General features: G+C 43.5%; 1 protein-coding gene and 4 pseudogenes across 1 annotated transcript; 3 read left to right on the forward strand and 2 right to left on the reverse strand.

The window, feature by feature from the left end:
• Positions 1–15447: 15447 nt before the first annotated feature.
• On the forward strand, positions 15448–29150 carry LOC140075756 (E3 ubiquitin-protein ligase TRIM39-like; annotated as a pseudogene).
• A 6741-nt stretch (positions 29151–35891) lies between these two features.
• LOC140076076 (nuclear factor 7, brain-like) lies at positions 35892–37380 on the reverse strand (annotated as a pseudogene).
• Positions 37381–43319: 5939 nt separating this feature from the next.
• On the reverse strand, positions 43320–44639 carry LOC140076077 (E3 ubiquitin-protein ligase TRIM7-like). Its single transcript, XM_072122593.1, has one exon. The coding sequence runs from the start codon at positions 44637–44639 to the stop codon at positions 43320–43322; it is 1320 nt and encodes a 439-aa protein (XP_071978694.1).
• A 4905-nt stretch (positions 44640–49544) lies between these two features.
• Positions 49545–51147, forward strand: LOC140076078 (nuclear factor 7, brain-like; annotated as a pseudogene).
• A 15837-nt stretch (positions 51148–66984) lies between these two features.
• Positions 66985–68478, forward strand: LOC140076079 (nuclear factor 7, brain-like; annotated as a pseudogene).
• Positions 68479–72089: the final 3611 nt, after the last annotated feature.

The following is a 72089-nucleotide window of genomic DNA, read 5'->3' on the forward strand; positions in this document are numbered from 1 at the left end:
ACCTCGGTCCAGGTGTTTCAGGCCTACTATGCCTCCTCCTCCTCCCACCCCTCCTCCACCTCCTCCTCCGAACGACCATCCGTGGGCATGGCGCCATCAGTCGGTAGCTCTAGGCACAGCAGCAGTGCCGTCGCTAAGCGACAGCAGGCGGTGCTCAAACTGCTGAGCCTAGGCGATAAAAGGCACACCGCCCAAGAACTATTACAGGGCATCACGGCGCAGACTGATCTGTGGCTGGCACCGCTGAACCTGAAGCCAGGCATGGTTGTGTGTGACAACGGCCGTAACCTGGTGGCGGGTCTGCAACTCGGCAGACTGACACATGTGCCATGCCTGGCCCATGTGTTAAATCTCATAGTTCAGCGTTTCCTCAAGACATACCCCAATCTGTCTGATTTGCTCACGAAGGTGCGCCGCATCTGTGCGCATTTCAGGAAGTCCAGCACAGATGCTGCCACTCTCAGGGCAGCGCAGCGCCGCCTCCAACTGCCCGCTCACCGACTGTTGTGCGACGTGCCCACGAGGTGGAATTCAACACTGACCATGTTATCCAGAGTTTACCAGCAGCGCCGAGCGATTGTAGACTGCCAGATGTCAACTTCCACCAGAACTGGTAGTCAGGTCAGTCAGCTTCCTCAAGTCTACAATGAGGAGTGGACGTGGATGTCTGATATCTGTCAGGTGCTGAGTAACTTTGAGGAGTCAACACAGATGGTCAGTGGCGATGCCGCCATCATCAGCCTCACCATCCCGCTGCTTGGCCTGTTGAAAAACTCTCTGGTCAGCATGAAGTCGGAAGCTTTGCGCTCGTCACAAGAGACGGGGGAAGAAGATTCCCTTGTTGATAGCCATAGCACCCTTAGGTCTGTTTCTCAGCGCATATCGGAGGAGGTGGAGGTGGAGGAGGATGAGGAGGAAGAGGAGGAGAATGTTGGCGAGACACAAGAGGGGACCATTGTTGAGTCCTTCACTGTTGAGCGTGTATGGGCAGAAGAAGAGGAGTTGGAGGAGTTAGAGGAGGAGGAAATGGACAGTCAGGCCAGTGAGGGGAGTGAATTCTTACGCGTTGGTACTCTGGCGCATATGGCAGATTTCATGCTAGGCTGCCTATGCCGTGACCCTCGCGTTCAAAGAATTTATTCCAGCACCGATTACTGGGTGTTCACTCTCCTGGACCCACGGTACAAGCAAAATCTTTCCACTCTCATCCCTGGAGAGGAAAGGAGTGTGAGAATGCATGAATACCAGCAGGCCCTGGTGCACAAGCTGAAACAGTATTTCCCTTCTGACAGCGCTAGCGGCAGAGTGCGTAGTTCTGCGGGACAAGTAGCGAGGGAGAGTAGGTGAGCTGGCAGCTTGTCCAGCACTGGCATGGGTACGCTTTACAAGGCTTTTGCCAGCTTTATGTCACCCCAGCAAGACACTGTCACCTGTCCCCAGTCTCGGCAGAGTAGGGCTGATCTTTACAGAAAGATGGTGAGGGAGTACGTAGCTGACCATACCATCGTCCTAAATGATCACACAGCTCCCTACAACTACTGGGTTTCAAAGCTGGACATGTGGCACGAACTGGCGCTGTACGCCTTGGAGGTTCTTGCCTGCCCTGCCGGTAGCGTCTTGTCCGAGCGGGTTTTCAGTGCAGCTGGTGGCATCATCACCGATAAGCGTACACGCCTGTCGACTGACAGCGCTGACAGGCTGACGCTTATCAAGATGAATAAAGCCTGGATTTCTCCTAATTTCCAATCTCCACCAGGTGAAGGAAGCTCAACCTGAATAATTTATCCACTCCTCCTCCTCCTCATTTTCCTCCTTCTCCTCCTCTTTGTACAGTAAAGCAGAGGAAACTGGCTATTTTTTGACAGGGCCCACTGGCTCTAGCTATAGTACTTTATGCATTTAATTTTTATGGAGGGCCACCGACCCGGTCCTCTGTTTTAAACAATTTTTGGGAGTGCCACATACAGGCACTCAATCTATTCAATTTTTCTGGAGGGCCACCTACCTGCTCCTCTGGTTTGAAAACTTTTTTGGACTGCCACATACAGGCACTCAATCTATTCAATTTTTCTGGAGGGCCACCTACCTGCTCCTCTGGTTTGAAAACTTTTTTGGACTGCCACATACAGGCACTCAATCTATTCCATTTTTATGGAGGGCCACCTACCTGCTCCTCTGGTTTGAAAACTTTTTTGGACTGCCACATACAGGCACTCAATCTATTCCATTTTTCTGGAGGGCCACCTACCTGCTCCTCTGGTTTGAAAACTTTTTTGGACTGCCACATACAGGCACTCAATCTATTTCATTTTTCTGGAGGGCCACCTACCTGCTCCTCTGGTTTGAAAACTTTTTTGGACTGCCACATACAGGCACTCAATCTATTCCATTTTTATGGAGGGCCACCTACCTGCTCCTCTGGTTTGAAAACTTTTTTGGACTGCCACATACAGGCACTCAATCTATTCCATTTTTCTGGAGGGCCACCTACCTGCTCCTCTGGTTTGAAAACTTTTTTGGACTGCCACATACAGGCACTCAATCTCTTCCATTTTTATGGAGGGCCACCTACCTGCTCCTCTGGTTTGAAAACTTTTTTGGACTGCCACATACAGGCACTCAATCTATTCCATTTTTATGGAGGGCCACCTACCTGCTCCTCTGGTTTGAAAACTTTTTTGGACTGCCACATACAGGCACTATCCAAATTGAATTGTCTCCATAGCAGCCTCCACACGTTGTCTCCATTGCTACCTCCAAAAGTCGTCCATATAGCTGCCTCCATACATCGTCCCTTTATCAAACGAGGTGTGTCAGGCCAAAATTTGGGTTGTTTTCATGGATTCCACATCAAAGTTGTTAACTTTGTCGCCACCCTGCTGTGTTATCCACAAAATACACTGGCAAACTTTTACCATTTACGGATATTATTTCAGCGCTTCTTGCGCATCTGTTTACATTCCCCTCACCCGCCATATCCTAAACTTATAAGAACGCTACTACACTTGATCTTATACAAAAGGTTCTTAGAAGTGCTGTTTGGGGAGTAGCCTAGAGACAGGGGCTTGGATTGGCGAAAGCTCGCCTGGCAGCGGAGCGCCAGCTCCATGCCAAGAACCAACTAACATAGTTTTAACTGCAGCACCTTTAATCTACTACTAGTTCACTGCCTCCATACATGGCCGCCTTATCAAACGTGCTGTGTCAGGCAGAATTTTGGGTTGTTTTCATGGCTTCCACAGCAAACTTGTTAACTTTGTCGCCACCCTGCTGTGTAATCCTCAAAATATACTGGCAAACTTTTACCATTTACGGATATTATTTCAGCGCTTCTTGCGCATCTGTTTACATTCCCCTCACCCGCCATATTCCAAACTTATAAGAACGCTACTACACTTAACTTGGTGCAGGCTGGGACCGAGTCTGACCCTGGGGCTGGTCATATACTGTCGACGCAGAGGATTGCGGGGCCTACCTCGGTCCAGGTGTTTCAGGCCTACTATGCCTCATCCTCCTCCCACCCCTCCTCCACCTCCTCCTCCTCCGAATTACCATCCGTGGGCATGGCGCCATCAGTCGGTAGCTCTAGGCACAGCAGCAGTGCCGTCGCTAAGTGACAGCAGGCGGTGCTCAAACTGCTGAGCCTAGCCGATAAAAGGCACACCGCCCAAGAGCTATTACAGGGCATTCCACATCAAACTTGTTAACTTTGTCGCCACCGTGCTGTGTAAGCCACAAAATATACTGGAAAACTTTTTTCATTTACGGATATTATTTCAGCGCTTCTTGCGCAGATGTTTACATTTCCCTCACCCGCCATATCCCAAACTTATAAGAACGCTACTACACTTGATCTTATACAGAAGTGCTATTTGGGGAGTAGCCTAGAGACAGGGGCTTGGATTGGCGAAAGCTCGCCTGGCAGCGGAGCGCCAGCTCCATGCCAAGATCCAACTAACATAGTTTTAACTGCAGCACCTTTAATCTACTACTAGTTCACTGCCTCCATACATGGTCCCCTTATCAAACGAGCTGTGTCAGGCAGAATTTTGGATTGTTTTCATGGCTTCCATGTTAACTTTGTCGCCACCCTGCTGTGTAATCCACAAAATATACTGGCAAACTTTTATCATGTACCGATATTATTTGAGCGCTTCTTGCTCACCTCCTTTGGTTCCTCTCTGCCACCCATTGGTTTGAAGCCTGAGTCCATTTAGGGTATGTCGCCATGCCACTCTCTAGCCTGCCGCTGCTGCCGCTGCCTCTGCATGCCGTCCCCTATAGTGTCAGGGTCAATTATTGCATGTTTTAGATGCTATCTAGCCTCATTCTGTCACTCTGTCATGGTCATGCTGTTGCCCATACTTTTGGCATAATGGTGCGATTAAGCAGCCTCAGAGACATCCATGCATGCTGCCCCTGCTGTTTCCTGTCCATTTCCGTGGTGTTTCCATCCTTTTCTGAGGTTCCCAGGTGTTTGGCCAAGCTTCCCTGTGCAGAGCCTTGGTCCCCTTGAAAAATGCTCGAGTCTCCCATTGACTTCAATGGGGCTCGTTACTCGAAACGAGCACTCGAGCATCGGGAAAAGTTTGTCTCGAATAACGAGTACCCGAGCATTTTAGTGCTCGCTCATCTCTAGTTAAGATGGCAATATTTGGTCCATAAGCAAGCTAACTTATAGTTCCCCAGTCCCTTCCTCTACTCTGGACTCCTTTCACAGTATGGGGGTAATGTTATTGACGGTAATACAGTATTCATCACTATATTAGCTTCTAGTATAGTGTTATTATTGGTAATGTTGGCCTTTCTATAGTGCTCTTTATAACCAGAATTATGCTATTTATGTGGTTGTAATGGTGGCCTCATGATGTCAAAGTTATTTGTCTCTTTTATAGTGGTATAGTGGCACTATTGGGTTAAATCTCTGTGTTGGCACCTTGCGATAGAAACGTCGGCTTTGGTTTGCAGTTTGAGCAATCGTTCTCTTAAAGGTTCGCCATCACTGGCATAAGACAAAGTGGAAAAAAGGCAAGAACTGTCGCTGACAGTACACTTCCCCAGAAATTCACATACTCCAAATAGTAAAAAAAAAACTGATTACAGGCGGTCCCCTACTTAAGGACACCCGACTTACAGACAACCCATAGTTACAGACGGACCCCTCTGCCCACTGTGACCTCTGGTGAAGCTCTCTGGATGCTTTACTATAGTCCCAGACTGCAATGCTCAGCTGTAAGGTGTCTGTAATGAAGCTTTATGGATAATCCTTGGTCCAATTACAGCAAAAATTTTGAAACTCCAATTGTCACTGGGAAAAAGAAAAAAAATTGTCTAGAACTTCAATTATAAAATATATAGTTTCGACTTACATGCAAATTCAACTTAAGAACAAATCTCCGGACCCTATATTGTATGTAACTCGGGGACTGCCTGTACTTTCTTAATATGCTTAATATAATGGTCCTCTGTAACGCATTTCGAGTACTCGACGCTTTCTCAAACAAAGGACAACGAATGAGCAGGTCTTATGTACTAATACATAGAAAACAAATGACTCGCCAGCGTTTCGGAGTGGGACTTCCGGCTCATATTAGATTAGGTGCACATGTGCAGAGATGGTAGTTTCATTTTGAAACGCTGGTACGTGTAAGTCATTTGTTTTCTATGTATTAGTATATAAGACGGTCAATGTGTATTATCCTGCTCATTTGTCGTCCTATGTTTGAGAAAGGGTCGAGTACCCGAAATGCGTTACAAAGGACCATTATATTGAGAATGTCTTTTATTTTTTACTTTGATAAAATCAAAATAAAATAACAAAGTGATCAGATGTTTTTTTGACTATTTGGAGTATGTGAATTTCTGGGGAAGTGACTGTCAGCGCCCCACCACAGCTCTTGCCTTTTCTCCACTTTGTCTTAGGTACATCCAAAGCAGCACTGAAGATATGGGATTTATACACAGAGAAACCTTCACTATTTGCTCTGAAAATTGGGGACCTTCCTTGCAAAATTTTACAGGGTTTTTTGGAAGATCTGGACCTACAACATATGATAGAACATGGAATAAACTCTATAGCTGATATATGGGATAAAACCCATTCATTACCATTCAAAATTATTTGTGAAAAATTAGATATTTCTGTAAAAGAATTTTATAAGTACCTACACATTAGACACTTTCTAACTATGGTACCAGAGAAATATTGGGGTCCCAAATCAATATTTGAGCTATCTTTCTTTAATAAGCTTAAACTAATGAAAGGAATATCTCTAGCATATAAAGCTATAGAGGGGATGCAGCATACAGAAGCCTCACCATGTCTGGAGCAATGTGGACCGCGCTATTTCCGTTGACGGCACTTCCTGGGAAAATATTTTCAAACTAACAACCTCCTTTCTCACAGAGCTGCTGGTCTGCAGCAAGAACGGCATACGATGGTAGACGGCGTCTTATTGCCCTCCCTGCCCCTCTGACCCTGGTCTCTGTAACTATCCCTGATTTGTAATTTTCCACACAGTCCAACATTATTACAAATGTTTACTTTTCAGGAGAGTAAAATTGTATTAAGTGCATACTCAAGACATATTCAAGTTTTCATTTGTGTATGTGTGTAAATTGTGGGGGTAAGTGAAAAGGAAAATCACTAATGAAAACATGAAAAATGTGTCACCCAATTTTTCTTGAAAATTTTTCAAAATTTTATCAATATTGTATTTTAACTATCGTGACATACTTAAAGGTTTAGCAAATTTTCTATATGTTTTTTTGAATAGTGTAAGATGAGCAGTTTTGAAAACCAATAGATTTTTGGGGAAATTTGTGAAATTAAGGCCCTTTCACAACTGCATTGGTCCCTAAAAAATGGCTTTTGAAATTTTATTAAAAATGAGGAAAATTGCAGTTTGACTTACAACTAGAGATGAGCGAACATACTCGTCCGAGCTTGATGCTCGTTCGAGCATTAGCGTACTCGAAACTGCTCGTTGCTCGGACGAATACTTCGCCCGCTCGAGAAAATGGCATCTCCCGCCGTTTTGCTTTTTGGCGGCCAGAAACAGAGCCAATCACAAGCCAGGAGACTCTGCACTCCACCCAGCATCACGTGGTACCCTTACACGTCGATAGCAGTGGTTGGCTGGCCAGATCAGGTGACCCTGGAATAGACTAGCCCCTGCCTGCGCTGCTCGGATTATTCTGTGTCTGGATGCCGCTAGGGAGAGAGCTGCTGCTGGTCAGGGAAAGCGTTAGGCTGTTCTATTAGCTTACTGTTAGGCAGGAGTGATTCTCCAAGAACCCAACAGCCCTTCTTAGGGCTACAATAACGTTATACATTTTTTTTTTTTTATTTGCAGCTAGTACCATATTGTGAGGAATTTGCAGGGGGACTTGCTACCGTTGTGTTTAGCTCTTAGTGACACACATATCCACCTCAAACACCAAAGTGGGACAATTTATTAGGGGTTTGATTAGAATTAGGCAGAGTCTGCTGATTTATTTATTTTTTACCTTTATTTCATTTTATAGCTCAAACTCATCTTGCAAAGCAGTGTGCTCTCATTGTAGGCTACAAAATAGCCATAGGAGAACCCCAACGGCTTACTTAGGCCTACAATAGCGTTATATTTTCCTTTTTTTTGTTTGCTTGTGGCTGGGCTTGCTGGCACTAGTAGTGCAGCTAGTACCATACTGTGAGGAATTTGCTGGGAGACCTGCGACCGTTGTGTTTAGCTCTTAGTGACACACATATCCACCTCAAACACCGAAGTGGGACAATTTATTAGGGGTTTGATTAGAATTAGGCAGAGTCTGCTGATTTAATATTTTTTTTTTATCTTTATTTCATTTTAAACTCAAACTCATCTTGCAAAGCAGTGTGCTCTCATTGTAGGCTACAAAATAGCCATAGGAGAATCCCAACGGCTTACTTAGGCCTACAATAGCATTATATTTTCCTTTTTTCTGTTTGCTTGTGGCTGGGCTTGCTGGCACTAGTAGTGCAGCTAGTACCATACTGTGAGGAATTTGCTGGGAGACCTGCGACCGTTGTGTTTAGCTCTTAGTGACACACATATCCACCTCAAACACCGAAGTGGGACAATTTATTAGGGGTTTGATTAGAATTAGGCAGAGTCTGCTGATTTATTTATTTTTTTTACCTTTATTTCATTTTATAGCTCAAACTCATCTTGCAAAGCACAAAATCCAGTTCTGTGCTGTCAGTGTAGGTTAGAAACTAGCCATAGCAATAGGATAGCATCGTTTTGTTAAAAAAAATAAAAAACTAAAAAAAAATAAACACAAAATGTTTTTTTTTCAAGTTTACACTTTAATTTGGAAAATGTTTAACCCGAGGGCTAGGGGTAGAGGACGAGGGCGTGGACGTGGGCGTCCAACTACTGCAGGGGTCAGAGGCCGTGGTCCTGGGCGGGGTGAGACACCACCTGCTGATGGGGTGAGACTACCACGCCGCAGAGGTACACTCCCTAGGTTCATCATGTCTCAAGTTACTGGGACTCGTGGTAGAGCACTGTTGAGGCCAGAACAGTGCGAAGAGGTGATGTCGTGGATTGCGGACAATGCTTCTAGCCATTTGTCCACCAGTCAGTCTTCCACACCACCTCAGCCTCCTGCCCCCCAGTCTGCCCCCTCCCACCAAAATTTGGCATTTGAACCGGCATACTCTGAGGAACTGTTTTCTGGACCCTTCCCACAGTCACAAACCACTTGTCCTGCTGCTGCTGAGCTATTTTCCGATGCCCAGGTTTTCCACCAGTCGCAGTCTGTGGGTGATGATGACATTATTCACGTAGTGGAAGAAGTGTGTAAAGAGGTGTCGGACGATGAGGAGACACAGTTGTCAGACAGTGGTGATGTTGTTGTCAGGGCAGGAAGTCCGAGGGGGGAGCAGACTGAGGGATCGGAGGATGATGAGGTGACAGACCCAAGCTGGGTTGATAGGCCGGGTGAACACAGTGCTTCTGAGACGGAGGCGAGTCCTATAGCAGAACAGGTTGGAAGAGGCAGTGGTGGGGCCAGACGGAGAGGCAGGGCCAGAGCTGGTGCATCAGCACCAAATGTTGCCCGTAGTCAAGCTCCCGTGGCGAGGGCTAGATTTTCAGAAGTCTGGAGGTTCTTTAAAGAAACACCGGATGACCGACGGACTGTGGTGTGCAACCTTTGCCAAACCAGGATCAGCAGGGGTTCCACCACTACTAGCTTAACTACCACCAGTATGCGCAGGCATCTGAATGCTAAACACCCCACTCAATGTCACCAAGCCCGTTCACCTCCGGCCGGGCACACCACTGCTCTTTCCCCTGTGTCATCTGCTAGTCAGCCCCCTGCCCAGGACCCCGGCCCAAACACCTCCCGTGCGAAAACCCCATCTTCGCCTCCACGATCCTCCACAGCATCCACCAGTGTTCAGCTCTCCATACCCCAGACGCTGGAGCGCAAAAGGAGGTATAGCGCAACCCACCCACACGCCCAAGCCCTCAACGTCCACATCTCCAAGTTGCTTAGCCTGGAGATGCTGCCCTATAGGCTGGTAGAGACCGAGGCCTTTCGAAACCTCATGGCGGCGGCCGCCCCTCGGTATTCGGTCCCCAGCCGCCACTACTTTTCCCGATGTGCCGTCCCAGCCCTGCACAAGCACGTGTCAGAGAACATCCTCCGTGCCCTGACCAACGCCGTTTCTGACAAGGTCCACCTGACCACGGACACGTGGATGAGTGCTGCCGGGCAGGGCCACTATATATCGCTGACAGCACATTGGGTTAACTTGGTGGAGGCTGGGACCGAGTCTGACTCTGGGGCTGGTCATATACTGCCGACGCCGAGGATTGCGGGGCCTACCTCGGTCCAGGTCTCAAAGGCCTACTATGCCTCCTCCTCCTCCCACCCCTCCTCCACCTCTTCCTCTGAATTACCATCCGTGGGCATGGCGCCATCAGTCGGTAGCTCTAGGCACAGCAGCAGTGCCATCGCTAAGCGACAGCAGGCGGTGCTCAAACTGCTGAGCCTAGGCGATAAAAGGCACACCGCCCAAGAGTTATTACAGGGCATCACGGCGCAGACTGATCTGTGGCTGGCACCGCTGAACCTGAAGCCAGGCATGGTTGTGTGTGACAACGGCCATAACCTGGTTGCAGCTCTGCAACTCGGCAGACTGACACATGTGCCATGCCTGGCCCATGTGTTAAATCTCATAGTTCAGCGTTTCCTCAAGACATACCCCAATCTGTCTGATTTGCTCACGAAGGTGCGCCGCATCTGTGCGCATTTCAGGAAGTCCAGCACAGATGCTGCCACTCTCAGGGCAGCACAGCGCCGCCTCCAACTGCCCGCTCACCGACTGTTGTGCGACGTGCCCACGAGGTGGAATTCAACACTAACCATGTTATCCAGAGTTTACCAGCAGCGCAGAGCGATTGTAGACTGCCAGATGTCAACTTCCACCAGAACTCGTAGTCAGGTCAGTCAGCTTCCTCAAGTCTACAATGAGGAGTGGACGTGGATGTCTGATATCTGTCAGGTGCTGAGTAACTTTGAGGAGTCAACACAGATGGTCAGTGGTGATGCCGCCATCATCAGCCTCAACATCCCGCTGCTTGGCCTGTTGAAAAACTCTCTGGTCAGCATGAAGTCGGAAGCTTTGCGCTCGACACAAGAGACGGGGGAAGAAGATTCCCTTGTTGATAGCCAAAGCACCCTTAGGTCTGTTTCTCAGCGCATATCGGAGGAGGTGGAGGAGGATGAGGAGGAAGAGGAGGAGAATGTTGGCGAGACAGAAGAGGGGACCATTGTTCAGTCCTTCACTGTTCAGCGTGTATGGGCAGAAGAAGAGGAGTTGGAGGAGTTGGAGGAGGAGGAAATGGACAGTCAGGCCAGTGAGGGGAGTTAATTCTTGCGCGTTGGGACTCTGGCGCATATGGCAGATTTCATGCTAAGCTGCCTATCCCGTGACCCTCGCGTTCAAAGAATTTATTCCAGCACCGATTACTGGGTATTCACTCTCCTGGACCCACGGTACAAGCAAAATCTTTCCACTCTCATCCCTGGAGAGGAAAGGAGTGTGAGAATGCATGAATACCAGCAGGCCCTGGTGCACAAGCTGAAACAGTATTTCCCTTCTGACAGCGCTAGCGGCAGAGGGCGTACTTCTGCGGGACAAGTAGCGAGGGAGAGTAGGCGACCAGGCAGCTTGTCCAGCACTGGCAGGGGTACGCTTTACAAGGCCTTTGCCAGTTTTATGTCACCCCAGCAAGACACTGTCACCTGTCCCCAGTCTCGGCAGAGTAGGGCTGATCTTTACAGAAAGATGGTGAGGGAGTACGTAGCTGACCATACCATCGTCCTAAATGATCACACAGCTCCCTACAACTACTGGGTTTCAAAGCTGGACATGTGGCACGAACTGGCGCTGTACACCTTGGAGGTTCTTGCCTGCCCTGCCGCTAGCGTGTTGTCCGAGCGGGTTTTCAGTGCAGCTGGTGGCATCATCGCCGATAAGCGTACACGCCTGTCGACTGACAGCGCTGACAGGCTGACACTTATCAAGATGAATAAAGCCTGGATTTCTCCGCATTTCCATTCTCCACCAGGTGAAAGAAGCTGAACCTGAATAATGTATGCACTCCTCCTCCTCATTGTCCTCCTTCTCCTCCTCTTTGTACACTAAAGTAGAGGAAACTGGCTATTTTTTTGCCTGGGCCAACTGGCTCTGGCTATAGTACTCTATGTATTTAATTTTTCTGGAGGGCCAACTACCCTGTCCTCTGTTTTAAACAATTTTTGGGAGTGCCACATACAGGCACTCAATCTATGTAATTTTTCTGGAGGACCAGCTGCCTGCTCCTCTGGTTTGAAAACTTTTTTGGACTGCCACATACAGGCACTCAATTTATTTAATCTTTTTGGAGGACCAGCTACCTGCTCCTCTGGTTTGAAAACTTTTTTGGACTGCCACATACAGGCACTCAATCTATGTAATTTTTCTGGAGGACCAGCTACCTGCTCCTCTGGTTTGAAAACTTTTTTGGACTGCCACATTCAGGCACTATCCAAATTAAATTGTCTCCATAGCAGCCTCCACTTGTCGTCTTTTTAGCTGCCTTCACACGTTGTCTCCATTGCTACCTCCACACGTCATCGCCATAGCTGCCTCCAAAAGTAGTCCATATAGCTGCCTCCATACATGGTCCCCTTATCAAACGAGCTGTGTCAGGCAGAATTTTGGATTGTTTTCATGGCTTCCATGTTAACTTTGTCGCCACCCTGCTGTGTAATCCACAAAATATACTGGCAAACTTTTATCATTTACCAATATTATTTCAGCTCTTCTTGCGCATCTGTTTACATTCCCCTCACCCGCCAGAACCCAAACTTATAAGAACGCTACTACACTAGATCTTATACAAAAGGTTCTTAGAAGTGCTGTTTGGGGAGTAGCCTAGAGACAGGGGCTTGGATTGGCGAAAGCTCGCCTGGCAGCGGAGCGCCAGCTCCATCCCAAGATCCAACTAACATAGTTTTAACTGCAGCACCTTTAATCTACTACTAGTTCACTGCCTCCATACATGGTCCCCTTATCAAACGAGCTGTGTCAGGCATAATTTTGGGTTGTTTTTATGGCTTCCTCATCAAACTTGTTAACTTTGTCGCCACCCTGCTGTGTAATCCACAAAATATACTGGCAAACTTTTATCATTTACCGCTATTATTTCAGCGCTTCTTGCGCATCTGTTGATTACACTGCTGTGTAATCCACAAAATATACTGGCAAACTTTTACCATTTAACAATATTATTTCAGCGCTTCTTGCGCATATGTTTACATTCCCCTCACCCGCCATATCCCAAACTTATAAGAACGCTACTACACTTAACTTGGTGCAGGCTGGGACCGAGTCTGACCCTGGGGCTGGTCATATACTGCCGACGCCGAGGATTGCGGGGCCTACCTCGGTCCAGGTCTCAAAGGCCTCCTCCTCCTCCCACCCCACCTCCTCCTCCTCCGAATTACCATCCGTGGGCATGGCGCCATCAGTCGGTAGCTCTAGGCACAGCAGCAGTGCCGTCGCTAAGCGACAGCAGGCGGTGCTCAAACTGCTGAGCCTAGCCGATAAAAGGCCCACCGGCCAAGAGCTATTACAGGGAATTTCACATCAAACTTGTTAACTTTGTCGCCACCCTGCTGTATAAGCCACAAAATATACTGGCAAACTTTTATCATTTACCGATACTATTTCAGCGCTTCTTGCGCATCTGTTTACATTCCCCTCACCCGCCATATCCCAAACTTATAAGAACGCTACTACACTTGATCTTATACAAAAGGTTCTTAGAAGTGCTGTTTGGGGAGTAGCCTAGAGACAGGGGCTTGGATTGGCGAAAGCTCGCCTGGCAGCGGAGCGCCAGCTCCATCCCAAGATCCAACTAACATAGTTTTAACTGCAGCACCTTTAATCTACTACTAGTTCACTGCCTCCATACATGGTCCCCTTATCAAACGAGCTGTGTCAGGCATAATTTTGGGTTGTTTTTATGGCTTCCTCATCAAACTTGTTAACTTTGTCGCCACCCTGCTGTGTAATCCACAAAATATACTGGCAAACTTTTATCATTTACCGATATTATTTGAGCGCTTCTTGCTCACCTCCTTTGGTTCCTCTCTGCCACCCATTGGTTTGAAGCCTGAGTCCATTTGGGGTATGTTGCCAAGACACTCTCTAGCCTGCCGCTGCTGCCGCTGCCTCTGCATAGTCCCCTATAGTGTCAGGGTCAATTATTGGATGTTTTAGATGCTATCTAGCCTCATTCGGTCACTCTGTCATTGCCATGCTGTTGCCCATACTTTTGGCATAATGGTGCGATTAAGCAGCCTCAGAGGCATCCATGCATGCTGCCCCTGCTGTTTCCTGTCCATTTCCGTGGTGTTTCCATCCTTTTCTGAGGTTCCCAGGTGCTTGGCCAAGCTTCCTTGGTCCCCTTGAAAAATGCTCGAGTCTCCCATTGACTTCAATGGGGCTCGTTATTCGAGACGAGCACTCGAGCATCGGGAAAAGTTCGTCTCGAATAACGAGTACCCGAGCATTTTAGTGCTCGCTCATCTCTACTTACAACCCTTCTACCAACCTCATAAGATAAAAGGATAGTGGGAAAAGTGAACCCCACATAAAGCAGACGTATGATAAATGTTAATAACTTAATTTGTTTTCACCACATTCACCCTGTTTTCATAAATAAATGACTAATAAATATCACTCAAATTTTTTTGCTAACATAAAGTTCAATGTGCCATGAAAAAACAATATCAAAATCACTTTTTAAAATTAAAGTTCTCCAAAGTTATTATCATCTAAAGTGACGCTGAAAACAAGTGTTGGTGATAAAAAAGCTTTTTTTTTGTAAGTTTTAAAAATAAATGTATACATTTACGATATCGCCACAACCATAATGAAAAATAAAAAATAAAATTTCACGTATCTTGTATGTTTTTGCTTAGATTTTTTAAATGTATTCTACTTGTTAGACAACAAAAATAGTCCAAAAATAGTCCAAACAATTTAAGGAAAAAAACACATAAAGAAAACAAATGGCACTTGTAGCATTAATAGACATCTAAATTCAGAGTGTAGAAGACCCGGGGGGATCAGGACTATAACGGCTCTAATATAATAATTATATAGTGATGGGCCATATTATACTGCAGGGACAATGATACCATTTTTAGATTTCTATAGCAGGACAGAGACCCATAACTTGCACAATGAACCCTGGAAAATAAAAACCTCTAACAAAGTAAAATCTTTTCTTCCATCTCTAGTAAAAAAGAAGTATTGAAATATAATAAATAATTCCAATAAAACAACAAGTAGAATGAATATAAACTCCATCTCATCCATTAAAATAGGCGGCAACACGGGTATAGAGACCAAATAACATAAAGTTATGTACAATCTGCACATATTTGGTATCTCCATAATCGTAGTGACCTGTAGAAGAATGTGAAATGTTATTCAATATCACAATACTTAAAACAGTTAAAGTTTTTTTTCTCAATTCTCCAACAAAAAAGGTTAATACTAATTAATTAAATCAGCCAAAAGTGAAACTGAGGCCTAGTTTCCATCCCAGCACATCCTGGAGAGGTGTGAGACCCCCGCCCTGACATTACCCTCACAATAGTAACGTCTCCAGTCATTCAGGTGCTGATGCTGCTCCCCCGGCTCTCAGTGCAGGTGAATGGGGGAAATACACATAAAGACAATGAGAATGTAAATCCCTTTCATTATGAATAGGTCTGACAGTCACACCCAGGACCACAGGGGTTGATGCTTCTGCAGGACTCTCCGCCCTCTTACTGTATATAAGATGAGGTTTCAGTCCTGAATCCTTCAGATGAGACACAACTTCTGCTGCTCGTGTATTGTGAGTACGCTGGATGTACAGGAGGCGGCTGGAGGATATTCCTGTCCTGACTGCAGAAAGAAGCATCCGTGACGTCCGTAATCACCTAAAGAAAAAGAATCTTGGGAATATAATGGAGAATTTATCTACTCAGCCTAAGATGAAGGAGACCAGAGTCTGTTGCACCTACTGCGATTCTCCAGAACCGGCTGTAAGAACATGTCTGCAGTGCGAGGCTTCTTTCTGTGAGAAACACTTACAGAGACACAGTAAGTCCTCAGAACATATTTTGGTTGATCCTGATGTTAACCTGGAGGAAAGAAAATGCTCCACACACAATGAGGTACTGAAATACTATTGTCCTATGGATGCCTCCTGTATCTGTGTGTCCTGCTGGGTGGCTGGAGATCACATGGGACATGAGGAGGAGATATTGGATGTGGCCTCTGAGAAGAAGAAGGAGAAGCTGAGATCTGCTGTTGAGAAAATGAACTTGGATAAAATGGAAGCAGGAAAAAAAATCCAGAATCTCACAGATCATGGGGTAGAAGAAGAAAAGAAATTATCTGGACTCACTGAGAAAGTCACTAATCTGTTTACTGATCTGAAGAAGAAGCTGGATGATTTAGAAAGCAGAGTTCTGGGTGAGATCTCCAGACAGAAGGATCAGGTGTCACTCTCAGTCTCTGACATGATCAGACTGTTGGATTTACACAAGGATGAACTGACCAAGAAAATTCATCAATTTGAGGAGTCATGTGATATCACAGATCCATTGACCTTCTTACAAGAAGATTTATTCAAAGTTGATGTCAGTGATCGGAGCTGTGCTGGCATTGGAGATGTAAGAGAAGCTCAGAGTTTGGATGATGTCATAGTGTCACAGATATTATACAGAGAACTGCTGTGCTTTGCTGATGATCTGAATAATCTGAAAAGAACGAGCCAGTTCCCAGTGATGGAGAAATCTGAGGTATTAATGGATATAGACACGGTTTATGATAACATTAGAGATGAGCGAGCACTAAAATGCTCGGGTACTCGTTATTCGAGACGAACTTTTCCCGATGCTCGAGTGCTCGTCTCGAATAACGAGCCCCATTGAAGTCAATGGGAGACTCGAGCATTTTTCAAGGGGACCAAGGCTCTGCACAGGGAAGCTTGGCCAAACACCTGGGAACCTCAGAAAAGGATGGAAACACCACGGAAATGGACAGGAAACAGCAGGGGCAGCATGCATGGATGCCTCTGAGGCTGCTTAATCGCACCATTATGCCAAAATTATGGGCAACAGCATGGCGATGACAGAGTGACCGAATGAGGCTAGATAGCATCTAAAACATCCAATAATTGACCCTGACACTATAAGGGACGGCATGCAGAGGCAGCGGCAGCAGTGGCAGGCTAGAGAGTGTCATGACGACATACCCTAAATGGACTCAGGTTTCACCAAAGGAGGTGAAATGATTTCCTATGTGAACAAAAGGTTGACGGTATATTTAGTCGATAACACAGCATGGTGGGGACATAGTGACCAAGTTCCATAACGTATCTGGTGAAACACCCGAAAAATGAGCCTGACACAGCTCTTTTGATAAGGGGACGACATGTGGAGGCAGCCAAGGAGACGACTTCCATGATTAAGAGCGACAGTATGGGGCATTCATATTGCGCTGCTATGATTGCAACTTCAGGTCTCCAGCATGGCGGCGACAGATGGGCCGAGTTCTACTATGTATCTGGTGAAACACCTGAAAATTCTGCCTGACACAGCTCGTTTGATAAGGGGGTGATGTGCTGCATATCCTCTTGTGCTCCAGCGTCTGGGGTATAGAGAGTTGAAATGAGACATTGGTGGACGCTGTGGAGGATCGTGGAGGCAAAATGGACAGGAAACAGCAGGGGCAGCATGCATGGATGCCTCTGAGGCTGCCTAATCTTGGGATGGAGCTGGCGGTCCACTGCCAGGCGAGCTTTCGCCTGTCCAAGCCCCTGTCTCTCGGCTCCTCCCCACCCAAAATGGGCCTGGGGGCCAGAAGCGTTTACTTTGAAAAAATTATAATTTTCAAAGCAGGCCGGGTCGTTTGAATATTTCACCTAGGAATAATGGAATAGCATAGTGGTTCTATTTTTAATATTTTTTACGGAAATGGTTCCATGATTAAGAGCGACAGTATGGGGCATCCATATTGCGCTGCTATGATTGCAACTTCAGGTCTCCAGCATGGCGCCGACAGATGGGCCGCGTTCCACTATGTATCTGGTGAAACACCTGAAAATTCTGCCTGACACAGCTCGTTTGATAAGGGGACGATGTATGGAGGCAGTGAACTAGTAGTAGATTAAAGGTGCTGCAGTTAAAACTATGTTAGTTGGATCTTGAGATGGAGCTGGCGCTCCGCTGCCAGGCGAGCTTTCGCCAATCCAAGCCCCTGTCTCTAGGCTACTCCCCAAGCAGCACTTCTAAGAACCTTTTGTATAAGATCAAGTGTAGTAGCGTTCTTATAAGTTTAGGATATGGCTGGTGAGGGGAATGTAAACAGATGCGCAAGAAGCGCTGAAATAATATTGGTAAATGATAAAAGTTTGCCAGTATATTTTGTGGATTACACAGCAGGGTGGCGACAAAGTTAACAAGTTTCTTGTGGAAGCCATGAAAACAACCCAAAATTCTGCCTGACACAGCTCCTTTGATAAGGGGACCATGTATGCCTACAGTTCATGCCAGTCGCTGCACTGGCTGCCAGTCTCCTTTCGAATACAGTTTAAAATAATAACCCTCATCCATAAAGCTCTGTATAATGCTGCACCCCCCTACCTTTCCTCTCTTATCTCAGTCTATCGCCCAACCCGTGCTCTTAGATCCGCCAGTGATCTTAGATTAACCTCTACCCTAGTGCGGACCTCCCACTCGCGTCTCCAAGACTTCTCTAGAGCTGCACCAATTCTATGGAATGCTCTGCCCCGGACTATCAGACTAATACCTAACCTCCAAAGTTTCAAACGTGCTCTTAAAACCCATTTTTTTAGGCAAGCATATAACACTCATTAACTGCATGAAGTTTTAACTCTTCTACTAACCCGTCCTGTGTCGTCCTCCCATCTGTTATCCAGCAACCAACAGGCACCAGACTTCTCTGCAGTCCCATTCACCCTGGACCTGGTATATAAGATGACGGCTGAGTGGTTCAAGCGACAGCAATTCCATTTATTATATTTTGGTCTATTCCCTAAGAAGAATGGCTTGACCATTAAATATTCTTTTACCTCGTGTTACCCCATCATCTTCATAAACCGTAAGCTCTGGCGAGCAGGGACCTCACTCCTGTTGTTCCATACAAATGTTGTGCTCTGTTATATTACATTTGTATTTGTTTCCTATGATTTGTAAAGCGCTACGGAATATGATGATGCTATATAAATAAAGATTATTATTATTATTATTATGGAGGCAGTGAACTAGTAGTAGATTAAAGGTGCTGCAGTTAAAACTATGTTAGTTGGATCTTGGGATGGAGCTGGCGCTCCGCTGCCAGGCGAGCTTTCGCCAATCCAAGCCCCTGTCTCTAGGCTACTCCCCAAGCAGCACTTCTAAGAACCTTTTGTATAAGATCAAGTGTAGTAGCGTTCTTATAAGTTTAGGATATGGCGGGTGAGGGGAATGTAAACAGATGCGCAAGAAGCGCTGAAATAATATTGGTAAATGATAAAAGTTTGCCAGTATATTTTGTGGCTTATACAGCAGGGTGGCGACAAAGTTAACAAGTTTGATGTGGAATGCCCTGTAATAGCTCTTGGTCGGTGTGCCTTTTATCGGCTAGGCTCAGCAGTTTGAGCACCGCCTGCTGTCGCTTAGCGACGGCACTGCTGCTGTGCCTAGAGCTACCGACTGATGGCGCCATGCCCACGGATGGTAATTCGGAGGAGGAGGAGGTGGGGTGGGAGGAGGAGGAGGCCTTTGAGACCTGGACCGAGGTAGGCCCCGCAATCCTCGGCGTCGGCAGTATATGACCAGCCCCAGGATCAGACTCGGTCCCAGCCTGCACCAAGTTAAGTGTAGTAGCGTTCTTATAAGTTTGGGATATGGCGGGTGAGGGGAATGTAAACATATACACAACAGAAGCGCTGAAATAATATCGTTAAATGGTAAAAGTTTGCCAGTATATTTTGTGGATTACACAGCAGTGTAATCAACAGATGCGCAAGAAGCGCTGAAATAATAGCGGTAAATGGTAAAAGATTGCCAGTATATTTTGTGGATAACACAGCAGGGTGGCGACAAAGTTAACAACTTTGATGTGGAATCCATGAAAACAACCCAAATTTCTGCCTGACACACCTCGTTTGATAAGGGGACGATGTATGGAGGCAGCTATATGGACGACTTTTGGAGGTAGCAATGGAGACAACGTGTGGAGGCTGCTATGGAGACAATTTAATTTGGATTGTGTCTGTATGTGGCAGTCCAAAAAAGTTTTCAAACCAGAGGAGCAGGTAGGTGGCCCTCCAGAAAAATGAAATAGATTGAGTGCCTGTATGTGGCAGTCCAAAAAAGTTTTCAAACCAGAAGAGCAGGTAGGTGGCCCTCCAGAAAAATGAAATAGATTGAGTGCCTGTATGTGGCAGTCCAAAAAAGTTTTCAAACCAGAGGAGCAGGTAGGTGGCCCTCCAGAAAAATTGAATAGATAGAGTGCCTGTATGTGGCACTCCCAAAAATTGTTTAAAACAGAGGACCGGGTCGGTGGCCCTCCAGAAAAATTAAATGCATAAAGTACTATAGCTAGAACCAGTGGGCCCTGTCAAAAAATAGCCAGTTTCCTCTGCTTTACTGTACAAAGAGGAGGAGAAGGAGGAAAATGAGGAGGAGGAGGAGTGGATAAATTATTCAGGTTGAGCTTCCTTCACCTGCTGGAGATTGGAAATTATGAGAAATCCAGGCTTTATTCATCTTAATAAGCGTCAGCCTGTCAGCGCTGTCAGTCGACAGGCGTGTACGCTTATCGGTGATGATGCCACCAGCTGCACTGAAAACCCGCTCGGACAACACGCTAGCGGCAGGGCAGGCAAGAACCTCCAAGGCGTACAGCGCCAGTTCGTGCCACATGTCCAGCTTTGAAACCCAGTAGTTGTAGGGAGCTGTGTGATCATTTAGGACGATGGTATGGTCAGCTACGTACTCCCTCACCATCTTTCTGTAAAGATCAGCCCTACTCTGCTGAGACTGGGGACAGGTGACAGTGTCTTGCTGGGGTGACATAAAGCTGGCAAAAGCCTTGTAAAGCGTACCCTTGCCAGTGCTGGACAAGCTGCCTGCTCGCCTACTCTCCCTCGCTACTTGTCCCGCAGAACTACGCACTCTGCCGCTAGCGCTGTCAGAAGGGAAATACTGTTTCAGCTTGTGCACCAGGGCCTGCTGGTATTCATGCATTCTCACACTCCTTTCCTCTCCAGGGATGAGAGTGGAAAGATTTTGCTTGTACCGTGGGTCCAGGAGAGTGAATACCCAGTAATCGGTGCTGGAATAAATTCTTTGAACGCGAGGGTCACGGGATAGGCAGCCTAGCATGAAATCTGCCATATGCGCCAGAGTACCAACGCGTAAGAATTCACTACCCTCACTGGCCTGACTGTCCATTTCCTCCTCCTCCAACTCCTCTTCTTCTGCCCATACACGCTGAACAGTGAAGGACTCAACAATGGTCCCCTCTTGTGTCTCGCCAACATTCTCCTCCTCTTCCTCCTCATCCTCCTCCACCTCCACCTCCTCCGATATGCGCTGAGAAACAGACCTGAGGGTGCTTTGGCTATCAACAAGGGAATCTTCTTCCCCCGTCTCTTGTGAGGAGCGCAAAGCTTCCGACTTCATGCTGATCAGAGAGTTTTTCAACAGGCCAAGCAGCGGGATGGTGAGGCTGATGATGGCGGCATCGCCACTGACCATCTGTGTTGACTCCTCAAAGTTACTCAGCACCTGACAGATATCAGACATCCACGTCCACTCCTCATTGTAGACTTGAGGAAGCTGACTGACCTGACTACTAGTTCTGGTGGAAGTTGACATCTGGCAGTCTACAATCGCTCTGCGCTGCTGGTAAACTCTGGATAACATGGTTAATGTTGAATTCCACCTCGTGGGCACGTCGTATAACAGTCGGTGAGCGGGCAGTTGGAGGTGGCGCTGCGCTGCCCTGAGAGTGGCAGCATCTGTGCTGGACTTCCTGAAATGCCCACAGATGCGGCGCACCTTCGTGAGCAAATCAGACAGATTGGGGTATGTCTTGAGGAAATGCTGAACTATGAGATTTAACACATGGGCCAGGCATGGCACATGTGTCAGTCTGCCGAGTTGCAGAGCTGCCACCAGGTTACGGCCGTTGTCACACACAACCATGCCTGGCTTCAGGTTTAGCGGTGCCAGCCACAGATCAGTCTGCGCCGTGATGCCCTGTAATAGTTCTTGGGCGGTGTGCCTTTTATCGCCTAGGCTCAGCAGTTTGAGCACCGCCTGCTGTCGCTTAGCGACGGCACTGCTGCTGTGCCTAGAGCTACCGACTGATGGCGCCATGCCCACGGATGGTAGTTCGGAGGAGGAGGTGGAGGAGGGGTGGGAGGAGGAGGAGGCATAGTAGGCTTGAAACACCTGGACCGAGGTAGGCCCCGCAATCCTCGGCGTCGGCAGTATATGACCAGCCGCAGGGTCAGACTCGGTCCCAGCCTCCACCAAGTTAACCCAATGTGCCGTCAGCGATATATAGTGGCCCTGCCCGGCAGCACTCGTCCACGTGTCCGTGGTCAAGTGGACCTTGTCAGAAACGGCGTTGGTCAGGGCACGGATGATGTTGTCTGACTCGTGCTGGTGCAGGGCTGGGACGGCACATCGGGAAAAGTAGTGGCGGCTGGGGACCGAATACCGAGGGGCGGCCGCCGCCATGAGGTTGCGAAAGGCCTCGGTCTCTACTAGCCTATAGGGCAGCATCTCCAGGCTAAGCAATCTGGAGATGTGGACATTAAGGGCTTGGGCGTGCGGGTGGGTTGCACTATATTTGCGTTTCCGCTCCAGCGTCTGGGGTATGGAGAGCTGAACGCTGGTGGATGCTGTGGAGGCGACGATGGGGTTTTTGTGGCAGGGTCCTGGGCAGGGGGCTGACTATCAGCTGACACAGGGGAAGGAGCAGTGGTGTGCACGGCCGGAGGTGAACGGGCTTGTTGCCACTGAGTGGGGTGTTTAGCATTCATATGCCTGCGCATACTGGTGGTAGTTAAGCTATTAGTGGTGGAACCCCTGCTGATCCTGGTTTGGCAAATGTTGCACACCACAGTCCGTCGGTCATCCGGTGTTTCCTTAAAGAACCTCCAGACTTCTGAAAATCTAGCCCTCGCCGCGGGAGCCCTCGCCACGGGAGCTTCACTAGTTGACACATTTGGCGCTGATGCACCAGCTCTGGCCCTGCCTCTCCATCTGGCCCCACCACTGCCTCTTCCAACCTGTTCTGGTCGAGGACTCTCCTCCGTCTCAGAAGCACTGTGTTCACCCGGCCTATCAACCCAGCTTGGGTCTGTCACCTCATCATCCTCCGATCCCTCAGTCTGCTCCCCCCTCGGACTTCCTGCCCTGACAACAACTTCCCCACTGTCTGACAACCGTGTCTCCTCATCGTCGGACACCTCTTTACACACTTCTTCCACTACGTCAACAAGGTCATCATCGCCCACAGACTGCGACTGGTGGAAAACCTGGGCATCGGAAAATTGCTCAGCAGCAACCGGACAAGTGGTTTGTGACTGTGGGAAGGGTCCAGAAAACAGTTCCTCAGAGTATGCCGGTTCAAATGCCAAATTTTCCTGGGAGGGGGCAGACTGGGGGGGAGGAGGCTGAGGTGCAGGAGCTGGAGGAGTGCCGATTTCGGTGACATGGGTGGACTGCGTGGAAGACTGACTGGTGGACAAATTGCTCGAAGCATTGTCGGCAATCCACGACATCACCTGTTCGCACTGTTCTGGCCTCAACAGTGCTCTACCACGAGTCCCAGTAACTTCAGACATGAACCTAGGGAGTGTAGCTCTGCGGCGTTCCCCTGCTCCCTCATCAGCATGTGGTGTCTCACCCCGCCCAGGACCACGGCCTCTGACCCCTGCAGTAGTTGGATGCCCACGTCCCCGCCCTTGTCCTCTACCCCTAGCCCTCGGGTTAAACATTTTGAAAATGAAAGTTATAACTTTAATTTTTTTTTAACTTTTTTTTGTGTTTTTTTTTTTTGTGTGTTTTTTAGTTTTTAAAACCAAACGATGCTATCCTATTGATATGGCTATTTTCTAGCCAAGTATGAAAGCACACTGCTATGCCAGATGAGATGACGCTGAGTTATTGAAAAAATAAACGTAAAATAAAAAAGGAAATGGCAGACTATGCCTAATTGAAATACAACCCCTAATAAATTTTCCCACTTCGGTCTTTGCGATGGATATGTGCGTCACTAAGCGCTAAACACAACGGTCGCAAGTCTCACTACAAATTCCTCACAATTTGGTAGTAGATGCACTGCAGCAAGGACAGCCACCAGCAGATCAACCAGAAATCAAATATATATAACGCTATTGTAGGCGTAAGTAAGCCGTTTGGATTCTCCTATGGCTATTTTCTAGCCAAGTATGAAAGCACACTGCTATGCCAGATGAGATGACGCTGAGTTATTAAAAAAATAAACGTAAAATAAAAAAGGAAATGGCAGACTGTGCCTAATTGAAATACAACCCCTAATAAATTTTACCACTTCGGTCTTTGCGATGGATATGTGCGTCACTAAGCGCTAAACACAGCGGTCGCAAGTCTCACTACAAATTCCTCACAATTTGGTAGTAGATGCACTGCAGCAAGGACAGCCACCAGCAGATCAACCAGAAATAAAATATATATAACGCTATTGTAGGCGTAAGTAAGCCGTTTGGATTCTCCTATGGCTATTTTCTAGCCAAGTATGAAAGCACACTGCTATGCCAGATGAGATGACGCTGAGTTATTAAAAAAATAAACGTAAAATAAAAAGGAAATGGCAGACTGTGCCTAATTGAAATCCAACCCCTAATAAATTTTCCCACTTCGGTCTTTGCGATGGATATGTGCGTCACTAAGCGCTACACACAACGGTCGCAAGTCTCACTACAAATTCCTCACAATTTGGTAGTAGATGCACTGCAGCAAGGACAGCCACCAGCAGATCAACCAGAAATAAAATATATATAATGCTATTGTAGGCGTAAGTAAGCCGTTTGGATTCTCCTATGGCTATTTTCTAGCCAAGCATGAAAGCACACTGCTATGCCAGATGAGATGACGCTGAGTTATGAAAAAATAAACGTAAAATAAAAAGGAAATGGCAGACTGTGCCTAATTGAAATCCAACCCCTAATAAATTTTCCCACTTCGGTCTTTGCGATGGATATGTGCGTCACTAAGCGCTAAACACAACGGTCGCAAGTCTCACTACAAATTCCTCACAATTTGGTAGTAGATGCACTGCAGCAAGGACAGCCACCAGCAGATCAACCAGAAATAAAATATATATAACGCTATTGTAGGCGTAAGTAAGCCGTTTGGATTCTCCTATGGCTATTTTCTAGCCAAGTATGAAAGCACACTGCTATGCCAGATGAGATGACGCTGAGTTATTAAAAAAATAAACGTAAAATAAAAAGAAACTGGCAGACTGTGCCTAATTGAAATCAAACCCCTAATAAATTTTCCCACTTTGGTGTTTGAGGTGGATATGTGTGTCACTAAGAGCTAAACACAACGGTAGCAAGTCCCCCTGCAAATTCCTCACAATATGGTACTAGCTGCAAATAAAAAAAAAAAAAAGTATAACGTTATTGTAGAAGGGCTGTTGGGTTCTTGTAGAATCACTCCTGCCTAACACTATTCTAATTGAACAGCCTAACGCTTTCCCTGACCAGCAGCAGCTCTCTCCCTAGCGGCATCCAGACACAGAATGATCCGAGCAGCGCGGGCAGCGGCTAGTCTATCCCAGGGTCACCTGATCTGGCCAGCCAACCACTGCTATCGACGTTTAAGGGTACCACGTCATGCTGGGTGGAGTGCAGAGTCTCCTGGCTTGTGATTGGCTCTGTTTCTGGCCGCCAAAAAGCAAAACGGCGGGAGCTGCCATTTTCTCGAGCGGTCGAAGTAATCGTCCGAGCAACGAGCAGTTTCGAGTACGCTAATGCTCGAACGAGCATCAAGCTCGGACGAGTATGTTCGCTCATCTCTAATAACTAACATTACCCAAATGTCTGCTTTATGTCTCCATGTTTTTTTATGCATTCTCATATTTTTGTTAGATATTTTGGGGCTTTGAACTTTAGGTACGATTTCTCAAATTTTCAAAAAAATTCAAAATCACGCTTTTGCTGGACCTGCTCAGATTTCAAGTCACTTTAAGAGGCCTAAATAAAAGTAAAACCCCATAAATTACCCCATTCTAAAAACTACACCCCTTAATGTATGTAAAACAACTTTCATGAAGGTTATTAACCCTTTAATTATTTTACAGGGGATAAAACAAGATCAGATGAAATTTTGAAATTTACATTTTTTTGGCTAAATGTTTTTCAAAAAATGTACAAATTCTCAGTGGTTAAAATACCAAAACTGTCCACAAAGTTTGATACCCAATCCCTCCCACGTATAACAATCCCCAATATGTGGTGGTGACTGCTGAATGGGCACACGCCAGGGCATCGAAGGGAAGCTGCGCCATTCACAGCAGATTATGCCTTGTCCCTTTTTATTGGCTATACAATCTTTAGTTCTTGGGAAATTTGGACAAATTAGGGCTTATTTTTTGCGACATTAGATACACTTTACAAATACTTCATTTAAGTGGGTCATTAGCTCATCGATGAGATTTTATTAACTCTTAAAGGTATTTAGGAAAAAAAAATTTCTCCATTCTATGGATCACTACGATTATGGTGATACCCCATTTATAAAGTTTTTTATATATTTTTACAATTTTACTGAATTAAAACTAATACAGAGAAAATCTCATTTATTTTTGTATTTTTATGGAGATATAACGCTAATACTTTTCAGTTGACAGAGCTAGTTTAGGGCTTATTTTTGCGTTTTGAGTTGTTCTTTTCAGTGATACAATTTTGGCGTACATAACTTTTTTAAATCACTTTTTAGAACAGTTTTGTGAAGCGATTTAATGAAAAATGTACATTTTTGGCGAGTTTTTCGGGTTTAGTTTTTTGCGGCGCTCACCAAACGGGTCCAGTAATGTTACTGAGTTATTGTACAGATTGTTACGGACACGGCGATACCAAATATGTGGGGTTTTTCTGGTGATTTTGTGTTTTTTTTTCTTTATTAGATATGTATAGGGAATGTTTGTGTTTAGGGGACTTTAACTTTATTTAATTAATTCTTTTTATTAATTAATGTTTATATGAAGTGTTTTTAACATTTTTTTTTACTTTAACAGGTTGGCTTGTTTAGCCAGAAGGCAGATTTAGCGCACCAGACCCTTGTACGCCGCGGTCACACGAGACCGCGGCGTGAAAGGGGTTAATGCCCGCGATCGGAGGAAACTCTGATCGCGGGAACTAGAGACGGATGCCATTTGTAACATACAGCTGGCACCCCATGGTACCCCATTCAGGGGGCGGAACCATAAACATGACGTAATAATACTGCAAATTGCGGGAAACGCACCTCCCGCTGTGCAGTATTATTACAGCAAATGTCGGGAAGGGGTTAAAAGAAAAAACTTTATTGTCCAAATGTCATAAAACCATAAAAACCTGCACAAATTTGGTATCTCCATAATCGTAGTGACCTGTAGAAGAAGGTGAAATGTTATTCAATGACGTAATATGAGACAGAAAAAAAAAGAACTAAATTGCAGTTAATTTGAAAATTCTCACACAGAAAGGTTAAATAATAATTATTCAAAAAGCCAAGATGAAACTGAGGCCTAGTTTCCATCCCAGCACATCCTGGAGAGGTGTGAGACCCCCGCCCTGACATTACCCTCACAATAGTAACGTCTCCAGTCATTCAGGTGCTGATGCTGCTCTCCCGGCTCTCAGTGCAGGTGAATGGGGGAAATACACATAAAGACAATGAGAATGTAAATCCCTTTCATTATGAATAGGTCTGACAGTCACACCCAGGACCGCAGGGGTTGATGCTTCGGCAGGACTCTCCGCCCTCTTACTGTATATAAGATGATGTTTCACTCCTGAATCCTTCAGATGAGACACAACTTCTGCTGCTCGTGTATTGTGAGTGCGCTGGATGTACAGGAGGCGGCTGGAGGATATTCCTGTCCTGACTGCAGAGAGAAGCATCCGTGACGTCCGATCTTGGAGAAGAACAGGAATCTTGGGAATATAATGGAGAATTTATCTACTCAGCCTAAGATGGAGGAGACCAGAGCCTGCTGCACCTACTGCGATTCTCCTGAACCGGCTGTGAGAACATGTCTGCAGTGCGAGGCTTCTTTCTGTGAGAAACACTTACATAGACACAGTAAGTCCTCAGAACATAATTTGGTTGATCCTGATGTTAAACTGGGAAAAAGAAAATGCTCCACACACAAGGAGGCACTGAAATATTATTGTCCTATGGATACCACCTGTATCTGTGTGTCCTGCTGGGTGGCTGGAGACCACAAGAGACATGAGGTGGAGATATTGGATGTGGCCTCTGAGAAGAAGAAGGAGAAGCTGAGATCTGCTGTTGAGAAAATGAACTCTAAAAAAATGGAAGCAGGAAGAAGAATCCAGAATCTCACAGATCATGGGGTAGAAGAAGAAAATAAATTATCTGGACTCACTGAGAAAGTCACTAATCTGTTTACTGATCTGAGGAAGAAGCTGGATGATCTAGAAAGGAGAGTCCTGGGTGAGATCTCCAGACAGAAGGATCAGGTGTCAATCTCAGTCTCTAACATGATCAGACAGATGGAGCTACACAAGGATGAGCTGAGCAAGAAAATTCATCAATTTGAGAAGTCATGTGATATCACAGATCCATTAACCTACTTACAAGATGATGACATCAGTGATCGGAGCTGTGATGTCATCGGTGCTAAAAGAAAAGCTCAGAGTCTAGATGATGTCATAGTGTCACAGATATTATACAGAGGACTGCTGCGCTTTGCTGATGATCTGAATAATATGAGAAGAAAACAACAGTTCCCAGCGATGAAAAAATCTGAGGTATTACTGGATAAAGATTCTGCTTCTGAAAAGATTTTTATTTCAAAGGATCTTAGATCTGCTTCTTATACTTCTACATTACAGAACAGACCCGATGGACCCAAGAGGTTCAAGTCCTGTCAGGTGTTCAGCTCCTGCAGCTTCTCCTCTGGGAGACATTACTGGGAGGTGGATGTGAGTCAGGCGGAGCAATGGATCATTGGAGTGGCCGGGGAAAGTCTGGAGAGGAAGGTGGATGGTAATGAATCTTATATTGGTTATAATGAGAAATCCTGGGTGTTAAATGTATATAGTACACTTGGTGTGCGTCATAACAATATATTTACAAGTCTGGAATCAGCGTCTCCTGTGAAGGTTGTTGGGATCTATCTGGACTATGAGGCCGGGCGTCTGTCCTTCTATCAGCTGTGTGACCCCATCAGACACTTACACACCTTCACTGCCTCCTTCTCTGAGCCGCTCTATGCCGCTTTCTACGTGCTTAAGAATTCTGGGATCAGAATCTTAAAATAATGAACATCCACAAGCGGCTGTAAATAGTTAAGGTGATTTTTTGGTCTTAGATACTTTCACTTTTGGACAAAAATGATGTAATGATTTATTACTAAATATATTTTAGTTTATTCTCACGCTGTCACTCTGAGGGCACTTTATAAAGAATCACCATTGGGGCGGCTGTAAAAAGCTTCAGATGATGAAACAATAGAGAAATTACCCCATAAAATTGTGGTTTACAAGAAAATTATCTGAACAAATGATAAAATGGCTCCTGTTGTAAAATATGATGAGGTTTTCTTGTTTTTTTTGTAACCATACATTTTTCACTAGTGGACATAAGATTCTAGATATAGTATTGGTGTATTAGGATTGTGTGTCTGATTTTCCTGATCAAATCTATTTTTGTAAAATGTAATTTCTTAATTGTTCTTTAGCTCTAATAAAACATTTCTATGAAATCTGATTGTGAAATTCTTTTTTTTTTGTCACTTTGCAAAACTGTAATTAATTTCTATACTTAGTGACCGGATATAGACAATCCATGTCACAAACCAATTTGGTAGAAATTGTCATGATTATCCGGGGCCACAATTTGAACAATGTGACTGGTTTGCTACTAGAGGCTCCTGGTCATGTGACCTCAGATTAGACGTCTGACCATATCAGCTGGCAGATCTATTCTCCATCGTGCAGTATTTCATGGCATCCGGGGATTGTGTCATATGTACCCAGTATAATGGCAGGGTGGACACATCATCTATAAGAGACATGAGGAATGTCTACTAATGTGAGAATCAGGGTGTACAATGAGTATAATACATACAGTAGGAGGACCTCTCCAACCAGATATTACACATTCTTCCTCACTGACCTATTGTAGTAGAAGTGATGATGAATGTCCCTGTAGTCTGGGTCCTGCAGTACATGGTGCTAGTACAGATCTGTGTGGTCACTGCTGGCAGACTCCTTTTATATCATATAACCTGATTGTAATTATTGTGACATCCTGCACTCACTGATAAATGGAAAATTTAGAAATCTGACACTCGTTGGTTAAAAAGATAATAAATAGAATACAGGGGGACATTTCACTTATTACAGGAAACTGTATGTTTGTTTATATGAGGACTGTAAGTTCCTCTCATGTCATATCATATGTACCTCCCTGAACAGCGCTCCCTGTGGCAGGAGGGGGTTAATGCAATGGCTCTCCACTAGCACAGAGTTTGGAGGCCTTTTTGGCACAATCATTTGGAAGCTGGAATCGTGCTTTCCCTATGTGCCAAATAAAACTAAAAATGTAAAACATAAATAAAAATTATTAACTGGCCCTATGTTAATTTTATAAAAAGGTTGAACATTTTTTTAGTAGTGAACCACAACAAAAAAGCTACGGCTGACAAGCCACTACATCTGAAAAAATTTGAATACATTAACTGATTCACGACTGCCCACCGTGCATTCACGGCGGGGGCAGGTCCCAATGCATGGAGAGGACTCACGGGCTGAGCCTTCTCCATAACACTCGCGATCGGTACTATCTCGTTTTAACCCTGAATGAGGAGGATAATCCACATATACTGCTATACTGTAATATGGCAGTACATGATAGGATCGATCAGACAACCTAGGGTTAAAGTAGCCTAGGGAGTCTGAAAAATAGTAAAAAGAAAAATTAAAAAAAAGTAAAAAAAAAATTATAATTAAAAAAACATAAAAATTGAAATCACCCCCCTTTCCCTAGAACTGAAATAAATAAAAAAAATAAACAGTAAAAATCATAAACACATTAGGTATCAACGCGTCCTATGTAAATATAATAACAAAATATATATAACTTTTTTCACTGCATTTAACCCTGTAACGGAAAATTGCCCTTTTTTGAAATTTTGAAAAATATTTTAAAAATCTATAAAAAGTGATCAAAAGGTTGCACAGTCCTAAAAATGATAGTAGTGAAAACATAATCAAAAGCCGTAAAAAGGACTCCACCCATAGCTCCGCACAACGAAATATGAAAAAGGTTTTAGTGCCAGAATATTGCAAAATCAAAAAAACTATTTTGTACAGGAGGTTTTAATTTTTGTAAATGTATGAAAACATTATAAAACCTATACAAATTTGGTATCCCCATAAATGACCCAAAGAATATAGTAGACATGTCATTTGGGGCGCATATTGAAAGCTGTAATATCCAAGCCCATAAGAAAACGGCGCAAATACGCTTTTTTTCACCAGTTTCACTGAATTTGGATTTTTTTTCTCGCTTTCCAGTACATGGCATGGAATATTCAATATCATCACTATGAGGGGCAATTTGTTACGCAGAAAACAAGCCATAAAGCAGCTCTGTACGTGTAAAAATAAAAAAGTTATAGATTTTTGAAGGTGGGGAGTGAAAAATGGAAACGAAAAAACAAGACAGGGACTGGTCATACCTGGTCTCCACATGAAGGGGATATACAAAGATGGCCGCCCCTGGGTCAGTATATATCACACTAAGGCCCCTGCACATGATTGTATATGGAGGGCGTATAAATATTTCTGTCCATACGTCTATATACAGTAATAGATGAAGATGCATCAGCCTTTTACCTCACACATATCTGTATCTCTGTATCTCTCCTCCTGTCAGCAGACTTTGGCTTTATAGTTATAGTGCAGGGAACTATCTCCATTATTTCTAGAGATTTTTGTCACATATTTCTTTTCTCCTGATGAAACTCTCGTCTCTTTCATCTCTTGACCTTTTTCTTATTATTTTCTCCATCTTTTACCTCAGGAGCAATAATTCACCAAATATTTGTAGAACAAGACAATAAAAGAATCTATAGTAAGAAGCCCAAGATTTGCTTTAACACTTAATAACCAACGTTTTATTCAAATTATGTAAAGATTCTGAGGACAAAATTGTGATACACATGGAAAGCGGCATAGAGCGTCTCGGTGACGGTGGGTGGAGCAACATCAGCACCTGAATGACTGGAGACGTTACTATTGTGAGGGTAATGTCGGGGCGGGGGTCTCACACCTCTCCAGGATGTGCTGGGATGGGAACTAGGCCTCAGTTTCTCTTTTGGCTGATTTAATTAGTTAGTATTAAATCTTTTTGTTGGAGAATTGAGAAAAAAAACTTTAACTGTTTTAAGTATTGTGACATTGAATAACATTTCACATTCCTCTACAGGTCACTACGATTATGGAGATACCAAATATGTGCAGATTGTACATAACTTTATATTATTTGGTCTCTATACCCGTGTTGCCGCCTATTTTATTGGATGAGATGGAGTTTATATTCATTCTACTTGTTGTTTTATTGGAATTATTTATTATATTTCAATACTTCTTTTTTACTAGAGATGGAAGAAAAGATTTTACTTTGTTAGAGGTTTTTATTTTCCAGGGTTCATTGTGCAAGTTATGGGTCTCTGTCCTGCTATAAAAATCTAAAAATGGTATCATTGTCCCTGCAGTATAATATGGCCCATCACTATATAATTATTATATTAGAGCCGTTATAGTCCTGATCCCCCCGGGTCTTCTACACTCTGAATTTAGATGTCTATTAATGCTACAAGTACCATTTGTTTTCTTTATGTGTTTTTTTCCTTAAATTTTTTGGACTATTTTTGGACTATTTTTGTTGTCTAACAAGTAGAATACATTTAAAAAATCTAAGCAAAAACATACAAGATACGTGAAATTGTATTTTTTATTTTTCATTATGCTTGTGGCGATATCGTAAATGTATACATTTATTTTTAAAACTTATAAAAAAAAAGCCTTTTTATCACCAACACTTGTTTTCAGCGTCACTTTAGATGATAATAACTTTGGAGAACTTTAATTTAAAAAAGTGATTTTTATTTTGTTTTTTCATGGCACATTGAACTTTATGTTAGCAAAAAAATTTGAGTGATATTTATTAGTCAAGTCATTTATTTATGAAAACAGGGTGAATGTGGTGAAAACAAATTAAGTTATTAACATTTATCATACGTCTGCTTTATGTGGGGTTCACTTTTCCCACTATCCTTTTATCTTATGAGGTTGGTAGAAGGGTTGTAAGTCAAACTGCAATTTTCCTCACTTTTAATAAAATTTCAAAAGCCATTTTTTAGGGACCAATGCAGTTGTGAAAGGGCTTTGTAAAGCCTAGATTACACAAATTTCCCCAAAAATCAATTTGTTTTCAAAGCTGCTCATCTTAAACTATTCAAAAAAACATATAGAAAATTTGTTAAACCTTGAAACATTGAAAACATTTTGAAAAATTTTCAAGAAATTTTCAAGAAAAATTGGGTGACACATTTTTCATGTTTTCATTTTTTCCTGATTTTTCCTTTTTACTTACCCCCACAATTTACACACATACACAAATGAAAACTTGAATATGTCAGTATTATATTTGTGGCCCTAAACTGCTGTTGGGGCCCATGGGGGGCCTACATGAACAAAACAGTGTTTGACTTTTAGAAACAGATTTTGCTGGGGTTGAGGCATTTGGAAAGCCCCTGGAATAACAGCACAGTGACCCCATTTTGCAAATTGTACCCCCCAAGCAATTTATAAATGGGTATAATGATCATTTTCACCTTTTTGCAGAATTATACAAAAAAAAGAAAAAATATTTATTTTTCCAAAAAAGCTATTTTAACCCCTAATTTTTCATTTTCACAAGGGGTTAGAACAGGAAATGCAGACCCAGTGTATTAGAAAATTTCTCTCAAATATGGCAATTTCTCTGTAATTTCTCTGTAATGGCGGCATTTCAGGGCACAGCATGTGGGGCGCATCTAGTATTCATCAGGGGTATAAGGGATATTTGGAATAAAAAATGAGGATGATAAATTGCTGCCGCAAATCAAATTTTCCAATGCAATTAATACAATTTTACTCTCCCGAAAGTAAACATTTTTTAATAATGTGGGACTGTATGGAAAATTTCAAATCAGGGATAGTTACAGAGACCAGGGTCAGAGGGGCAGGGAGGGCAATAAAACGGTGTCTCCCTTCGTATGCCATTTTTGCTGCATACCAGCAAATGAGCAGGATAATACACATTGACCGTCTTATATACTAATACATAGAAAACAAATGACTTACACGTACCAGCGTTTCAGAGTGAAACTTCCATCTCTGAACATGCGCACCTAACCTAATATGAGCCGGAAGTTCCACAAGTCGTTTGTTTTCTATGTATTAGTATATACGACTGTGTATTATCCTGCTCATTTGTCGTCCTATGTTTGAGAAAGGGTCGAGTACCCGAAATGCGTCACAGAGGACCATAATATTAAGCATGTCCTTCATTTTTTTCTTTGACAAAATCAATAATAAAATAACAAAGTAATCAGTATTTTTTTGACTATTTGGAGTATGTGAATTTCTGGGGAAGTGCACTTTCAGCGCCCCACGACAGCTCTTGCCTTTTGTCCACTTTGTCTTATGCCATTTATGCCATCTCCGGATTTTGAGCTGTGGGAGCTGCACAGACAGTGACACCCCCTACAAATACACCTAGCAGATTGGACCCACATTGTCTATATTACTGCTCTCCATGCTTGTCTAGCGGTTCTATGAGCCTACTAATAAAGAATTCACCAGGTGAGCACCTCTAATTCTCCCTACGATACAGCTGGAAACACCAGACGTTATCACCCGAGGCGACGTCCTCTGTTGTCTCCTTTTTTCTGCTATGTCCTGACATTGGATGTACATAGTAAAGAGCCATGTAACGGCTTCCTCAAGATTCATGCCCATAATCTAACACTTATGGAGGACTGTGGGGATGCATCGCTCTCTATCTGTATCCAGTGTTTTTTAACATTTAACATCACATAGTAACATAGTAGGCAGCAGCCCCCCCAATGGTGATCCTTCATGAGGTGCCCTCAGCTCTTGTCAGTGACTTTCCACACAAACCCCCCTTCCTGCTCTAAGTGAAAGCTGTAAAAGTCTCCTTATTGGCCACAGCCATCGCGCAGAGCAGAAGGCAGTAATGGTAGAGAAACCCTCTGCAGAGAGCTGAGGGGTCTCCACTGTCCATGACTGCATTCTCAACAAAATCCCTGTTATTATCCCAGTACATATCCCATGAGAAATGATGAAACACTTTCCTGGGTTTGGTGACAATTTCCCTATCTTTCTGTGCATGCAGCTCACAGGTAGACCTATGTGTATCCATGGTAACTGACAATAAATAAACCTTGTGTGTTCTGATTTAGCCGTCATCCCTCCTTTCCCCTTCTACTACAAGGAGGGACAGATGGAAGAATATGAAGTAGGATAAAGATTTTTTTGTTTGTTGTCTGTTACCATAGAGACACATAATTCTAAGAAAGTGAATCCATCAGTCAGACACATGGAAAAAATTAGTTGTGCTTTAAAACTTTTTATTGTTTAACTGTTTATTTCATCTTGTTAAAACCATTATTATGGGACCATAGAAAGGATATAAATCTAAACAGACAAACAATAGACATTTTTATCTATTCCTCGTTAGTAGAAGATAACTGTCACAATGCAACAGTAATCACATAAGACATCAACAGCAAATTAATAAAGTACAAGTGAGAAGAACAGTAATATCTATCACTTATTTCTACATCTATGGAGGAAATCTGGAGCTTTGGCACCAAAAAAAATGTCAATGAATATATATTCAGTAATGAATCAGCACAGAAATAGAAATGAGAGGATCTGAGAAGGCAGAGATTAATTTAAACTTATTACAGCCACAATTTTGCTAAATTATTTTAAGATTGTGAGGATACAATTGTCATACATACAGAGGGCGGCATAGAGCGGCTCGGAGAAGGAGGCGGTGAAGGTGTGTAAGTGTCTGATGGGGTCACACAGCTGATAGAAGGACAGACGCCCGGCCTCATAGTCCAGATAGATCCCAACAACCTTCACAGGAGACGCTGATTCCAGACTTGTAAATATATTGTTATGAAGCACACCAAGGCTATTAATAACCCCCAAACCCCAGGATTTCTCATTAAAACCAATAAATGACTCGGTACCAGTCGCTTTCCTCTCCAGACTTTCCCCGGCCACTCCAATGATCCATTTCTCTGCCTGACTCACATCCACCTCCCAGTAATGTCTCCCAGAGGAGAAGCTGCGGGAGCTGAACACCTGACAGGACTCAAACCTCTCGGGTCCATCAGGTCTGTTCTGTGATGTAGAAGTATAAGAAGCGGATGTAAGAGTCTGTGATATAATGATGTTTTCATGAGCCGAGTCTATATCCAGTAATACCTCAGATTTCTCCATCACTGGGAACTGGCTCGTTCTTTTCAGATTATTCAGATACTCCACAAAGAGCAGCAGTCCTCTGTATAATATCTGTGACACTACGACATAATCCAGACTCTGAGCTTCTCTTACATCACCAATGGCATCACAGCTCCGATCACTGACATCAACTTTGAATAAATCTTCTTGTAATAAGGTTAATGGATCTGTGATATCACATGACTCCTCAAATTGATGAATTTTCTTGGTCAGCTCATCCTTGTGTAGCTCCACCTGTCTGATCATGTCAGAAACTGAGAGTGACACCTGATCCCTCTGTCTGGAGATCTCACCCAGGACTTTCTAAATCATCCAGCTTCTTCCTCAGATCAGTAAACAGATTAGTGACTTTCTCAGTGAGTCCAGATAATTTCTTTTCTTCTTCTACCCCATGATCTGTGAGATTCTGGATTTTTTTTCCTGCTTCCATTTTATCCAAGTTCATTTTCTCAACAGCAGATCTCAGCTTCTCCTTCTTCTTCTCAGAGGCCACATCCAATATCTCCACCTCATGTCCCATGTGATCTCCAGCCACCCAGCAGGACACACAGATACAGGTGGAATCCATAGGACAATAGTATTTCAGTACCTCATTGTGTGTGGAGCATTTTCTTTCCTCCAGGTTAACATCAGGATCAACCAAAATATGTTCTGAGGACTTACTGTGTCTCTGTAAGTGTTTCTCACAGAAAGAAGCCTCGCACTGCAGGCATGTTCTTACAGCCGGTTCAGGAGAATCGCAGTAGGTGCAGCAGACTCTGGTCTCCTCCATCTTAGGCTGAGTAGATAAATTCTCCATTATATTCCCAAGATTCCTGTTCTTTTCCAAGATCGGACGTCACGGATGTTTCTTTCTGCAGTCAGGACAGGAATATCCTCCAGCCGTCTCCTGTACATCCAGCGCACTCACAATACACGATCAGCAGAAGTTGTGGCTCATCTGAAGGATTCAGGACTGAAACATCATCTTATATACAGTAAGTGGGCGGAGAGTCCTGCAGAAGCATCAACCCCTGCGGTCCTGGGTGTGACTGTCAGACCTATTCATAATGAAAGGGATTTACATTCTCATTGTCTTTATGTGTATTTCCCCCATTCACCTGCACTGAAAGCCAGGAGAGCAGCATCAGCAACTGAATGACTGGAGATGTTACTATTGTGAGGGTAATGTCAGGGCGGGGTTCTCACACCTCTCCAGCATGTGCTGGGATGGAAACTAGGCCTCAGTTTCATCTTGGCTTATTGAATAATGTTTATTAACACTTTCTGTGGGAGAATTTTGAAAAAAAACTATGTTTCAGCCTTGTTTTGTTGTTTTAAGTATTGTGATATTGAATAACATTTCACCTTCTTCTACAGGTCACTACGATTATGGAGATACCAAATATGTGCAGATTGTCCATAACTTTATATTATTTGGTCTCTATACCCGTGTTGCTTCCCTTTTTATTGGATGAGATGGAGTTTATATTCATTTTACTTGTTGTTTTATTGGAATTATTTATTATATTTCAATTCTTTTTTTTACTAGAGATGGAAGAAAAGATTTTACTTTGTTGGAGGTTTTTATTTTCCAGTGTTCTTTATGCAAGTTATGGGTCTCTGTCCTGCTAATGCTATAAGTGCCATTTCATTCCTTCTTGTGTTTGTTCCTTTTAACCCTTTCACGACCCGTAATGTAATAGTATGTCACGGGTCAGCTGCGGGTGCATGGAGATCCCTTTCCGCATATGGCAGCAAAGACTTACTGGTAACAGTCGCGATCGGCGCTAGTGGGCGCCGCCACTTTGTTTAAGATCGTCGCTCCCTGTGACATCATCAGGGAGTGGCTACCGGTTGCCATGACAGCCTCGGGTCTTCCGAATACCTAAGGGTGTCTGGATTTAACGCATTAATTACTATGTGCTAATTGCACATTGTAATGTTTGAGGATGAAAATCCCCATGTACTGCCATACTGTAGTATGGCAGTATATGACAGAATCAATCCGACTACCTAGGCCCTAGGGAGTCTGATAAATAGTAAAAATAAAAATAAAAAATTATAATAAAAAACCTAAAAATTCATATCACTCCTTTTTCCCAAGAACTAATATATATATAAATGAACAGTAAAAATCACAAACACATTAGATATCGCCGCATCCAAAAATGCCCGATCTATCAAAATATAATAAGGTTTTTCCACTGTGTGGGAAAAGTGATCAAAAGGATGCACAGTCCTAAAAATGGTAGCATTGAAAACTTCATCAAAAGACGCAAAGAACAATACCACCCACAGCTCCGTACACCAAAGTATATAAAAGTTACTAGCGCCAGAAGATGGCAAAATTAAAAAAAAAAAATCTACAAGAGTTTTTAAGTTTTGTAAAAGTATGAAAACATTATAAAACCTATAGAATTTTAATATCCCTGTGATAGCACTGACCCAAAGAATAAAGTAGACATGTCATTTGTGGCGCACAGTGAAAGCTGTAAATTCCAACCCCACAAGAAAACGCAGCAAATGCGTTTTTTCACCAATTTCACTGCATTTTGAATTTTTTCCCCCCTTCCCATTACATGGCATAGAATAATAAATACCGTCACTATGAAGTACAATTTGTTACGCAGAAAACAAGCCGTCACACAGCTCTTTACGTGTAAAAAAAAAGTTATAGATTTTTGATTGTGGGGAGAAAAAATTAAAAATGAAAAAAAAACAAAAAAGGGCCAGGTCCTTAAAGGGTTAAACTTTTTTTTTCTATTTTTGATGTGTGAAGCTAGTTTGGTATTCAGTCCAAAGATGGGACCTGCAGGGACTTGTTAGGCGGTAAGTCATATTTATACACTGTGGATATGACTAAAGTATATTGGAGTATTATTACCTCACACACTGTGGATAGGACTAAAGTATATTGGAGTATTATTACCTCACACACTGTGGATAGGACTACAGTATATTGGAGTATTATTACCTCACATACTGTAGATATGACTGATGTATACTGGAGTATTATTACCTCACATACTGTAGATATGACTGAAGTATATTGGAGTATTATTACCTCACATACTGTAGATATGACTGAAGTATATTGGAGTATTAATACATTACACACTGTAGATATGACTGATGTATATTGGAGTATTATTACCTCACATACTGTAGATATGACTGATGTATATTGGAGTATTATTACCCCACATGCTGTAGATATGACTGATGTATATAGGAGTATTATTACCTCACATACTGTAGTTATGGCTGATGTATATTGGAGTATTATTACCTCACATACTGTAGATATGGCTGATGTATATAGGAGTATTATTACCTCACACATTGTAGATATGACTGATGTATATTGGAGTATTATTACCTCACATACTGTAGATATGGCTGATGTATATTGGAGTATTATTACCTCACATGCTGTAGATATGACTCATGTATATTGGAGTATTATTACCTCACATACTGTAGATATGACTGATGTATATTGGAGTATTATTACCCCACATGCTATAGATATGGCTGATGTATATAGGAGTATTATTACCTCACACATTGTAGGTATGACTGATGTATATTGGAGTATTATTACCCCACATGCTGTAGATATGACTCATGTATATTGGAGTATTATTACCTCACATACTGTAGATATGACTGATGTATATTGGAGTATTATTACCCCACATGCTGTAGATATGGCTGATGTATATAGGAGTATTATTACCTCACACGTTGTAGGTATGACTGATGTATATTGGAGTATTATTACCCCACATGCTGTAGATATGGCTGATGTATATAGGAGTATTATTACCTCACACATTGTAGGTATGACTGATGTATATTGGAGTATTATTACCCCACATGCTGTAGATATGGCTGATGTATATAGGAGTATTATTACCTCACATACTGTAGTTATGGCTGATGTATATTGGAGTATTATTACCTCACATACTGTAGATATGGCTGATGTATATAGGAGTATTATTACCTCACACATTGTAGATATGACTGATGTATATAGGAGTATTATTACCTCACATACTGTAGTTATGGCTGCTGTATATTGGAGTATTATTACCTCACATACTGTAGATATGGCTGATGTATATAGGAGTATTATTACCTCACACATTGTAGATATGACTGATGTATATTGGAGTATTATTACCTCACATACTGTAGTTATGGCAGGAGTATATTGGAGTATTATTACCTCACATACTGTATATATGACTGATGTATATTGGGGTATTATTACCTCACATACTGTAGATATGGCAGGAGTGTTACCTCATGAATTCCTGTAGTCACTGTGTCTCCTCATGAATCTGCTCCATTTACCTCCCTCGCTGTAGATACATCCCCCTGTGATCACTTGCTGCAGACATAGCTGATATATGACATATTACTGCTCTGTACTGCAGCGTCTTCATGAGCCCTGGTGTGCTGGAGCTGTGTGATAGGGAGGACAGATAACCACCATTTCTGTGTGAGGGGCTGGAGTGTCCCCTCATATGTGTATATCACCTCTGGGCTCCTCCATGTGGATTTTGTTGGCCTTGGTATAATGTGTCATAGATTGTATTGGAGCACATGACAACCAAGCTTAGCTAGGAGAGCTGCCAATCTTGTTAGGTCATGCTCATTGCTCCTCCCCTCTGGAAAAACTGGCCAATGAGAAGAGAAGTGAGAGGTAGAGATGAGCTGAGGGAGATGAGAGAGAAGGCAGATAATAGGATCCTGAGGTAAAAGATGGAGAAGATAATAAGAAAAAGGTCAAGAGATGAAAGAGAAGAGAAGTTTCATCAGGAGAAAAGAAATATGTGACAAAAATCTCTGTAGAAATAATGGAGATAGTTCCCTGCACTATAACTATAAAGCCAAAGTCTGCTGACAGGAGGAGAGATACAGAGATACAGATATGTGTGAGGTAAAAGGCTGACGCATCTTCATCTATAACTGTATATAGACGTGTGGATGGAAATATTTATACGCCCTCCATATACAGTCATGTGCAAGGGCCTTAGTGTGATATATACTGACCCAGGGGCGGCCATCTTTGTATGTCCCCTTCATGTGGAGACCAGGTATGAGCAGGCCTGTAATGTATTAGAATTTTTTTTAGATATAGTGGTTTGTCAGCCGTAGCTTTTATGTTGTTTTTCACTACAAAAAAAGATGTTTTAACCTTACAAATTCACATAGGGCTAGTTAATAATCATTTTTGTTTTACATTTTTAGTTTTATTTGGAACATAGGGAAACTTTACCAACTTATTGCATGATGCAGCAGGGATAAAGTATAGTGCAAGGCTTTATGTCCCCAGCAGTGCTCCCCTCACATGTAATGCCCCTAATGCAATGTCCCCAGCAGTGCTCCCCCCATTGCAATGTCCCCAGCAGTGCTCCTCCCATTGCATTGTCCCCAGCAGTGCTCCTCCGCATGTAATGTCCTGAGCAGTGTCCCCCCATTGCAATGTCCCCAGCAGTGCTCCCCCCAATGTAATGTCCCCAGCAGTGTTTCCCCCATTAATGTTCCCCCATTGCAATGTCCCCAGCAGTGCTCCCCTCAATGCAGTATCCCCAGCAGTGCTCCCCCCAATGCAATGTCCCCAGAAGTGCTCCCCCCATTGCAATTTCCCCAGCAGTGCTTCCCTCCAATGCAATGTCCCGAGCAGTGCTTCCCCCAAATCAAATGTCCCCAGCGGTGCTCCCCCCAATTAAATGTTCCGAGCAGAGCCACCCACCCAATCAAATGTCACCAGCACAGAAGGCCATGAAATCCTACACAATGGAGAATAGATCTGCCCAATGATAAAGTCAGACGTCTAATCTGAGGTCACATGCCCAGGAGCCTCTAATAGCAAACCAGTCACATTGGGGCAGATTTACTTACCCGATCCATTAGCGATCCAGCGGCGCGTTCTCTGCGCTGGATTCCAGCCGGGATTCATTAAGGTAGTTCCTCCGCCGTCCACCAGGTGGTGCTGCTGCGCTGAAAAGCATCGGAATACGCTGGAGTTCACCGAGCCGGGCTGAGTGAAGGTAAGTGCAAGCTCCGCGACAAATTTTTTTTTTTAATGCGGCGGTTTTTCCGAATCCGTCGGGTTTTTGTTCGGCCACGCCCCCCATTTCCGTCGCGTGCATGCCAGCCCCGATGCACCACAATCCGATCGCATGCACCAAAATCCCGGGGCAATTCAGGGGAAATCGGCGCAAATCGGAAATATTCAGGTAACACGTCGGGAAAACGCGAATCGGACCCTTAGTAAATGACCCCCATTGTCCGGATGATCATGACGATTTCTACCAAAGTGGTTTGTAACATGGATTGCCTATATCCGGTCACAAAGTATACAAATTATTAAAATTTTGTGAAGCGACAGAAAAAGATTTTCACAATCAGATTTCATAAAAATATTTTATTAGAACTAAAGAAGAATAAGGAAATTACATTTTACAATAATAGATTTGATCAGTATAATCAGACAAACACTACTAATACACCAATACTATATCTAGAATCTTATGTGCAATAATGAAAAATTCATGGTCACAAAAAAGAGCCATTTCACCATTGGTTCTGATAATTCTCTTGTAAACCACATTTTTACGGTAGTTCTGTGCTCAAGTTCTACACTTGGATGTAACATTTTTAGCAGCTGTTTGCCAAAGAATATTATAGCCGCCCCAATGGTGATCCTAAATTAAGTGCCCTCAGATCTAAACAGTGACCTAAACCCCTCCCCCCTGCTCTGAGTGACTGCTGTGGAACTGCAATAAAAATATATTCCGTAATAACATTGTGACCAAAAATAATAGGATCCTATAAAACAAGGAATCAAGTTAAGACTTTACAGTCACCATTTGCATGTTATTATTTTATGATGCTAATCATGCAATTCTCAAGTACATGGAAAGCAGGATAGAGCGGCTCAGAGAAAGAGGTGGTGAAGGTGTATAAAAGTCTGATGGGGTCACACAGCTGATAGAAGGATAGACGCCCGGCCTCATAGTCCAGATAGATCCCAACAACCTTCACAGGAGACTTTGTTTCCAAGTGCCTGTGCATATTGTTATGACTCACAATAAGTTTTTTACAGAATGTTACAGCACAAGATTTCTGGCATAAAAAAATAGATTGAAGACGCTTCTCCTTCCTCTCCAGACTTTCCCCGGCCACTCCAATGATCCATTTCTCTGCCTGACTCACATCCACCTCCCAGTAATGTCTCCCAGAGGAGAAGCTGCAGGAGCTGAACACATGATTACCCTTGAACCTCTTTGGCCCATCGGGTCTGTTCTGTGATGTAGAGGTATAAGAAGCAGATCTGAGATCCTCTGATATAATAATGTAATTATTAGCCGAGTCTATATCCAGTAATACCTCAGATTTCTCCATCACCGGGAACTCTCTTTTCATCCCCATATTATGCAGATCATCAGCAAAGCGCAGCAGTCCTCTGTGTAACATCTGTAACACTATGACATCATCCCGGCACTGAGCTGCTTTTACATCTCTGACATCATAGCTCTGATCACTGATGTCACCTCTGATTAAATCATCTTGTAAGATGGTCAATGGATCTATGATATGACATGACTCCTCAAATTGATGAATTTTCTTGCTCAGCTCATTCTTGTGTAGCTCTATCTGTTTGATCATGTAAGAGACTAAGAGTGACACCCGATTCTTCTGTCTTGAGATCTCACCCAGGACTCTCCTTTCTAGATCATCCAGCTTCTTCCTGAGATCAGTAAACAGATTAGTGACTTTCTCTGTGAGTCCAGATAATTGCTTTTCTTCTTCTACCCCATGATCTGTGAGATTCTGGATTCTTCTTCCTGCTTCCATTTTATCTGAGTTCATTTTCTCAACCGCAGATCTAAGCTTCTCCTTCTTCTTCTCAGAGGCCACATCCAATATCTCCACATCATGTCCCTTGTGGTCTCCAGCCATCCAGCAGGACACACAGATACAGGTGGAATCCATAGGACAATAGTATTTCAGCACCTCCTTGTGTGTGGAGCATTTTCTTTCCTCCAGGTTGACAACAGAATCAACTAAAATATGTTCTGAGGACTTACTGTGTCTCTGTAAGTGTTTCTCACAGAAAGAAGCCTCGCACTGCAGACATGTTCTTACAGCCGGTTCAGGAGAATCGCAGTAGGTGCACCAGACTCTGGTCTCCTCCATCTTAGGCTGAGTAGATAAATTCTCCATTATATTCCCAAGATTCCTGTTCTTTTCCAAGATTGGACGTCACGGATGCTTCTTTCTCACGTCACGAGCGGCAGAAGTTGTGTCTCATCTGAAGGATTCGGGACTGAAACATCATCTTATATACAGTAAGAGGGTGGAGAGTCCTGCAGAAGCACCAACCCCTGTGGTCCTGGGTGTGACTGTCAGACCTATTCATAATGAAAGGGATTTACATTCTCATTGTCTTTATGTGTATTTCCCCCATTCACTTGCACTGAGAGCCGGGGGAGCAGCATCAGCGCCTGAATGACTGGAGATGTTACTATTGTGAGGGTAATGTCAGGGCGGGGGTCTCACACCTCTCCAGGATGTGCTGGGATGGAAACTAGGCCTCAGTTTCACTTTTTGCTAAATTCATATTTTCAAATAAACTGCAATTTAGTTCTGGTTTTTATGTCTCATATTACATTATTGAATAACATTTTACCTTCTTCTACAGGTCACTACGATTATGGAGATACCAAATATGTGCAGGTTTTTATGGTTTTATGACATTTGGACAATAAAATAATTTTTGTAATAAACCATTAGATTTAAAGAACCAGAAGTTTTTTCTTTTATTATTTGGTCTATCTGCCCATATTGTTGCCTGTTTTTAGCAGATGAGGTGAAGTTTTTATTTATACTAATGGTTTTATTGGAATAATTGATTATATTTTTATATTATTTTTATTAGAGATGGAAGGAAAGATTTTATTTTGTTGGAAGTTTTCTTTTATAGTGTTTACCTACAAGTTATGGATCTCCCTTTGTCCCGTTCTATTTATGGGATTATTGACCTTCTCCTGCCGTACAAGATCACTTATATATCACTTGCCGCTAGTGAGCGTATAGGAATTAGTGGAAGATCTTTGCACTAAAATAAAAACTTTCTGGTTTTACCACATAAAGTTTCCTCAAAGTAGGGGAGAAGAGGAGTCTGGTCGTCTCTCGTAGAGGAGCTAATGCCATTTTAGTCACGTTTTGCCCATTGTGACCATTTGGATAGAATTTAATTATTATTTAAGGGCCAATTGTCTCCCCAGATTATAACACCTACAGTATATGTCTCAGTGTTTGGCAGGAATTTCTTATAGGTGATAACCAGTAGTGTGAACAGAGGTCTAAACCGCAGTCACAGGTGTTCATGAAAGGACAAACTCTGGGCGCCATGAATATTAAAACGGTTTGATAGGGACACAGCACCAAAGACGTCATCTATATGATATATGAAAGGAAAACTTCTACTACCCTACTCTGTACCAGGGGGGAATAAATCTTTTTATTTTCCAGAGTGCTGCTTCTTCCTGTTTTTTCTACAAGTGATATATGAAAGGATATATCTTCAAATGATCGGTCTCAGACATTATGTGGTGGATTTATCACGTGCTAGCGTCTGGTGCGCCAACACATGGTGTTCCCCTGACCCTCCCAAGGTGTTGGATGTATTCCATAGGCTCCAGATTCCTGATATATCCGTAGACTATCTGCGCTGGCGACCATTTCTTCCTATTGCTCCGAGTTCTTTTTAGGTAACTTGTTTCTTTATTTTTATTGGTTAATGTTTTTGTCTAGGTGGCTCTGATTAGGTAACGTGGGGGGAGGACACAATCCTTCTTCAACAATGTGGGAGAGATCAGCTCGGGCCACATGTTGATACCTGACATCACCTGTGGCTCCTCATATCCAGTCATTTAGTGAAATGTCATAAACCAAGAACATATCTACTTATAGTTTTCTAGCTTTCTTAATAATTTTTTTTTTTAAGAAAAAAAAAATAGCTATATCAGTGTGGTCACCAAATTGGATATATTTGGATTTGGAGCCCAAACCATCACTGAATTTCCAAGCAGCTTTCGGGCACAAATTGAGTTGGGTCCCAGATCTGATGGTCTAGAGTCCATTTTTGAGCAACCCCTCACTGAGACATACAGCATGCAGCAACACAGTGAGCACCCCCCTCAGCCACAGCCACAGCTCTGCTACATCAGCCACCTCTGCTCCAGTGACTGAGCACACCATGAGGCACATGCTATCTGACATGCTGGGAGCCCTGAGGCAGTCATTACAGAAAGATATCTCCAGCGCACTAAGTGTTCTGCAGAATGAGATAACACACATTGGGGAAAGAACCTCTGATCTAGAGGACAAAATGGAGCAATTCACCGATGCCCACAACTCCTGAGTAAAAGCTCCGAAAATCTAATGGTAAAAAAAATTTAATAAATTATGGGACATAGTGGGGCACATTTACTTACCCGGTCCAGTCGTGATCTCGCGGCGCGTTGTCCGACGAGTATTCGGGTCTGCTGGGATTCACTAAGGTCGTGCGCACGATATTCAGCATGTCGCTGCTGCGCCGAGGTCCGCCCGAGTTCACCTTCTACTTCCCGGTGAATGTAAGTGCTGGTCTTACGACACAATTCTTTTTTTAAATTCTGCGATTTGTCCGAATCCGTCAGGTTGTCCAACGGCCACGCCCCCTTGATATTTGTTGCATGCAAGCCGGCCCCGATGAGCCACAATCCGATCACAGATTCAGGGCAAAACGGCCCAAATCAGAAATCTTCGGAAAACCGGACGGAATCGTGGCCGCAGGACACTTAGTTAATGTGCCCCAGTATCTTTGGAAAACTATCTCCGGGAGAATAGGATCCCTGATGGGTTTATGGAGACAAAATGTCATAAAACGTTAAAAACCTGCACATATTTGGCATCTCCATGATCATAGTGACCTGTAGAAGAAGGTAAAATGTTATTCAATGACATAATACAGAAACACAATAACAAGGACTAAATTGCAGTTTATTTGACAATTCTCCATCAGAAAGGGTTAATAATAATTATTATTCATTCAGCCAAAAGTGAAACTGAGGCCTAGTTCCCATCCCAGCACATCCTGGAGAGGTGTGAGACCCCCGCCCCGACATTACCCTCACAATAGTAACGTCTCCAGTCATTCAGGTGCTGATGTTGCTCCACCCACCGTCACCGAGCCGCTCTATGCCGCTTTCCATGTGTATCACAATTTTGTCCTCAGAATCTTTACATAATTAGAATAAAACGTTGGTTATTAAGTGTTAAAGCAAATCTTGGGCTTCTTACTATAGATTCTTTTATTGTCTTGTTCTACAAATATTTGGTGAATTATTGCTCCTGAGGTAAAAGATGGAGAAAATAATAAGAAAAAGGTCAAGAGATGAAAGAGAAGAGAAGTTTCATCAGGAGAAAAGAAATATGTGACAAAAATCTCTAGAAATAATGGAGATAGTTCCCTGCACTATAACTATAAAGCCAAAGTCTGCTGACAGGAGGAGAGATACAGAGATACAGATATGTGTGAGGTAAAAGGCTGATGCATCTTCATCTATAACTGTATATAGACGTGTGGACAGAAATATTTATACGCCCTCCATATACAATCATGTGCAGGGGCCTTAGTGTGATATATACTGACCCAGGGGCGGCCATCTTTGTATGTCCCCTTCATGTGGAGACCAGGTATGACCAGGCCCTGTCTTTTCGTTTCCATTTTTCACTCCCCACCTTCAAAAATCTATAACTTTTTTATTTTTACACGTACAGAGCTGTTTTATGGCTTGTTTTCTGCGTAACAAATTGCCCCTCATAGTGATGATATTGAATATTCCATGCCATGTACTGGAAAGCGAGAAAAAAATCCAAATTCAGTGAAACTGGTGAAAAAAAGCGTATTTGCGCCGTTTTCTTGTGGGCTTGGATATTACAGCTTTCAATGTGCGCCCCAAATGACATGTCTACTATATTCTTTGGGTCATTTATGGGGATACCAAATTTGTATAGGTTTTATAATGTTTTCATACATTTACAAAAATGAAAACCTCCTGTACAAAATAGTTTTTTTGATTTTACCATATTCTGGCACTAAAACCTTTTTCATATTTCGTTGTGCGGAGCTATGGGTGGAGTCCTTTTTACGGCTTTTGATTATGTTTTCACTGCTATCATTTTTAGGACTGTGCAACCTTTTGATCACTTTTTATAGATTTTTAAAATATTTTTCAAAATTTCAAAAAAGGGCAATTTTCCGTTACAGGGTTAAATGCAGTGAAAAAACGTTATATATATATTGTTATTATATTTACATAGGACGCGTTGATACCTAATGTGTTTATGATTTTTACTGTTTATTTTTTTTATTCAGTTTTTTTTCTCAATTCTCCAACAAAAATATTTAATACTAATTAATTAAATCAGCCAAAAGGGAAACTGAGGCCTAGTTTCCATCCCAGCACATCCTGGAGAGGTGTGAGACCGCCGCCCTGACATTACCCTCACAATACAGGCAGTCCCCGGGTTACATACAAGATAGGGTCTGTAGGTTTGTTCTTAAGTTGAATTTGTATGTAAGTTGGAACTGTATATTTTATCATTGTAATCCCATCCAGAACTTTTTTGGTCTCTGTGACAATTGGATTTTAAAAATGTTGGGTTGTCATAAGAATCAATATTAACACTAAAGCTTCATTACAGACACATTTGATAACTGTTATAGCTGTTTATTGTAGCCTAGGACTAAAGTACAATAAATTACCAATATCCAGAGGTCCGTTTGTAACTAGGGGTCGTATGTAAGTCGAGTGTTCTTTAGTAGGGGACCGCCTGTAGTAACGTCTCCAGTCATTCAGGTGCTGATGCTGCTCTCCCGGCTCTCAGTGCAGGTGAATGGGGGAAATACACATAAAGACAATGAGAATGAAAATCCCTTTCATTATGAATAGGTCTGACAGTCACACCCAGGACCGCAGGGGTTGATGCTTCTGCAGGACTCTCCGCCCTCTTACTGTATATAAGATGATGTTTCAGTCCTGAATCCTTCAGATGAGACACAACTTCTGCTGCTTGTGTATTGTGAGTGCGCTGGATGTACAGGAGACGGCTGGAGGATATTCCTGTCCTGACTGCAGAAAGAAGCATCCGTGACGTCCGTAATCACCTAAAGAAAAGGAATCTTGGGAATATAATGGAGAATTTATCTACTCAGCCTAAGATGGAGGAGACCAGAGTCTGCTGCACCTACTGCGATTCTCCTGAACCGGCTGTAAGAACATGTCTGCAGTGCGAGGCTTCTTTCTGTGAGAAACACTTACAGAGACATAGTAAGTCCTCAGAACATATTTTGGTTGATCCTGATGTTAACCTGGAGGAAAGAAAATGCTCCACACACAATGAGGTACTGAAATACTATTGTCCTATGGATTCCACCTGTATCTGTGTGTCCTGCTGGGTGGCTGGAGATCACATGGGACATGAGGTGGAGATATTGGATGTGGCCTCTGAGAAGAAGAAGGAGAAGCTGAGATCTGCTGTTGAGAAAATGCACTTGGATAAAATGGAAGCAGGAAGAAGAATCCAGAATCTCACAGATCATGGGGTAGAAGAAGAAAAGCAATTATCTGGACTCACTGAGAAAGTCACTAATCTGTTTACTGATCTGAGGAAGAAGCTGGATGATCTAGAAAGGAGAGTCCTGGGTGAGATCTCCAGACAGAAGGATCAGGTGTCAATCTCAGTCTCTAACATGATCCGGCAGATGGAGCTACACAAGGATGAGCTGACCAAGAAAATTCATCAATTTGAGGAGTCATGTGATATCACAGATCCATTGACCTTCTTACGAGAAGATTTATTTAAAGTTGATGTCAGTGATCGGAGCTGTGATGTCATTGGAGATGTAAGAGAAGCTCAGAGTTTGGATGATGTCATAGTAACACAGATATTATACAGAGGACTGCTGCGCTTTGCTGATGATCTGAATAATCTGAAAAGTAGGAGCCAGTTCCCAGTAATGGAGAAATCTGAGGTATTACTGGATATAGACTCGGCTCATGATAACATCATTATTTCACATAGTCTTACATCCGCTTCTTATACTGCAACGTCACAGAACAAACCTGATGGACCCGAGAGGTTTGAGTTCTGTCAGGTGTTCAGCTCCCGCAGCTTCTCCTCTGGGAGACATTACTGGGAGGTGGATGTGAGTCAGGCGGAGCAATGGATCATTGGAGTGGCCGGGGAAAGTCTGGAGAGGTAAGCGGTGGGTAACGAGTCATTTATTGGTTTTAATGAGAAATCCTGGGGTTTGGTGGTTATTAATAGCCTTGGTGTGCTTCATAACAATATATTTACAAGTCTGGAATCAGAGTCTCCTGTGAAGGTTGTTGGGATCTATCTGGACTATGAGGCCGGGCGTCTGTCCTTCTATCAGCTGTGTGACCCCATCAGACACTTACACACCTTCACCGCCTCCTTCACCGAGCCGCTCTATGCCGCCCTCTGTATGTATGACAATTGTATCCTCACAATCTTAAAATAATTTAGCAAAATTGTGGCTGTAATATGTTAAAATGAATCTCTGCGTTCTAAGATCCTCTCATTTCTATTTCTGTGCTGATTCATTACTGAATATATATTAATTGACATTTTTTTTGGTGCCAAAGCTTCAGATTTCCTCCATAGATGTAGAAATTAGTGATAGATAATACTGCTCTTCTCACTTGTACTTTATTAATTTGCTGTTGATTTCTTATGTGATTACTGTTGCCTTGTGATCAGAAATAGTTTTCTTCTACTAACGAGGAATAGATAAAAATGTCTATTGTTTGTCTGTTTAGATTTATATCCTTTCTATGGTCCCATAATAATGGTTTTAACAAGATGAAATAAACAGTTAAACAATAAAAAGTTTTAAAGCACAATTTATTTTTTCCATGTGTCTGACTGATGGATTCACTTTCTTAGATTTATGTGTCTCTATGGTAACAGACAACAAACAAAAAAATCTTTTTCCTACTTCATATTCTTCCATCTGTCCCTCCTTGTAGAAGAAGGGGAAAGGAGGGATGACGGCTAAATCAGAACACACAAGGTTTATTTATTGTCAGTTACCATGGATACACATAGATCTACCTGTGAGCTGCATGCACAGAAAGATAGGGAAAAGGTAATCAAACCCAGGAAAGTGTTTCATCATTTCTCATGGGATATGTACTCGGATAATAACAGGGATTTTGTTGAGAATGCAGTCATGGGCAGTGTAGACCCCTCAGCTCTCTGCAGAGGGTTTCTCCATCATTACTCCCTTCTGCTCTGAACGATGACTGTGGCCAATAAGGAGACTTCTACAGCTGTCACTCAGAGCAGGAAGGGGGGTTTGTGTGGGAAGTCACTGACAAGAGTTGAGGGCACCTCATGAAGGATCACCATTGGGGTGGCTGCTGACTACTATGTTACTATGTGATGTTAAAGGAAACCTACCACTTGTAGTGGCAGGTTTCTGATGGAAATACCGGGCACCAGCTCAGGGTGAGCTGGTGCCGGAGCTTATTTTCGTTAGTGTTTTAAACCGTGGTATCGCGGTTTAAAACACTTTTTAAACTTTATAGCCGGCGCAGGCAGGTACGCGCTCGGCGCTTACCGTGCGCGCGGCTACATAGGAAGTGAATGAGAGCCGCGCGCACGGTAAGCGCCGAGCGCGTACCTGCCTGCGCCGGCTATAAAGTTTAAAAAGTGTTTTAAACCGCGATACCACGGTTTAAAACACTAACGAAAATAAGCTCCGGCACCAGCTCACCCTGAGCTGGTGCCCGGTATTTCCATCAGAAACCTGCCACTACAAGTGGTAGGTTTCCTTTAACATCACATAGTAACATAGTAGTCAGCAGCCCCCCCAATGGTGATCCTTCATGAGGTGCCCTCAACTCTTGTCTGTTAGGATCAGTGGATCCTCTGGACCACCGCGGGAGATGTAACTAGCCAACACCCGGAACCGGAGCCTAGCGGCACCTGGTATTCACCAGAGCCCGCCGCAAAGCGGGTTGGACTTGCTGCGGCAGGATACCACTAGGTCGTCCCCAGGTGTGACTAGCCCACGGTGGCAGCCGAGGTCGAGGTACCTTAGCGGATGACAATATCGTAGACAGGTCCAGGCACAGGGTCAGGGCAGGCGGCAGAGATGCAACGTCAGGTCCAAGTCCGGGGTCAGCAACAGGAGGTCCAGGCAGGTGGGAACGTGAACACAGCAACACGGAGGAACTCGGGTAACACAGGACACAGGAGCGGGAACACACAGGAATACACGGGAACGCAGGAATACACAGGAACGCAGGAATACACAGGAACGCAGGAATACACAGGAACGCAGGAATAATCGCTAGGAAGCTTTCTCTAAGGCTATGAGGCACAAAGATCCGGCAGGGGACACAGGAAGAGGCAGGATTCTTAAAGGTGAGGTTCAGCCAGTGCACCAATTAGCGGTGCGCTGGCCCTTTAAATTTTCGGCAGGAGCCGCGCGCGCGCCCTAGGAGGCGGGGACGCGCGCGCACGGCAGTCCGGGGAAGAGCAGGAGCCGGGAGAGGTGAGTTCAATGACCGGCCTGCAGCGGGGGCAAACGGGGGTGCACGGATGCGCCCGCGATCCGAGACAGGGATCGCGGGAGCACCCGTGACAGTACCCCCCCCCTTCGGCCTCCCTCTCTTTTTGGGCCTGAGAAAACGTTGGAGCAGGCTCTTGTCCAAGATGTTATCCTCTGGCTCCCAAGATCTCTCCTCAGGACCAAATCCCTTCCAGTCTACCAGAAACAACCGCCTACCTCTCACTGTCTTCGTATCCAGGATCTCCTTCACCTCGAAGACATCAGTAGAGTCCGCTTGTGGAGCCGGAGGGAGAGGAACTTGTTGGGTGAAGCGGTTTAAAACGACTGGCTTGAGGAGGGAAACGTGGAAGGAGTTGGGTATGTGCATGCTAGGAGGCAGCCGCAATTTGTAGGCTACCGGGTTGATGCGACTGAGGATTTCAAATGGACCCAAGAACCGGGGTCCCAATTTGTAGCCAGGGATCTTCAGTCGGACGTACCTTGAGGATAACCAGACCCTGTCACCAGGAGCTAAGACAGGAAAAGGCCGACGTTTCTTGTCCGCTTGATGCTTGGTCTTGGCAGAGGTTTGGAGCAATGAGGTACGGACTTGTTCCCAGATGGCTTTTAGATCCTGTACCAAGTCCTCCACAGCAGGAACATCTGCAGACACAGGTAACGGAAGAGGAGGCCGTGGGTGCAGTCCGTAATTAATAAAGAAGGGAGCAGAACCAGCAGAAGTGGAGTCCAGGGAATTGTAGGAAAACTCCGCCCATGGTAAAAGAGAAGCCCAGTCATCTTGACGAGCGGACACAAAGTGGCGGAGATAGCATCCCAAAGTCTGATTCACCCTCTCTACTTGGCCGTTGGACTGAGGATGATAGGCAGAGGAAAAGTCCAATTTCACTTGCAGCTGATTGCACAGAGATCTACAGAACTTGGACACGAACTGAACACCTCGATCAGAAACGATGTGCCGGGGAAGGCCATGAAGCCGGAAGATGTGCTGGAAGAAGAGACTGGCAAGACGTGGGGCTGAAGGCAAACCTGGTAGAGGGACAAAATGGGACATCTTAGAGAAGCGGTCTGTTACCACCCAGATAACGGTATTGCCAGATGATGGCGGCAGATCAGTAATGAAGTCCATAGCCACGTGAGACCACGGGCAGGTAGGCACGGGTAACGGCAACAGAAGACCAGCTGGTTTTTGTCGTGAGGGCTTATTGCGAGCACAAGAGGCACAAGACCGCACAAAATCCCGAACGTCCTTGACCAAATCAGGCCACCAATAGAAACGGGAAATCAGGGCCACAGAGCGCTGCACCCCAGGGTGCCCAGCCACTCGAGAAGAATGTCCCCAGGCCAGGATCCTCTTTCGAAGTCCAGGTCGTACATAAGTCTTGCCGGGAGGTAATTGCCGAAGGTCCACCGGCGCTGCCAGCACAAGCCGCTCTGGAGGAATGATGTGTCTCGGAGCATAGTCCTCCCCCATAACATCGGAAGCACGTGACAGGGCATCAGCCTTGAGGTTTTTCTCAGCTGGGCGAAAATGGATCTGGAAGTCAAAACGGGAAAAGAATAAGGACCACCGGGCTTGACGTGGGTTCAACCGTTGAGCTGTCTGCAGGTACTGGAGGTTTTTGTGGTCCGTGAAAATGCTGACTGGAAATCAGGCTCCTTCCAGCAGATGACGCCACTCTTCCAAAGCCAGCTTGATGGCTAGAAGCTCCCGATCTCCAATGGAATAATTTCTGTCCGCGGAGGAGATGGTTTTGGAGAAGAAACCACAAGTGAGTGTTCGTCCCCTGGGACCCTTCTGGGTAAGGACTGCCCCAGCACCCACGGAGGAGGCATCAACCTCCACCAGGAACGGCTTTTCAGTATCCGGTCCGGTAAGGACTGAAGCGGAGGAAAAAGCAGTTTTTAATTTCGTGAAGGCTTCTTCTGCTGCTGGTGGCCAGACACGGGGATTAGCACCCTTTTTCGTAAGCGCCACCATCGGCGCGACCAAAGATGAGAAGTGTGGGATAAATTGCCTATAATAGTTAGCAAAGCCCAGAAATCTTTGTATAGCTCGCAGTCCCACTGGGCGTGGCCACTGAAGAACCGCAGATAACTTGGCAGGATCCATCTGCAAACCCCTATCAGAAATTATGTAGCCGAGGAATGGAAGGCTCCTCTGATGAAAGTGGCACTTCTCCAACTTGGCATAGAGGTGGTTTGTCCTGAGGCGGCTGAGAACCTCCCGTACATGGGACTGGTGGGACTCCAGATTGGCAGAATACACAAGGATGTCGTCCAGGTACACCACGACACAACTGTACAATAAGTCCCGGAAAATATCATTTACAAACTCCTGGAAAACGGCTGGCGCATTACAAAGTCCGAAGGGCATAACTAAATATTCAAAATGCCCATCACGGGTGTTAAAGGCAGTCTTCCACTCGTCACCCTTCCTGATGTGGATGAGGTTGTAGGCCCCACGAAGATCCAATTTGGAAAAAATTCTTGCACCCCGCAGACGATCAAATAGCTCCGTGATAAGCGGCAGAGGATAGCGGTTCTTAACGGTGACCTTGTTAAGACCGCGATAGTCTATACAGGGGCGGAGAGAGCCATCTCTTTTTGTGACAAAAAAGAAACCAGCGCCAGCTGGCGAGGAGGATTTTCGGATGAAACCTCTTTGCAGATTTTCCTTAACATATTCCGACATAGCGGCTGTCTCAGGAACCGAGAGCGGATACACCCGACCCCGTGGTGGAGAAGATCCAGGCAGCAGATCAATGGGGCAATCATAGGGACGATGTGGAGGAAGGATCTCGGCTTGCTTTTTAGAAAACACGTCTGCAAAGTCCCGGTACGGAGCTGGGAGTCCCTCCAGAGGCTTGGGAGACAAGGTAGCAGTCCTGACAGGAAGCGGATGTGGAACCGTCATGCAGCGTGAGGGGCAATCCGGACCCCAACGGAGAATTTCCCCAGAAGACCAGTCCAGAACAGGGGCATGATGCTGCAACCAGGGGAGACCCAGCAGGAGAGTGGAAGTGCACTGTGGCAGCACAAAAAAGGAAAGTCTCTCTTTATGCAATGCACCAACTTGAAGGAGCAGGGGTTCAGTGCGAAACCAGATAGGCACGGAGAGAATCTGGCCACTGACTGAGGCAATGGACAAGGGCTTCTCAAGACGAACCACCGGGAAGTGATGCAGGGCGACCAGTGCAGCATCTACAAAGTTCGCTGTGGAGCCAGAATCCAGGAAAGCAGAAACCTGGACCGGAGTACCGGTGCCAATGCTGAGGAGTACAGGGAGAATCAAGCGTGGAGAAGCTTTATTCACACCTAGGGACGCTTCTCCAGAGAAGCCTAGGTGCTGGCGTTTCCCGGGCGTTGGGGACGTACAGGGCAAGTCCCGACGAAGTGCTGTGGGCTGGCACAATACATGCACAAGTTCTCCTGACGTCGTCTGGAACGCTCTTGTAGAGTGAGCCGGGTTCGGTCAACCTGCATGGGTTCCTCAACAGAAGATTCAGGCGAGACCTGGAGCGGCCTTTGGAAGACTGGCGCCAGGCGAGGAATGCGTCTAACACGGCCTAGGGGATACTCGGAGCGTAGTTCCTCAGCTCGCTCCTTAAACCGAACATCAATTCGAGTGGCCAAGGTGATGAGGTCACTCAGAGTAGATGGAAGATCCCGAGCTGCCAGTGCGTCCTTGACCTGCGCAGAGAGCCCTTTCTTAAATGTAGCGATGAGGGCTGCATCGTTCCAAGCAAGTTCAGAAGCCAGGGTGCGGAATTGAACTGCGTACTCTCCCACCGATGAGTTGCCCTGACGCAAGTTCAACAATGCAGACTCCGCAGAGGAGGCTCGTGCTGGTTCCTCGAAGACTGACCGGAACTCTGACAGAAACGCAGTGAGGCTAGACACAACCGGGTCATCTCTGTCCCAAAGCGGAGTAGCCCAGGCCAGGGCTTTCCCGGAAAGAAGGCTGAGGACAAATGCCACCTTGGACCGCTCTGTGGCAAATTGCGACGGCATGAGTTCTATGTGCAAGGAGCACTGGGTTATGAAGCCCCTGCACATCTTGGGATCTCCATCATACTTGCCGGGCAAAGAGAGGCGTAGCCTGGGTTCAGCAGCAGGAAGATAAGCCGGGGTAGCAGGGGTCGCAGCGGCCGCTTCAGGAGACTGTTGCTGATGTTGGGTCGCAAGTAGTTGTTGTAGCATGGCGGTGACTTGCTCTAGCTGATTCCGCTGTGCTGCAATCTGCCGGGACTGGTGGATCACGATGGTGGCGAGATCAGGCTGACTGGGAGAAAGAGCCTCGGCGGGATCCATGGCCGGATCTTACTGTTAGGATCAGTGGATCCTCTGGACCACCGCGGGAGATGTAACTAGCCAACACCCGGAACCGGAGCCTAGCGGCACCTGGTATTCACCAGAGCCCGCCGCAAAGCGGGTTGGACTTGCTGCGGCAGGATACCACTAGGTCGTTCCCAGGTGTGACTAGCCCACGGTGGCAGCCGAGGTCGAGGTACCTTAGCGGATGACAATATCGTAGACAGGTCCAGGCACAGGGTCAGGGCAGGCGGCAGAGATGCAACGTCAGGTCCAAGTCCGGGGTCAGCAACAGGAGGTCCAGGCAGGTAGGAACGGGAACACAGCAACACGGAGGAACTCGGGTAACACAGGACACAGGAGCGGGAACACACAGGAATACACGGGAACGCAGGAATACACAGGAACGCAGGAATACACAGGAACGCAGGAATACACAGGAACGCAGGAATAATCGCTAGGAAGCTTTCTCTAAGGCTATGAGGCACAAAGATCCGGCAGGGGACACAGGAAGAGGCAGGATTCTTAAAGGTGAGGTTCAGCCAGTGCGCTGGCCCTTTAAATTTTCGGCAGGAGCCGCGCGCGCGCCCTAGGAGGCGGGGACGCGTGCGCACGGCAGTCCGGGGAAGAGCAGGAGCCGGGAGAGGTGAGTTCAATGACCGGCCTGCAGCGGGGGCAAACGGGGGTGCACGGATGCGCCCGCGATCCGAGACAGGGATCGCGGGAGCACCCGTGACATTGTCAGTGACTTCCCACACAAACCCCCCTTCCTGCTCTGAGTGACAGCTGTAGAAGTCTCCTTATTGGCCACAGTCATCGTTCAGAGCAGAAGGGAGTAATGATGGAGAAACCCTCTGCAGAGAGCTGAGGGGTCTACACTGTCCATGACTGCATTCTCAACAAAATCCCAGTTATTATCCCAGTACATATCCCATGAGAAATGATGAAACACTTTCCTGGGTTTGATTACCTTTTCCCTATCTTTCTGTACATGCAGCTCACAGGTAGATCTATGTGTATCCATGGTAACTGACAATAAATAAACCTTGTGTGTTCTGATTTAGCCGTCATCCCTCCTTTCCCCTTCTTCTACAAGGAGGGACAGATGGAAGAATATGAAGTAGGAAAAAGATTTTTTTGTTTGTTGTCTGTTACCATAGAGACACATAAATCTAAGAAAGTGAATCCATCAGTCAGACATATGGAAAAAATAAATTGTGCTTTAAAACTTTTTATTGTTTAACTGTTTATTTCATCTTGTTAAAACCATTATTATGGGACCATAGAAAGGATATAAATCTAAACAGACAAACAATAGACATTTTTATCTATTCCTCGTTAGTAGAAGAAAACTATTTCTGATCACAAGGCAACAGTAGTCACATAAGAAATCAACAGCAAATTAATAAAGTACAAGTGATAAGAGCAGTATTATCTATCACTTATTTCTACATCTATGGAGGAAATCTCCAAGTGGTAGGTTTCCTTTAAATGTTACAAAACACTGGATACAGATAGAGAACGATGCATTCCCACAGTCTTCCATAAGTGTTAGATTATGGGCATCAATCTTGAGGAAGCCGTTGCATGGCTCTTTACTATGTATATCCAATGTCAGGACATAGCAGAAATAAGGAGACAACAGAGGACGGCGCCTCGGGTGATAACGTCTGGTGTTTCCAGCTGTATCGTAGGGAGAATTAGAGGCGCTCACCTGGTGAATTCTTTATTAGTAGGCTCATAGAATCGCCAGACAAGCATGGGGATCAGTAATATAGACAACGTGGGTCCAATCTGCTAGGTGTATTTGTAGGGGGTGTCACTGTCTGTGCAGATACCACATCTCAAAATCCAGAGACACCACTGGGGGTCCAGTAAATGGCATAAGACAAAGTGGAAAAAAGGCAAGAGCTGTCGTGGGGCACTGACAGTACACCTCCCCAGAAATTCAAACATAGGACGACGAATGAACATGATAATACACATTGACATTCTTATATACTAATACATAGAAAACAAATGACTTACCAGCGTTTTGGAGTGGAACTTCCGGCTCATATTAGGTTAGGTGCGCATGTGCCGAGATGTAAGTTTCACTCCGAGAAGCTGGTACGTGTAAATCATTTGTTTTCTATGTATTAGTATATGTATACCTACTCTATGGAGTCCAAGAATTTAGCCCTTAAGCTCCGCCCACTTCCACAAAATGGCGTCCTAACGTTAAATTTACTCACAATCTCAGCCCCCAGCCAATCCACTGCCACCACCAGGAGTTGCTTACGCAAAGAAGGCCGTAGGCACCTCAACCACACAGACAATGCACCCTGATGATTACACAGCACATGCACTCACTACTTATAACTTTTACAACTATAAATTCACACAGAACATGTAAACGCTTACTACATGGATTATGCTAACAGTGACCTCTGGTAACGTGATTCCCTTCAGAGACTCAGATTCTTTAAGGCTACAAGCAGAGACTTATTAAAATAACACTCAAAGAATAAAATTGTCAAATAAAATGAAAAAGATTAAAAACAATACACATACGATACTTATAGTTAGGAGAAAGGAAACAAAAAACTCTTGCTAGTGAAATAATAAGAAATTCTTTGACCCGAGGACTGGGAATAGAAGAGAACAGAAGAAATCTCCAGCGCAGGCTCCTTGGTCTTTATAAAATCAACTTTTCTTTATTCAGCATACAGCATAGACGTACATCAGGTAAAACACAATGGGGGTCATTTACTAAGGGCCTGATTCACGTTTTCCACGACGTGTTACCCGAATATTTCTGCCGATTTTCCCTGAATTGCCCCGGGTTTTTGGCGCACGCGATTGGATTGTGGCGCCTCGGCGCCGACATGCATGTGATGGAAATCGGGGGCGTTGCCGAACGAAAACCCAACGGATTCGGAGAAAGCGTCGCATTTTTAAAAAAAAAGTGTTGCGGGACACGCACTTACCTTCACCAAGTATAGGATTGTGAACTCTGGCGGGCCTCGGCGGACTTCAGCGCAGCAGCGACACCTGGTGGATGTCCCTAACTGCCTTAGTGAATCGCCGGAAGACCCGAATCCACCGCAGAGAACGCACCGCTGGATCGCGAATGGGCCAGGTAAGTAAATCTGCCCCAATAGGTTCTGATCTACGCGTTTTGGCTAAAAAGCCTTAGTCTTGATCTGATTTTATAAAGTTGATTTTATAAAGACCAAGGAGCCTGCACTGGAGTTTTCTTCTGTTTTCTTCTCTGCAAGGATATGCCTTTGCCTTGGGCACTCCAAGCGCAGCTGGCCGGTCCACTGTCAGGTGGGAGAAGTTTGGAGCTGACTACCGTGGGAGTTTAAGTTTGTGTGAGGACTGGGCATAGACATCTATCCAGTCTTCTAGTGTTTATAGAGTCCTCCAGACTGAAAAACCCCATGTGGCTGCTTCACTAATTTAAACCCAGGGGATTTTTGCCCCCCCCCAGGGGATTTTCTATCCCCCTCCTATCAGTGAGGTACTTTTTGGGTCTGGGTTTTTATCAAAACAACATAACTTTTGATTGGAAGATGGCACAATTGTGCCATGGCTTTCAACCAAACGGGTACGTTATTCCCATCAACCACATACCAAACTCGGGGTGTCTTAGCCTAATATCAGGGGTGTTCTGCTATTGGCTGCTAACATTCTGATTTTCGCTCCAGGAGTGTGTCTAGACCCCATAACTGTCCTGTGTAACTGGGGACCCATAATTATGAATTATGCCCCAGTTATGGACAGCTATGATATTCCCATTGTCTAGGTTTTGGAGGGAAAACCAAAGTCTGCTGGTTATTTAACCCCCCTCTGTTCCTGAACCACTCTGGCCTAAGGTGTTAATTTCGTCACCTTTGCACGTTTCTCTGATCAAACAGACTCCCTGGGGTGCAGAGACGCACTGTCCAGTGACTCTTCCTGGCTGGTTGTAAAACTGGTCAAATGGAGTCTAATATACAACAATGGATGAGGAAAAGTCAGCTCACCTGGACACCGTAGTTGGGATTGAGACAACTGCAGCAGCACGGATTTCAGCCTTCGCTCTAAGGCACCACATGGAAATAGGAAAAAACACGATCCAGCTTCTATTTGCAGTGTCATAAAATCTTCAAGGTTTATTGGTACAACTTTAAAAAGATAGGGAATTATCCCACATAGGAAACATGGATAGAAAAACAAAAAACGGTCTGCAGGCAAAGCCTACGCGTTTCAATAAAACATCTTAATCATGGCTTAGCGTTTACGTTCGCTACCCTGACTTATATTCCCCTAATAAGCTGGTGTCATGTGATTACCAGTTCCGTTTCGAGACGGGGGAATGGACAAATGGAAATGAAGGCATATTTGTTTATCTAGGTATATTTACATTTTATACTTATGCCTATCTATCCACTGTTCCTAGACACAGAATAAGAAAGTGTGATGGTATTACATTTGAAATGGTTAATAAAAATAGATCACGTCTTGGCGACTGTTCATACCTGTGGGGGTGCGGGTTTGTAGGAGGAAGATCCAGAAGGTCTCCCGCTTAAGGAGACATCTTCTGTGAGCACCTCCTCTTCTAGGTTTAGTGACTTTTTTAATAGCTACTACTTTACAGGTCCCGCAATTCCCTGCATGAGTGTCGCGGAAATGCCTGGATACAGCAGACACGTTTACTGCGGTGTTATTGGAAGCGTCAGATATGTGCCGGCGTATTCTAGTTTTCAAGGTGTTCGTGGTACACCCTACGTACTGTAGGTTACAGGAGGTGCAGGTGATAAGATAAATAACATAGGAAGTGTTACAGTTTATGTAGCGTTTAATTTGATATTCTTCCCCCGTTACTACTGACGTGAATGTTTTGGTGGGTGTTAAGTGTGAGCATGTTATACACGTATTCCGACCACATTTATAACAGCCCTTCACTGATAACCAGTGTTGGTTCTCGTTCTTTTGTCGTGTGCTTGAGAACATGCTCGGAGAAAGTTGCATTGCCAAGGTAGGAGCTTTTTTAGCTGTAAAACGTACTCCTGAATTTAAAAGAGGGTACAGTGTCTCATCCGTCTGTAATATTGGGACGTGTTTTTTAATAATAGAGATAATATTCTGGTATTGGAGACTAAACGTGGTGGAGAAGGTTAGTGGATTTTGTTTATTCAGCTGTCTTTTTTTCTCTTTTTCTATTCTTAATAAATTGGGTCTAGGGATGTTTTTTACTCTATTGTCAGCACGTCTTAACATCCACTGGGGATATTTTCTTTTTGATAACTTGTCAAATAATTTATTTTTCTCTTGCTCAAAGACAGTATTTTTAGTACAGTTCCTTTTGAGTCTAATTAATTCCCCTACGGGGATATTTTTAATTACGTGTTTTGGATGGCATGAGTCTGCCTGAAGTGTAGAGTTGGATGCCGTGGGTTTAACATAAGGGGAAATAGTTATTGTACTGCCGCTATTTAGAGTAATATCTAAAAAATTCATATAGTTGGAATTTAGTACAAAGGTGAATTTTAGATTCATGTCGTTCCTATTTATATAATCAACAAAATCCATGGCTTCTTGAATAGTACCACCCCATATCAGGAGCAGGTCGTCGATATAACGACCATACCACCTGATATGGGGGGAAAAAATATTAGATTCTGAAAAAAGGAAAAGTTCCTCCCATCTTCCCATATAGATGTTAGCTAGGGAAGGGGAGCATTTACCGCCCATTGAGGCTCCATATTTTTGTAAAAAAAATTTGTCATCAAAAGAAAAGTAATTATATTTCAGTAAAAATTCCACTGCCATGACCAGAAATTGTTTGATCTCTAGAGTGTAGGTACTGTATTTATCCAAAAAGTATGTGAGGACATTTAAAGCTATTGTGTGGTTTAGAGAGGGGTATAGTGCTACCACATCACAGGAGAGCCATACATCATTATCATGCCAAGTTTGGTTGTCCAAAAGGGACACGACATGTTTGATGTCTTTAATAAGACTGGGCAATGTTGCCACTAAGGGCTGTAAGTAACTGTCCACTCATTCTCCCAATCTCTCACTCAGAGACCCAATCGCCAAGACGTGATCTATTTTTATTAATCATTTCAAATGTAATACCATCACACTTTCTTATTCTGTGTCTAAAAATAGTGGATAGATAGGCATAAGTATAAAATGTAAATATACCTAGATAAACAAATATGCCTTCATTTCCATTTGTCCATTCCCCCGTCTCGGAACGGAACTGGTAATCACATGACACCAGCTCATTAGGGGAATATAAGTCAGGGTAGCGAACGTAAACGCTAAGCCATGATTAAGATGTTTTATTGAAACACGTAGGCTTTGCCTGCAGACCGTTTTTTGTTTTTCTATCCATGTTTCCTATGTGGGATAATTCCCTATCTTTTTAAAGTTGTACCAATAAACCTTGAAGATTTTATGACACTGCAAATAGAAGCTGGATCGTGTTTTTTCCTATTTCCAAATGGAGTCTAATGACTCAGAACATGACAAAATGAAACATTACAAAAGAAAGAAAAAACAAACAAACTGTAGAGTGTAATATTATCACAGTATATAAGACTTGCAATGTGTATTATCCTGCTCATTCGTCGTCCTATGTTTGAGAAAGGGTCGAGTACCCGAAACGCGTTACAAAGGACAATTATATTAAGAATTTCTTTTATTCTTTACTTTGATAAAATCAATAATAAAATAACAAAGTGATCCGATGTTTTTTTGACTATTTGGAGTATGTGAATTTCTGGGGAAGTGACTGTCAGCGCCCCACGACAGCTCTTGCCTTTTCTCCACTTTGTCTTAGGTACATCCGAAGCAGCACTGAAGATATGGGATTTATACACAGAGAAACCCTCACTATTTACTCTGAAAATTGGGGACCTTCCTTGCAAAATTTTACAGGGTTTTTTGGAAGATCTGGACCTATAACGTATGACAGAACATGGAATAAACTCTATAGCTGATATATGGGATAAAACCCATTTATTACCATTCAAAATATTTGTGAAAAATTAGATATTTCTGTAAAAGAATTTTAGAAGTACCTACACATTAGACACTTTCTAACTATGGTACCAGAGAAATGTTGGGGTCCCAAATCAATATCTATCTTTAATAGACTTAAAGCAACAAAAGGAATATCTCTAGCATATAAAGCTATAGAGGGGATGTGGCATACGGAAGCCTCACCATGTCTGGAGCAATGGGAGCTGGACCTTTACATTTCTGTTGAAGACATTTCCTGGGAAAATATTTTCAAACTAACAACATCCTTCCTCACAGAACTGCTGGTATGCAGCAAGAACGGCATACGATGGTAGACGGCGTCTTATTGCCCTCCCTGCCCCTCTGACCCAAGTGCATTGGAAAATTTGTTTTGCGGCAGCAATTTATCATCCTCATTTTTTATTCCAAATATCCCTTATACCCCTGATATATACTGGATGCGCTCCACATGCTGCAGTTTTAAAAAAAAATGCTCATTGCATTCGCACCTGGACCCGTACAGCAGGTTATGACCCTATATGCATTGCCATATTTGAGAGAAATTTTCTAATAAACTGGGTCTGCATTTCCTGTTCTAACCCCTTGTGAAAATGAAAAATTTGTCAAAATAGATTTTTTTGGGAAAAATAAATAATTTAGCTTTTTGTAGTATAATTCTGCAAAAAATCAAAATGTAAAAATGATCATTATACCCATTTATAAATTCCTTGGGGATATAGTTTTCAAAATGGGGTCACTTGTTTGGGGTTTCCACTGTGTTGTTATTCCAGGGGCTTTCCAAATGCCACATAGTCCCCGAAAACAATCCCAACTAAATCTGCTTCTAAAAGTCAAACAGCGCTCTGTTCCTTCAAACCCCCATGTGCCCCTACAGCAGTTTAGGGCCACAAATATAATACTGACATATTTAAGAAAAAGTGGGTGACAACATTTTTCATTTTTTTATTTGTGTATATGTGTAAATTGTCTTTTCTCGTCTTTTCTTGAATATATCAATACCATATATAAAAAAATATAGAAATTTCAAAATTTTATCAATATTGTAATTTAACTATCGTGAAAAACTTAAAGGTTTAACAAATTTTCTATAAGTTTTTTTGAATAGTGTAAGATGAGCAGTTTTGAAAACTTGATGATTTTTTGGGAAATTTAGGCCTTACAAAGCCCTTTCACAACTGCATTGGTCCCTAAAGAAATGGCTTTTAAAATTTTATTAAAAATGAGGAAAATTGCAGTTTGACTTACAACCAACCTCATAAGATAAAAGGATAGTGGGAAAAGTGAACCCCACATAAAGCAGACGTATGATAAATGTTAATAACTTCATTTGTTTGGTGGTATGAATATCTGTCGGAAAAGCAGAAAATTTCACATTTTGAAAATAGCTATTTTTTCAAAATTTTCACCAAATTCACTCTGTTTTCATAAATACAACATAATAAACATGAAAAAACAATATCAAAATCACTTGGTAAATTAAAGTTTTCCAAAGTTATTATCATCTAAAGTGAAGATAAAAACAAGTGTTGGTGATAAAAAGGTTTTTTTTGGGTAACTTTTAAAAATAAATATATACAATATACAATATCGCCACAACCATAATGACCCCCAAAATAAAATTTCACATATCTTGTATGTATATTTTTTTATGTATTCTACTTTTTTTTACAGCTTTAGACAACAAAAATAGTCCAAAAAAGTAGAGGAAAAATGAAACATAGAAAACAAATGGCACTTGTAGCATTAATAGACATCTAAATTCAGAGTGTAGAAGAACGGGGGGGGGGGGTGGGGGTTCAGGGCTATAATGGCTCTAATATAATAAATCTATAGTGATGGGACATATTATACTGCAGGGAGAATAATCCCATATTTAGATTTCTATAGCAGGACAGAGACCCAAAACTTGCACAATGAACCCTGGAAAATAAAAACCTCCAACAAAGTAAAATATTTTCTTCCTTCTCTATTAAAAAAAAGTATTGAAATATAATAAATAATTCCAATAAAACAACAAGTAGAATGAATATAAACTCCATCTCATCCACTAAAATAGGTAGCGACACGGGTATAGAGACCAAATAATATGAAGTTATGTACAATCTGCTCATATTTGGTATCTCCATAATCGTAGTGACCTGTAGAAGAAGGAAAAGGTCATTCAATATCACAATACTTAAAATACAACAACAAGGCTCAAACATAGTTATTTTTTCTCAATTCTCCCACAGAAAGTGTTAATAAACATTATTCAATAAGCCAAGATGAAACTGAGGCCTAGTTTCCATCCCAGCACATCCTGGAGAGGTGTGAGACCCCCGCCCTGACATTACCCTCACAATAGTAACGTCTCCAGTCATTCAGGTGCTGATGCTGCTCCCAGGCTCTCAGTGCAGGTGAATGGGGGAAATACACATAAAGACAATGAGAATGTAAATCCCTTTCATTATGAATAGGTCTGACAGTCACACCCAGGACCGCAGGGGTTGATGCTTCTGCAGGACTCTCCGCCCTCTTACTGTATATAAGATGATGTTTCACTCCTGAATCCTTCAGATGAGACACAACTTCTGCTGCTCGTGTATTGTGAATGCGCTGGATGTACAGGAGGCGGCTGGAGGATATTCGTGTCCTGACTGCAGAAAGAAGCATCCGTGACGTCCGATCTTGGAGAAGAACAGGAATCTTGGGAATATAATGGAGAATTTATCTACTCAGCCTAAGATGGAGGAGAACAGAGTCTGCTGCACCTACTGCGACTCCACTGAACCGGCTGTAAGAACATGTCTGCAGTGCGAGGCTTCTTTCTGTGAGAAACACTTACAGAGACACAGTAAGTCCTCAGAACATATTTTGGTTGATCCTGATGTTAACCTGGAGGAAAGAAAATGCTCCACACACAATGAGGTACTGAAATACTATTGTACTATGGATTCCACCTGTATCTGTGTGTCCTGCTGGGTGGCTGGAGATCACATGGGACATGAGGTGGAGATATTGGATGTGGCCTCTGAGAAGAAGAAGGAGAAGCTGAGATCTGCTGTTGAGAAAATGAACTTGGATAAAATGGAAGCAGGAAAAAAAATCCAGAATCTCACAGATCATGGGGTAGAAGAAGAAAAGAAATTATCTGGACTCACTGAGAAAGTCACTAATCTGTTTACTGATCTGAGGAAGAAGCTGGATGATTTAGAAAGGAGAGTCCTGGGTGAGATCTCCAGACAGAAGGATCAGGTGTCACTCTCAGTTTCTGACATGATCAGACAGGTGGAGCTACACAAGGATGAGCTGACCAAGAAAATTCATCAATTTGAGGAGTCATGTGATATCACAGATCCATTGACCTTCTTACAAGAAGATTTATTCAAAGTTGATGTCAGTGATCGGAGCTGTGATGTCATTGGAGATGTAAGAGAAGCTCAGAGTCTGGATGATGTCATAGTGTCACAGATATTATACAGAGGACTGCTGCGCTTTGTGGAGGATCTGAATAATCTGAAAAGAACGGGCCAGTTTCCAGTGATGGAGAAATCTGAGGTATTACTGGATATAGACTCGGCTCATGATAACATCATTATATCACAGAGTCTTAGATCTGCTTCTTATACTGCAACGTCACAGAACAGACCTGATGGACCCAAGATGTTCGAGTCGTGTCAGGTGTTCAGCTCCCGCAGCTTCTCCTCTGGGAGACATTACTGGGAGGTGGATGTGAGTCAGGCGGAGAAATGGATCATTGGAGTGGCCGGGGATAGTCTGGAGAGGAAAGCGGTGGGTAACGAGTCATTTATTGGTTTTAATGAGAAATCCTGGGGTTTGATGGTTATTAATAGCCTTGGTGTGCTTCATAACAATATATTTACAAGTCTGGAATCAGAGTCTCCTGTGAAGGTTGTTGGGATCTATCTGGACTATGAGGCCGGGCATCTGTCCTTCTATCAGCTGTGTGACCCCATCAGACACTTACACACCTTCACCGCCTCCTTCACCGAGCCGCTCTATGCCGCCCTCTGTATGTATGACAATTGTATCCTCACAATCTTAAAATAATTTAGCAAAATTGTGGCTGTAATATGTAAAACTAAATATCCGTCTTCTAAGATCTTCTCATTTCTATTTCTGTGCTGATTCATTACTGAATATATATTAATGGACATTTCTTTTGGTGCCAAAGCTCCAGATTTCCTCCATAGATGTAGAAATAAGTGATAGATAATACTGCTCTTCTCACTTGTACTTTATTAATTTGCTGTTGATGTCTTATGTGATTACTGTTGCATTGTGATCAGAAATCGTTATCTTCTACTAACGAGGAATAGATAAAAATGTCTATTGTTTGTCTGTTTAGATTTATATCCTTTTTATGGTCCCATAATAATGGTTTTAACAAGATGAAATAAACAGTTAAACAATAAAAAGTTTTAAAGCACAATTTATTTTTTCCATGTGTCTGACTGATGGATTCACTTTCTTAGAATTATGTGTCTCTATGGTAACAGACAACAAACAAAAAAATCTTTTTCCTACTCCATATTCTTCCATCTGTCCCTCCTTGTAGAAGAAGGTGAAAGGAGGGATGACGGCTAAATCAGAACACACAAGGTTTATTTATTGTCAGTTACCATGGATACACATAGATCTACCTGTGAGCTGCATGCACAGAATGATAGGGAAAAGGTCATCAAACCCAGGAAAGTGTTTCATCAATTCTCATGGGATATGTACTGGGATAATAACAGGGATTTTGTTGAGAATGCAGTCATGGACAGTGTAGACCCCTCAGCTCTCTGCAGAGGGTTTCTCCATCATTACTCCCTTCTGCTCTGAGCGATGGCTGTGGCCAATAAGTAGACTTTTACAGCTGTCACTCAGAGCAGGAAGGGGGGTTTGTGTGGGAAGTCACTGACAAAAGCTGAGGGCACTTCATGAAGGATCACCATTGGGGGGGGCTGCTGCCTACTATGTTACTATGTGATGTTAAATGTTAAAAAACACTGGATACAGATAGAGAGCGATGCATCCCCACAGTCCTCCATAAGTGTTAGATTATGGGCATGAATCTTGAGCAAGCCGTTGCAAGGCTCTTTACTATGTACATCCAATGTCAGGACATAGCAGCAAAAAGGAGACAACAGAGGACGGCGCCTCGGGTGATAACGTCTGGTGTTTCCAGCTGTATCATAGGGAGAATTAGAGGTGCTCACCTGGTGAATTCAGACAAGCATGGGGATCAGTAATATAGACAATCTACTAGGTGTATTTGTAGGGGGTGTCACTGTCTGTGCAGCTCCCACAGCTCAAAATGGGGGTCCAGTAAATGGCATAAGACAAAGTGGACAAAAGGCAAGAGCTGTCGTGGGGCGCTGACAGTGCACTTCCCCAGAAATTCACATACTCCAAATAGTAAAAAAAATACTGATTACTTTGTTATTTTATTATTGATTTTATCAAAGAAAAAAATGAAGGACATGCTTAATATGATGGTCCTCTGTGACGCATTTCGGGTACTCGACCCTTTCTCAAACATAGGACGACAAATGAGCAGGATAATACACATTGACCGTCTTATATACTAATACATGGAAAACAAATGACTTGTGGAACTTCCGGCTCATATTAGGTTAGGTGCGCATGTTCAGAGATGGAAGTTTCACTCTGAAACGCTGGTACGTGTAAGTCATTTGTTTTCTATGTATTAGTATATAAGACGGTCAATGTGTATTATCCTGCTCATTTGCTGGTATGCAGCAAAAATGGCATACGAAGGGAGACACCGTTTTATTGCCCTCCCTGCTCCTCTGACCCTGGTCTCTGTAACTATCCCTGATTTGAAATTTTCCACACAGTCCCACATTATTAAAAAATGTTTACTTTCGGGAGAGTAAAATTGTATTAATTGCATTGGAAAATTTGATTTGCGGCAGCAATTTATCATCCTCATTTTTTATTCAAAATATCCCTTATACCCCTGATGAATACTAGATGCGCCCCACATGCTGTGCCCAGAAACGGCGCCATTACAGAGAAATTGCAGTTTTTAAAAATAATGCTCAATGCCTTCTGAGCCGCGCCATGGGCCGTACAGTAGGTTATGACCCTATATGCATTGCCATATTTGAGAGAAATGTTCTAATAAACTGGATCTGCATTTCCTGTTCTAACCCCTTGTGAAAATGAAAAATTAGCTTTTTTGGAAAAATAAATATTTTTTCTTTTTGTTGTATAATTCTGCAAAAAGGTGAAAATGATCATTATACCCATTTATAAATTGCTTGGGGGGTACAGTTTGCAAAATGGGGTCACTTGTTTGGGGTTTCCACTGTTCTGTTATTCCCCCCATGTGCTCCTGCAGCAGTTTAGGGCCACAAATATAATACTGACATATTCAAGTTTTCATTAGTGTATGTGTGTGAATTGTGGGGGTAAGTGAAAAGGAAAATCACTAATGAAAACATGAAAAATGTGTTACCCAATTTTTCTTGAAAATTTCGTGAAAATTTTTAAAAATGTTATCAATATTGTATTTTAACTATCGTGAAAAACTTAAAGGTTTAAGAAATTTTCTATAAGTTTTTTGAATAGTGTAAGATGAGCAGTTTTGAAAACTTGCTGATTTTTTGGGAAATTTTTGAAATTTAGGCCTTACAAAGCCCTTTCACAACTGCATTGGTCCCTAAAAAATGGCTTTTGAAATTTTATTAAAATGCAGAAAATTGCAGTTTGACTTACAACTAGAGATGAGCGAACATGCTCGTCCGAGCTTGATGCTCGGTCGAGCATTAGGGTACTCGAGACGGCTCGTTGCTCGGACGAGTATTTCCCCTGCTCGAGATCGAGCATTTAATTAAAAAAACACAGTGAAGAACAATGAAGAATAGAATAAAAACAGTGAACACAGGATCATTTAAGATAAAAACACAGTGCAGAACACAGTGCAGAATAGATTACAGATGTTCGGCACATCTGCTTACTTGTCGGGAGATACGCGCGGAACGGCGCGAACAAAATAGCATGTGAAGAACAATATATATGTGTGAAGAACACATTGCAGATGTATTTAAACATCTGCAATGTGTTCTTCACACACATATATATTGTTCTTCACATGCTATTTTGTTCGCGCCGTTCCGCGCGTATCTCCCGACAAGTAAGCAGATGTGCCGAACATCTGTAATCTATTCTGCACTGTGTTCTGCACTGTGTTTTTATCTTAAATGATCCTGTGTTCACTGTGTTCACTGTGTTCACTGTTTTTATTCTATTCTTCACTGTTCTTTACATCTGCTAACTTGTCGGGAGATAATATACGCGCGGAACAGTGAAGAATAGATCGCAGATGTTTGCAAATTATCAGAAGACATTCTTTTTCAATTAAATAACACATTTTATTCCCGAACCATGGTCCCTTTGAAAAATGCTCGGGTCTCCCATTGACTTCAATGGGGCTCGTTACTCGAAACGAGCACTCGAGCATCTGGAAATGTTCGGCTCGAGTAACGAGCACCCGAGCATTTTAGTGCTCGCTCATCTCTACTTACAACCCTTCTACCAACCTCATAAGATAAATGGATAGTGGGAAAAAAGAACCCCACATAAAGCAGACATATGATAAATGTTAATAACTTAATTTGTTTTCACCACATTCACCCTGTTTTCATAAA

Source organism: Engystomops pustulosus, chromosome 8 (genome assembly GCF_040894005.1).
Source record: "Engystomops pustulosus chromosome 8, aEngPut4.maternal, whole genome shotgun sequence".
In the NCBI taxonomy this organism is placed as follows: Eukaryota; Metazoa; Chordata; class Amphibia; order Anura; family Leptodactylidae; genus Engystomops; species Engystomops pustulosus.

Bases quoted from the DNA above. Each gene is read 5' to 3' on its own strand.
- LOC140076077 (XM_072122593.1), bottom strand. From the start codon at position 44,639: ATGGAGGAGACCAGAGTCTGGTGCACCTACTGCGATTCTCCTGAACCG.